Raw genomic sequence first — 72,089 nt, forward strand, 5'->3', positions numbered from 1 at the left:
TATCCCAATTATTTCAGGGGGGAGTGGACATTTCCAGGAAGTGTGTCATGGCTCACATTTTGACTTTTATGATTGGCTTCAGAATTGCCAAGGTGCTGGTGGGTTATCATTTAGCTAATACATTACAATGAGGGTAAAATGAGACTCAACATCCACTGAAAGTCAAATTTTCTGCCATCTTGGACTTAGCTGGTTCTGACCAATTTTTGTCATGCCCCATGGCTGTTTATATCACGCTTACCCGGTGGCTTAGATGGTAAAACATCTTCCTGCAATGCAGGAGATCGGGATTCGATCCCTAGGTTGGGAAGATTGCCTGGTGAAGGGCACGGCAACCCACTCCAGTATTCTTGCGTGGGGAATCGCCATGAACAGAGGAGGCTGGTGGGCTGCAGCCCCTAGAGTCCCACAGAGTCAGACACAACTGAGCGACTAAGCAGAGCACATGGCTATATCATTCTTTTAAAGGTTGCGCCCTGCCCCTTTCCCTCCCATTTCAGTTCTAGGCACTACTTCTAATCCAACAAGAGGCTGAGTGGTAGTAAATGAGGCTGGGACCAAGCAGTATAGCTTCAGTGGCCTCAGGTTACAAAAGAGAATGCTGGGCATGCAAGTGGGTCTCCCACTTCTCCAAAAACATTGTGTTGCTTAAACATTCCAAAGTGGTTCAAGGGGCTTTCTTCATATCTTGAAGAATGTGCAGGGTTGTAACGTTTTCAGTAAAAGATAAGATTTTTCTCTGTGCTTGCAGAATCCAACCAAGTGGATTCAACAATATAGATATCAGAAACGATGTCATAGGGAAAGCAATTGAGAAGAGTGGTTATTAACATAGAGAGGCAATCTGGGCATTTCTAGAAAGAAATATAGGTACTTTGATGCACTCTGTTTTGACTTTACAGGATAAAACACACTTAGTCAAGTTTGGATTACTGTTTATTTGAAGTCTAAATTTTTCATAAACTTAGAACAATATTTTAATATGTCAATGTATTGCTTCCTATAATTCTTTATATTTTTGTGATATGTATTGATTTACATGATTTAAGCTATATTGTTTGAATTTCAAAATTCATATCTATTTAACTTCATTGTATGCTCAGCGTGAAAGGAAGTAAATATTTAAAACTCTGGAGTCAAACTCCTCCACCCCCAAGGGCCAGAGGAAACTTTCCTAATCTTAGTGTATCTCAGGTCACATGTGTGTACAATGGGCAAAAAGCAAATGTCTTAATAAATGAAGAAGGAAGCAAACGCTTAGCACAATTCTTGTATTGTTTAAACATAATATAGAAGTTAGCAATTATTAATATTGCAGTTGTTGTTAATATTATTATGATGACACACATTAGGTCAGGGTAAGCCTTGACATTCTCGTTTCAGAGAACATTTTCTCTTGAGAAAAGTAAAAACTATGTTGAAACAAATGAAGTCAGAATACTGGTAAGAGACCTATTTGGCTCCCGCTGACTGCCTTAAGTGATAAACCTGATTAACTGAAGTGTGTGCAGACAACACTCAAGTCGCTTATATGAAAAGACTCAGTGAGTCGTATGTAGTTCACAGGCTACCTGAAGTCCCAATTTTATGACTATGAACTACTTGACACCACTCTTTCAATTATGCAGACATTTGCATTCCCCAGAAGAGTAATATTCTTGACATTCTCTACCCTTTACTTGTGTTCTGGAGGGTGACCAACTATTGATCCAGGAGCCCTCAAATAAAAGATTTCAAATCCAACCTTTCATATAAGGAGTGTTAAAGTGGCTAAAATTGCTTTTTTATTCAGAGCCTTAAAAACTGTGACATGAGAATTTGTGTGATGAACATAATTCAACACTGTATATTTCATATAAATAAGACAGTAAGCTCTAGGTCAACATTGAAGAAGAGCTTCATCTTATACTGTACTTCTCATATGATACTTTGATGGGAGATGGAGAAAGAGTCCATGATGGTATAAAATGGGAAAGAGAGAGAGTGAGAGAGGAATGGGGTAAGGGAAGAAAGAAAAAAGAAAAAAAAAAAAAAACCTGTGTGGGCTGATATGATGAAACATTCATTACTTTGTGGGAAAGAAGCCAAAGTGATTTATACTTCAACACTCCATGCTGAAATCAAAGAGAATGGAACAGAAATGCCAGTGAAACTGCATGGAGAGTCTGTGAAAAATAGTACTGTAAAGGAGTATTTTGATTAAGACACTTAATGGCAATTATGTACCTAATTATGAACTAAGGTACTAGAAATTCATGTGATTTCACTTCTGAGGCAACAACTGAATTTTTATTTTTAGATGCAATATTTGGCTACTCATCATACTATGATCGGGACAAGATAACTTTATTGTGTAAGTGATTTTGTGCCAACAATGTGAAAACTGAATTTCAATGAAAACTGAATTTCAGAACCTGCTTACATGCAAAATGGAACATTCATGATATTGGTTAGACTCTCTTGTCCCTTTAGCGTTTACGAACAAATCACATGAAAACTAATGGACTTTTATGTTTTTCTAAAAATATTGTTATTAGCACTATTCTCACAAAAGTAAACATATCAATCTTGATGACATACATTTAATGATTTTGTTCAATTTTAGTTTTCTTTTTCAGGAAGGCTCAAGGAAAAGTTGTGAAAACAAACCAAATCTAGAACAATAACAAAAATTGAAGTTCTTAAAATTTATATTTTAAAATTCCTTGATAACACTTACTTATGTGTAATTCGTCTTTAAGATAAGATATGTGTAAATTAACATTATATATATATAAAATAATAATAAATATAAATAAATATATACATATATATATAATAAATATATATGAGTTCAGATCAGTTCAGTCCCTCAGTCATGTCTGACTCTTAGTGACCCCATGAACCGCAGCACACCAGGCCTCCCTGTCCATCACCAACACCTGGAGTTTACTCAAACTCATGTCCACCGAGTCGCTGATGTCATCCAACCATCTCATCCTCTGTTGTCCCCTTCTCTTCCTGCCCTCAATCTTTGACAGCATCAGGGTCTTTTCCAATGAGTCAGCTCTTCCCATCATGTGGCCAAAGTATTGAAGTTTCAGCTTCAACATCAGTCCTTTGAATGAAAACCCAGGACTGATCTCCTTTAGGATGGACTGGTTGGGTATATATATATATATATATATATATATATATTCATAAACTTTAGGGGGCTTTCCTGGTGGCTCAGTGTTAAAGAATCTGACTGCCAGTGCAGGAAAAGTGGATTCAGTCTCTGTGTAGAGGAAAGCCCGTGGAGAAGGAAATGGCAATCCATTTCAGTATTTTTACTTGGGGAAATCCCATGTAATGAGGAGCCTGGTGGGCTACAGCCCATGGGATAACAAAAAAGTTTGACAATATTTAGTGACTAAACCATAACAAGTCATAATATTTAAATCAATGAGGTAGAAAATTTGCCTGTTTGTGACATGGACTAATTTTCAAAACAGTGTGAATGATGACAACTAATTCATTCTAAAAACACCTCTTGGGCTTCATTTATAAATAAGTATTGATCTTACTCTGGTTTTGTCTCTTTATTTGTTATTTTGTCTTCATATACACTTTGTAGATATACATTTCTCCTGAATTACAGAAAGGTCCAAATCAGAGTGAGGCCATATCAAATTTCATATAATTATCTCATTACACTATTGAGACAAGCGAATCATAGATTGTGGAATCCTTCACCAAAATAAATACAACAAAAGCACTGTAAGTTGATTTAGAATACTAACTTGAAAATACTTTAGCCACTGATTTGAAAACAGCTAATTTTAATTTGTGTAATGAGGTCATATAAAAATAAAATTCACAAAATCCTATTTTAATAAAAGGAAAATAAAATTGGTGCTCTAATAAGGGTAACATTTAACAAAAATGATACCATTAATGGACCCTTCTTCATGATGTATTGAAAATTTTATATAACCTAATTATTTAGGCATTTGTAAATATATTATTCTTTTAAATAAAAAATGAAAATAAATTTTTATAGAGAGTTTAAAATTATCTTTTCATGCTAAATTAAATTTTATTGAGTATATAACATTGCATCAGTTCACTTCAGTTCAGTCACTCAGTTGTATCCGACCTTTGCAACCCCATGGACTGCAGCATGACAGTTCTCCCTGGCTGTCAACAACTCCCGGAGTTTACTCAAACTCATGTCCATTTAGTCAGTGATGCCATCCAACCATCTCATCCTCTGTCATCCCCTTCTCCTCCCACCTTCAATCTTTCCCAGGATCAGGGTCTTTTCAAATGAGTCAGTTCTTCGCATCAGGTGGCCAAAGTATTGGAGTTTCAACTTCAGCATCAGTCCTTCCAATGAACACCCAGGACTGATCTCCTTTGAGGATGGACTGGTTGGATCTCCTTGCAGTCCAAGGGACCTTCAAGAGTCTTCTCCAACACCACAGTTTGAAACCATCAATTCTTCTGCACTCAACCTTCTTTATAGTCTAACTCTCACATCCATACATGACTACTGGAAAAACCATGGCTTTGACTAGACAGACCTTTGTCAGCAAAGTAATGTGTCTGCTTTTTAATATGCTGTCTAAGTTGGTCATAACTTTTCTTCCAAGGAGCAAGTGTCTTTTAATTTCATGGCTGTAGTCATCATCTGCAGTGATTTTGGAGTCCCAAAAAATAAAGTCAGCCACTGTTTCAATTGCTTCCCCATCTACTTGCCATGAAGTGATGGAACCGGATGCCATGATCTTAATTTTCTAAATGTTGAGCTTTAAGCCAACTTCTTCACTCTTCTCCTTCACTTTCATCAAGAGGCTCTTTAGTTCTTCTTCACTTTCTGCCATAAGGGTGGTGTCATCTGCATATCGAAGTTTACTGATATTTCTCCCTGCAATCTTGATTCCAGCTTGTGCTTCTTCCAGCCCAGCATTTATCATGATGTGCTCTGCATATAAGTTAAATAAGCACGGTGACATTATACAGCCTTGGAGTACTCCTTTCCTGATTTGGAACCAGTCTGTTGTTCCATGTCCAGTTCTAACTGTTGCTTCCTGACCTGCATACAGATTTCTCAAGAGGTAGGTCAGGTGGTCTGGTATTTCCATTTTTTAAAGGATTTTCCACAGTTTGTTATGAGCCACACAGTCAAATGCTTTGGTGTAATCAATAAAACAGAAGTAGATTTTTTTTTCTGGAACTCTCTTGCTTCAATGATCCAAAGGATGTTGGGAATTTGATTTCTGGTTCCTCTGCCTTTTCTGAATCTAGCTTGAACACCTGGAAGTTCACACTTCATGTACTGTTGAAGCCTGGCTTGGAAAATTTTGAGCCTTACTTTGCTAGTGTGTGAGATGAGTGCAATTGTGCAGTAATTGTGATCATTCTTTGGCATTGCCTTTCTTTGGGATTCGATAACACTGCATAGTTAACACCAAAAATATATTCAGGTGGCATAATTTCATAGGAATAAACCTAGTTACAATGAAATATTTTCTATGAAAATAATAAAATGCATTTAAATATTCACAGCTTTTGGGAAATTTCTGATTTGACCAATTTTTAAAGAAATTGGTAAAAACTAAGCAAACAAAAAGTCAAGAGTGCTTTATACACAAATTAACAAGCAGTATTATAGTTAGTGTTATTTGCTTAGTCATGTCTGACTCTTTGTGACCAGATTGACTGTAGCCCTCAGGCTTCTCTCTCAATGAGATTTTTCCAGGCAAGAATATTGGAGTGAATTAGCCATTCCCTTCTCCAGGGCATCCTCCCAACTAAGATAGTGAACCAGGGTCTACTGCCTTACAGGCAGATTGTTTACTGTCTAAGCCACCAGGGAAGCCCCCCACTGAGATTATTTATTTGGCTGTGCTGGTTCTTAGTTGCACATGCGGGATCTAGTTGCCTGACCATGGATCAAACTCAAGTCCCCTGCATTGAAAGTGCAGAATCTTAGCCACTGGATCACCAGGGAAGTCCCAATATAATAATAATAAGTACATTTAAAAGAATTGTTCTTACTGCTGTCTGTATAGATGATCATGAAGACTAAATATGTATCTTGACTCTAAATAGCATGAAATACTTAGATGTAAATAAAATAAAAATTATTCCAATCAATTGGGGAATACATTTAAATCCATGGCTGATTCATGTCAGTGTATGACAAAAACCACTACAATATTGTAAAGTAATTAGCTTCCAACTAATAAAAATAAATGAAAAAAAATTATTCCAATCAAAGAAGAGTTAATAATACCTTGGAGTATCTTTTCATTAGAAAATGACCTAAAAAAAAATTAAGAAAACAAGGTTTGATGGGAGAATTTTTCATCCATTAAAAGGATGGTTAGAGAAAGAGTCCAAATGTATGAGCAGTCAGTTCTGATTAGTGAATATGTCACGGTGCTTTTAAAGTTTTGCTCTATTACTTTCTAAATGTACACTCTGAAGCATGTCCCTTGTTAATTTCTTTTTTTTTTTTAATTTTTAACATTCTGAACTCTATTTTGAATTCTACCCTTGAAATTCCCCCTAAGATACTGAATAATAAAATATAGTCATAAAATTGGAGATCTTTGGAAGACTGCTTTAGAAGCTAAAACTCATTCTTTAACATGACCACACAGGATTAAAAAAAAAGCTTTCCATCCTTCATATCTGATGGAATTCTGTTGCTCTTATTGTTCTAATACTTTGCTTGAATAGCACTTAATTTAATACCCTTTCCCTGACTACCTTTTTTTTCTGCTGATACATCAAAAATATTGTATCATCCTCTCTGCTGAGCTACAATGAACCTTATTCATGACACCAGTGGTGCATTTTATGCCATTATAGTCATTTGTATCCATAACTTCACATTTGATTAACATATGGTTTATAAAGAGTAAGAATTATATTTCTTTTAACATCATATCATGTCTCTTTGGTGTAATACATGGTACAAACTAATGCTTCAGTAGATATCTGTTAGTTAATTTGAAAGCTAGAAAAATGCCATGAATTTTTGCCCATGACCTCACTTCATAATAAAGCAAACCAAAATAAAAGAAGCAAGCAAAAATTGACTTTTTTTTTTTTTTTCTAGTGTGAACTGGGTCCTCTGTAGTTCTTAAGTGCTAATTACCAATATCTCAAAATGTGACTCTATTTTGGTGATAGTTTCTTATAGAGATAATTAAGGTAAAACAAGGTCATTTTAACCCAAAATGTAACTGGTATCTAAATGAGAAGATGAAATGAGGACAAAAAACCACATGTGGGAAGACCCTATAAAGACACATAGAGAAGACAGCTATCTGCCAACCAAGAAATGAGGCCTCAGAAGGAATTGACCCTGCTGAAAACTTGACCTTAAACTTCTAACTCCCAGACCTGTGAGAAAATAAATTTCTATTGTATAAGCCACTGTGGTATTTTATTATTGCAGCCTTAGCAAACTAACACAGATTTTGTTATAGATAATTGGGATGCTGCTGCAACAAATTGTTGTTATTCAGTTGCTAAGTCATGTCGGACTCTTTGCAACCCCACGAACTGCAGCACACCAGCCTTCCCTGTCCTTCACTCTCTCCCTGAATTTTCTCAGACTCATGTCCATTGAGTCAGTGATGCCATCCAACCATCTCATCCTAGTGGATGTGATTTCAGAATTGGTTAATGGGCAAAGTTGGAATGAATTGTAAGGTTCAAGTTAGAAAATGCCTAGACAGCCTCAAAAAGAGAATTGGTAGACATAGGATGGCAAAGGAGATTCTGGTGAGAGCCCAGAAAGAAAAGAGGAGGACTAGAGTAATTTTCCATTGCTTTAGTGATACACGTATATCATCATGGACAGAGCATTGGTAGAAGTATAACCATTAAAGTTCCCTCTTGTGGCATCATAGATCAAAGGAAGACTCTGTTATTACAACCTGAAGAAAAGGTGATTCTTGTTATAAGTGGTAAAGAACCTGGTCAAATTGTTTTCTACTACTTTATGGAAAGTCAGTCCTGTAGACAATGAAGTTGGTAGGAGATTTCTAGGCAAAATATTGAGAAGGTGCAGCCTGGTTTTTCCGTAGTTGCTTACATTAAAATATAAGAGGAGTGAGATGAGTTGAAGAAGAAATCATTAGGTAAAAATAAACCATAACCTAAGATTTGTGAAATTCTCAAACTCTTTGTACTGTAAAAAAGTTAGAAAGGTTGTTCCGGAGAAAACATCAACATTTAACTGGATCCCCATTTCCTAAAGAGATTGTATTATGTAACTTATAGATAAAATAATTCATCTCAGAAGCCAGACATAGAGATCAAAGATATCCAGGAAAGACAAAAGGAGGAACCTAATGTCTGATGGCTTGACCTCCTATGACATATATGGAAGAGCAACAAGATTTTTGAGAAAATTTTTGCAAAAGAAGTGCTATCGCTTGAACTAAAGGAGATAGAAACAGGACAAAATTTAGGCAAGTCATCAGACTTCTGGAGATATAGAGAATGATCCAAGAGAGCTACAAACATGCATTATATCTCAAGGAAAGGGAAATGTGTCCCTGAAGGTGGTCCAGAGGTTGGCAAACCTGCCACTCCCACTACAGTTAAGGAAGTAAAGGCTCATATTCTCAGGCCTTGAAATCAAATGGAATTTGTCATCCAAGGTTTCACACTTGCTTGGAACCCTTTCTTCTCTCCAGTTTTCCCTTTTGGAATGAGAATGTCTATACTGTGATGTGTAAACCCAGATAGCTGGTTTGATTGCACAGGTTCACAGCTAGAGAGGAATGTTCCCTCAGGATGAGCCACAGCTTGAATCTAACCTGCACTTGATTTAGATGATACTTAGATGAGATTTTGAAATCAGAGTTGGTTCTGTAATGGAGTAAGACTTTGGTAGCTGTTGTGATAGGGTGAAAGCATTTTGCACGTAAGAAAGACATGAATTTGGAGGGCAAAGGGTAGGAGTCTTATGGACAAAATTGTGCCCCCTCCACTCATATGTTAATATTTTAATCTCCAGAATATTACTGAATTTGGAGATAGAAACTTTATAGAGGGAATTAAGGTAAAATGATGCTTTTGAACTGTGGTGTTGGAGAAGACTCTTGAGAGTCCCTTGGACTGCAAGGAGATCCAACCAGTCAATCCTAAAGGAAATCAACCCTGAATATTCATCAGAAGGACTGATGCTAAAGTTCCAATACTTTGACCACCTGATGCGAAGGCCCGCCTCATTGGAAAAGACCCAGATGCTGGGAAAGATTGAGGACAGGAGGAGAAGTGGTCAACAGAAGATCAGATAGTTGGAGGCATCACCGACTCAATGGACATGAGTTTGAGCAAACTCCAAGAGATAGTGAAGGACAGAGAAGTCTTGAGTGTGCAGTTCATGGGGTTACAAAGAATCAGACACGACTTAGTGACTGAAGAGCAACAAGAGTAAAATGATGCCCCTGGCATAGGCTCTAATATTACTGGTATATATATATTTTTTTTTTCAGTGGGTTTTGTCATACATTGATATGAATCAGCCATAGATTTACACGTATTCCCCATCCCGATCCCCCCTCCCACCTCCCTCTCCACCCGATTCCTCTGGGTCTTCCCAGTGCACCAGGCCCGAGCACTTGTCTCATGCATCCCACCTGGGCTGGTGATCTGTTTCACCATAGATAGTATACATGCTGTTCTTTTGAAACATCCCACCCTCACCTTCTCCCACAGAGTTCAAAAGTCTGTTCTGTACTTCTGTGTCTCTTTTTCTGTTTTGCATATAGGGTTATCGTTATCATCTTTCTAAATTCCATATATATGTGTTAGTATGCTGTAATGTTCTTTATCTTTCTGGCTTACTTCACTCTGTATAATGAGCTCCAGTTTCATCCATCTCATTAGGACTGATTCAAATGAATTCTTTTTAATGGCTGAGTAATATTCCATGGTGTATATGTACCACAGCTTCCTTATCCATTCATATTACTGGTATACTTTCATTATGTTAAAGAGAAATTCAGTGTATTAAGGCATTAGTGTTTGAAGGTTTTTCAGTGACAGGTAGCTAAATAACATCTTATATACTCCTGTAAGTTGAAGACTGAGATAAATCATAGAAATATCATTAGACTTCTCAACAGAAACTTAAAGCCAAAATAATAATTTATTCAAAATTAGGAAAAAATACTTTCAAACTAGAAATCTGTAGCAGTCAAATTAGGAATTAAGCAAAATAGAAGGAAAAAAAAAAAAAGATGGATGTTTTCAGGTATGCTATTGCATCCTTCCTCAAAGATTATCAGAAAAAAATGGCCCACCAAAACTAGGGAGTAAAACAGGGAACAAGCTGTGGGATCAAGTGGCAAGAATTTCTATCATGATGCTGAAGAGAAGCTCCAGGGCAAAAATCTGGCAGCTGGTTTTTAGAGCCGCAGCCAGATTGTAGCTGGGGAATGAAAAGACATTTAGGGTGGTATTCAGACTATTTAACAAGTCATAAGCCAACAGCACTGAGCAATTAGAAGCAAAGCCAGCCCAGTCACTATGGATGCAAGCTGTAAACATAAGCAATAGTTAGACTATGTTTTACTGACTAGATAGACTTTGGCCCAACTCAGGACTGGCTTCATGCGCACAGTTTGAGCAGTATGTACTTCCCTCTTTTGGAAGCTCTCAGCTCCCTCATCACTTTTTAATGTTCTGGTTTTCAGTCACTGCATCTTTAATAGCTTATCTCTGAACTTGTGTTGCGGTGAGAAGTCTGATAGACCTATGGGGCGTGTGTGGAGCAGGAGTGAGCTGCCAGGCAGCATCACGGGACATGCAGGCTGAGGCCCGGGGCAGGCAATGTGCGCTCCCAGCGTCCGGACTGGAGGTGCGGTGTGGGCACTTGGAGCAGTCTGGGCGCCAGACCCGAGCTCAGATGGGTCCCGGTAGCAGCCAAGAAAACAGCCTTAACGTAAGGAGAGAAGGCACTCTACATGGGGCAGTTTCTGAGAGAGTAGCATTGAAACACATACATTATCATGCATAAAATTAGATTGCCGGTGGAAATTTGCTGCATGACACACGGAGCTCAAATCTGGTGTTCTGTGACAACCCTGAGGGGTGGGACGGGGTGGGAGGTGGGAGAGAGGTTCAAGAGGAAGGGGACGCATGTATACCTACGGCTGACTCATGTTGATGTTTGGCATAAGCCAACACAAAACTGTGAAGCAGTTATCCTCCAATTAAAATAAATTTAAATAAAAAACAAAATTAGCAAAAGCATAGTTGTACTAGAAAGAAAAAAAAGTGCATCACAAAATAAATACTCAATCTTAGAAAGTAAGTTTATTACATTTGATGGAAAACAATAATATTTTCATATCAGAGACTTTTTACAGTACAAGTCATAGCAATAAAGGCATACAGATAAATGTTGAATTATATCAATATCATGAAGTTATTTTTATTTCTAGTTCAACTACCACAAGTTGCAGAAGAGAACAGACTATACAATTGCATATAATGCCATATACAATTGCATTTAAAATTAAACTCAGACTTATATACAATTGCATTTAAAAATTAAATGCCATATACAATTGCATTTAAAATTAAACTCAGACTTATATAAAACTGATTTGTATGAAGAATTAATTTTTTTTAGAAAAATTATCCCATAAGAACTATCAGTCTTCCTTGTATTAAAATTTATCTTCTGAAATGATTTATCAGAATGTATTCCAATATTGTCATGGCTTATAAAAGACTCTTAGCAGTTGTATTAATAGAAAGATCTTTATTAAAATTAAAAATTATCAAAAATACCAAGATCCTGTATTTGCCAAGAAAGACCAAAGTAATTTTCAGTTATATTGATCAAAAAAGACATTGCAAAAACAATACATGATTTGAAGTAACAAATGAAATTTTAGGAAATAGATCCAGTAAAATCTTATAGTCAAGTTGTTACATTAATAAAGAAATATTATTTACTTATACTATTTAAAATAGTGGTACCAGAAATATTATTTTGTATTTTATATGTTTAGGTAATAATTCACAACTCATATAATACTGTTACTGTGTTTTATAAGTAATGGCATGTCTTTTAATGAATGGGCTTTATATATATTTTAGTTCCTTTAGTGAAACTTTTCATACTTTTGAGCAAAGCAACAAACTCATTTTGCTTTGTGCCCTAGAAGTTAGATAGCTGCCTTGTGTAGTTGCCACCCACACAAACACAAAGTCACAGTAACAGAGTTCCAGATATATTTCTACATACTAAAAAAAAGACAACATTTTGCTAAAATATTTGTAAATAAATTACTCATAGATACATAGAAAATGCAGCAATAATAAAAAATAAGATATTATTTATTCCAGAGAAAATCAAAGTGCATTAGAAAAAAATATAAGCCTCACTTCATGTCTTACCATGAACTTGTTTATGTTGCCATAATAAAAGCAATGGCTATGATAACCAAAAATTGTTTTATAACTACTAGGAAGCATTATAAACTTAATTGTGGAAGGCTCAGTGGTAAAGTGGCAAATAATCTGCCTGACAATGCAGGAGACACAGGAGAAACAGGTTCCATCCCTATATCAAGAAGATCCCCTGGAGAAGGTTATGGCAACCCACTTCAGTATTCTGGCCTGGAAAATCCCATGGACAGACAAGCCTGGCAGGCTACACTCCATAGGGTTGCAAGGTGTCAGACACAACTGAGTGGCTGAACATACATACATAAGTGGGAGGTATGTGTGTGAATGAAGATATAGCTAAACCAGATGCTCACTTTCCAAAATAACAATATGTTGTTATATTTTTAATAAATGAATATAATAATATAATATTTATCATAATTTATAACCAATAAAAATCTTCAGTAGAGGCATTCTATTTAAATTATAGATGTAATATTAGAAGACATTTCTATCAGTGTTGAAAATATTTTATCTGTGGAGTGCAAGTGTGTGAGGGCTGGGAAAAGGATTGATACAGATTTTTTGTGAGAAACCTGACAGAGTTTTTGCTTGTTTGAATTTAATTATGATACATAACACTTTGATAAAAATTTAACTAAAAAATAAACCCCACAGTAAAGCATTAAAAAATTAAGTAAACTATTAATCAAAATAGAAAAATCAATTATTACCAAGAAAATATATATGTAGGTGAAAATATAGAAAAGCAAATCAATGAAGGTTTAAGATGCTTGAAAGTAAAATTCACTTAGTTGTGTCCAACTCTCTGCAACCCTGTGGACTACAGAGTCCATGGAATTCTCCAGGCCAGAATACTGGAGTGGGTAGCCTTTCTCTTCCTCAGCAAATCTTCCCAACCCAGGAAATTTAAAAAAAAAAAAAAAAATCTAATATGTTAAAAAAAAACAAACATCAAAACAAAAGTGATATATATATATATATACTTTACTTTAGTCTTCCTTGCAATGTATTTTTTTTCACCTATATCAGATTATCCACAACTCTAGTTTTGAGTCAGAAATCTTAACTTTTTCTTTCTTAATTTTTCAAGGATCCTCCAAATGTCTACAGAGTCTTGTTCTAGGGTATGGAGAGCTCCTAAGAAAAGCAGTTTCTTGAAGTCCTATTGCTGTGTTTTGCAGCAAGAATAAGTTTGCCTTGAGAATTCTTTAAAATATCTGGAATAGGTGGATTCAAGACATCTATTACTTTCAGTAGTTAAGTATACAGGTGTCCATAACAAATTTTACATATTGTATAAAGCTAAAATATTATTTTGATTTGACCATTAATTATCAATAAACAACTTGTTCTTGTAATCTTTTTGAATGCATTTTGCTTAATTTTTCTCTATTAAGTGAATATTCAGAATTTACAGAAATCAATACATATCTGTTGACTCAACAGCGCACCATAATTGCCAAACTAAGTTCACGGGGTTGCAAAAGAGTCAGACATAGCTTAGTAATTAAACAACAACAACAATAACAACATATAATCCCCAGTGTTTGATTACACAACATTGTTTGATATTTTTAAATAGACAGGCCTGGTCAGAGAACGAGGTCCTGCAGGAAAACATTTAAATAGTATGCAGGTTCATTTTCCTACCTGATTCTAGAGTAAAACAAACTAATGAAAAAGCTAAACTGTGGTTAAAAACTACTTTAAAATGACACAATGGACCAGCTAGACCTAATTGATATCTATAGGACATTTCTCCCCAAAACAATGAATTTCACCTTTTTCTCAAGTGCACACAGAACCTTCTCCAGAATAGATCACATCCTGGGCCATAAATCTAGCCTTGGGAAATTCAAAAACATTGAAATCATCTCAGTCATCTTTTCTGACCACAGTACAGTAGGATTAGGTCTCAATTACAGGAAAAAAAAATATTAAAAATTCAAACATATGGAGGCTAAATAATACGCTTCTGAATAACCAACAAATCATAGATGAAATCAATAAAGAAATCAAGATATGTATAGAAGTGAATGAAAATGAAAACATAACAACCCAAAACCTATGGGACACTGCAAAAGCAGTGCTAAGGGGAAGGTTCATAGCATAACAGGCTTACCTCAAGAAACAAGAAAAAAGTCAAATAAATAACCTAACTCTACACCTAAAGCAACTAGAGAAGGAAGAAATGAAGAACCCCAGGGTTAGTAGAAGGAAAGAAATCTTAAAAATTAGGGCAGAAATAAATGCAAAAGAAACTAAAGAGACCATAGCAAAAATCAACAAAGCTAAAAGCTGGTTTTTTGAAAAAATAAAATTGACAAACCGTTAGCAAGACTCATTAAGAAACAAAGGGAGAAGAACCAAATTAACAAAATTAGAAATGAAAATGGAGAGATCACAACAGACAACACTGAAATACAAAGGATCATAAGAGACTACTACCAGCAGCTCTATGCCAATAAAATAGACAACTTGGAAGAAATGGACAAATTCTTAGAAAAGTATAACTTTCCAAAACTGAACCAGGAAGAAATAGAATATCTTAACAGGCCCATCACAAGCAAGGAAATCAAAACTGTAATCAGAAATCTTCCTGCAAACAAAAGCCCAGGACCAGATGACTTCACAGCTGAATTCTACCAAAAATTTAGAGAAGAGCTAACACCTATCTTACTCAAACTCTTCCAGAAAATTGCAGAAGAAGGTAAACTTCCAAACTCATTCTATGAGGCCACCATCACCCTAATTCCAAAACCAGACAAAGATACCACAAAAAAAGAAAACTACAGACCAATATCACTGATGAACATAAATGCAAAAATCCTTAACAAATTCTAGCAAACAGAATCCAACAACATATTTAAAAAATCATATATCATGACCAAGTGGGCTTTATCCCAGGAATGCAAGGATTCTTTAATATCTGCAAATCAATCAATGTAATACACCACATTAACAAATTGAAAGATAGAAACCATATGATTATCTCGATAGATGCAGAAAAAGCCTTTGACAAAATTAAACATCCATTTATGATTAAAACTCTCCAGAAAGCAGGAATAGAAGGAACATACCTCAACATAATAAAAGCTATATATGACAAACCCACAGCAAGCATTACCCTCAATGGTGAAAAATTGAAAGCATTTCCCCTGAAATCAGGAACAAGACAAGGGTGTCCACTCTCACCACTACTATTCAACATAGTTTTGGAAGTGTTGGCCACAGCAATCAGAGCAGAAAAAGAAGTAAAAGGAATCCAGATAGGAAAAGAAGAAGTGAAACTCTCACTGCTTGCAGATGACATGATTCTCTACACAGAAAACCCTAAAGACTCTACCAGAAAATTATTAGAGCTAATCAACAAATATAGTAAAGTTGCAGGATATAAAATTAACACACAGAAATCCCTTGTATTCTTATACACTAACAATGAGAAAACAGAAAGAGAAATTAAGAAAACAATACCATTCACCATTGCAACAAAAAGAATAAAATACTTAGGAGTATATCTACCTAAATAAATAAAAGACCTATACATAGAAAACTATAAAACACTAATGAAAGAAATCAAAGAGGAAACAAACAGATGGAGAAACATACCGTGTTCATGGATTGGAAGAAAATAATATTGTCAAAATGACTATACTACCCAAAGCAATCTATAGATTCAATGCAATCCTTATCAAGCTACCAACGGTATTTTTCACAGAACTAGGACAAATAATTTCACAATTTGTATGGAAATACAAAAGAACTTGAATAGTCAAAGTAATCTTGAGAAAGAAGAATGGAAATGGAGGAATCAAGCTGCCTGACTTCAGACTCTACTACAAAGCCACAGTCATCAAGGCAGTATGGTACTGGCACAAAGACAGAAATATAGATCAATGGAACAGAACAGAAAGCCCAGAGATAAATCCACGAACCTATGGACACCTTATCTTTGACAAAGGAGGCAAGGATATACAATGGAAAAAAAGACAACCTCTTTAACAAGTGGTGCTGGGAAAACTAATCAACCACTTGTAAAACAATGAAACTAGAACACTTTCTAACACCATACACAAAAATAAACTCAAAATGGATTAAAGATCTAAATGTAAGACCAGAAACTAAAAAACTCCTAGAGGAGAACATAGGCAAAACACTCTCTGACATAAATCACAGCAGGATCCTCTATGACCCACCTCCCAGAATATTGGAAATAAAAGCAAACATAAACAAATGGGACCTAATGAAACTTAAAAGCTTTTGCACAACAAAGGAAACTATAAGCAAGGTGAAAAGACAACCCTCAGAATGGGAGAAAATAATAGCAAACGAAGCAACAGACAAAGGATTAATCTCCAAAATATACAAGCAACTCCTGCAGCTCAATTCCAGAAAAATAAATGACCCAAGAAAAAAAAAAATGGGCCAAAGAACTAAACAGACATTTCTCCAAAGAAGACATACAGATGGTTAACAAACACATGAAAAGATGTTCAACATCACTCATTATCAGAGAAATGCAAATCAAAACCACAATGAGGTACCATTACATGCCAGTCAGAATGGCTGCTATCTAAAAGTCTACAAGCAATAAATGCTTGAGAGGGTGTGGAGAAAAGGGAACCCTCTTACACTGTTGGTGGGAATGCAAACTAGTACAGCCACTATGGAGAACAGTGTGGAGATTTCTTAAAAAACTGGAAATAGAACTGCCATATGACCCAGCAATCCCACTCCTGGGCATACACACCGAGCAAACCAGATCTGAAAGAGACACGTGCACCCCAATGTTCATTGCAGCACTGTTTATAATAGCTAGGACATGGAAGCAACCTAGATGCCCATCAGCAGATGAATGGATAAGGAAGCTGTGGTACATATACACCATGGAATATTATTCAGCCATTAAATGAATTCATTTGAATCAGTTCTAATGAGATGGATGAAACTGGGGCCCATTATGCAGAGTGAAGTAAGCCAGAAAGATAAAGAACATTACAGCATACTAACACATATACATGGACTTTAGAAAGATGGTAACAATAACCCTATATGCAAAACAGAAAAAGAGACACAGGTGTACAGAACAGACTTTTGGACTCTGTGGGAGAATGTGAGGGTGGGATGTTTAGAGAGAACAGCATCAAAACATGTATATTATCAAGGGTGAAACAGATCACCAGCCCAGGTGGGATGCATGAGACAAGTGCTCAGGGCTGGTGCACTGGGAAGACCCAGAGGGATGGGATGGGGAGGGAGGTGGGAGGAGGGATCGGGATGGGGAACACATGTAAATCCATGGCTGATTCATGTCAATGTATGGCAAAAACCACTACAATATTGTAAAGTAATTAGCCTTCAACTAATAAAAATAAATGAAAAAAAAAGAAAGAAAGAAAAAAACAAAAACAAAACAAAAGAAAAAAACTACTTTAACAGTCCAGTTGATAGCCAGCCTCGTCAGGTTGAAATGTAATAGTTTCCTTTCAATGATAATAAACCTGACGTGTCTCCCTGACTCATTTTCTCAAATTTGAGGAAGGAAATAGACACCCATATTCAAGAAACTCAAATAATTCCAATTAGCATAACCTCAAGAAGACCTACACCAAGACATATCAAGATTATAAAAGTCACTCAGAATCTTAAAAGCATCAAGGAGAAAGTGACTTGTCACACAATGGAGCCGCCATAAGATTAGAAGTGAAGGTCTCACCAGACACTTTGCAGAAGAGAAGTGAGTAATTAGTATATACAAACTGCTGAAAGAAAGAAAAAATGCTAACAAATGGTATTATACATGACAAAACTATCTTTTAAAAGCAAAAGAGAAATGAAGATTTTCCCAAATAAACAAAAGCTGAGAGAGTTTTTTACCACTAGATCTTTCGTACTGGAAATGCTAACAGAAGTTCTTCAGTCTATAGGATGACAGAGAGCAAGACAAAAGCATATATATATATAATATATATATATATGTTTCTGATGAGAGTAAAAACTAGACAAATATAAAAACCTGTGTGATTAAATTGGTGTGTAAATCACTTTTAATTTCTGAATAGAGTTTAAAAGAAAAAAATATGAAGAAAAGATATAAACCAATGTTAAAGGACACACAAAATTTAAAAATGTGAGGCAAGACAGATGTAAAATAATATAATTCTTATATACAATAAAAATTAAGTTTTGAGCAGCCTACAATAAATAGTATGATGTTAAGATGTTTTAAATAATTGTTATGGTAACCACAGAGAAAATAGAAATAGAAGGTACAAAAAAGAAAACAAGAATGAACTCACAGCATGTCACTAAACAAATCAACAAAACACAAAGGATGGAAACACGAGAGAAAAATATGGACAAAACAAGTTTAACACATACAGAAAATAATTCATAAGTGGCAGTAGTATATTCTATCAGTAATTAAATGCAAATGGTTTAAAGTCACCAGTCAAAGTATATAGTTTGGTTGAATGGATTAAAAGAAGAAAAAACTCTAAATATATTACTAATATATTTAAATCTAAATTTAAATATTTATTTAAAGACTAAATAGTTAATATTTATTTATAATAATATAATTGTACAATGTTATAAATATTGGATAATAAAACAAAAAATAATTTAAATAAACATTTAAATATTTATATAAAAATTTTAAAAGATTAAACTGTAGCAGTATAATTGCTGACCACAATGGAATTAAATTAGGAATCAGCAGGATAAGAAAAATGGGGAAAATCACAATTAGATAGAAATTAAAATATAAATCCTTAATAGATCAAAAAAGAAACTACAAGAAAAATTGGAAAATACCTTGAAAAAGGAAAAATGCATACATAACATATCAAAATGTTTGAGATATAGTAAAAAGCAGTTGTTAATATGGAAGTCTAGAGCAATAACCATTTATTAAAAAAAAAAGGGGGGGGGCGGATCTTAATTCCACAACCTAAACTGACACCTGAAGAAACGAGAAAGGGAAGAAAAAAATTATGTGCAAAAGAAATAAATAATAAGATAAATAAAATAGAAACAATAGAACAGAATCAACAAAACAAGTTTAGGTTTCATGAAAATTCCAATACAATTCACAAATCCTTAGATAAACTAAGAAAAAAATAGCGATGACTTAAATGAGAAACAAAAGGGAGACATTCAAATTGATGACATGAAAATTTTTTTAAAAATGGTTTAGCACACACAGATTAAGCAATACAATATATCACATTAACCATGTGAAAGAAAGCAACGTGATCATCTTAACTTATGCAAAAAATTTACAAAATTCTGCATGGTTTTATGATAAAAACACCCAACAAACCAGGAATAGAGGAAAACTGTCTCAAAATTATAATGTTGCTTTGGAATCTTTGGGACCCTATCGACAGCAGCACTACAGGCTTCTCTGTCCATCACCAACTCCCGGATCTTGCTCAAACTCATGCCCATTGAGTCAGTGATGCCATCCAACCACTCGTCCTCTGTCGTCCCCTTCTCCTCTTGCCTTCAGTCTTTCCCATTATCAGGCTCTTTTTCAATGAGTCAGTTCTTCTCATCAGATGGCCAAAATATTGGAGCTCCAGCTTCAGCATCAGTCCTTCAATGAATATTCAGGACTGCTTTCCTTGAGGATTGACTGGTTTAATCCCCATGCTGTCCGAGGGACTTTTAAGAATCTTCTCCAACACTGCAGTTGAAAAGCATCAATTCTTCAGTGCTCAGCTTTCTTTATATGGTCCAACTCTCACATCCATAGATGACTACTGGAAAAACCATAGCTTTGACTAGATGGAATTTTGTCGGCCAAGTAATGTCTCTTTTTAATATGCTGTTTAGGTTGGTCATAGCTTGTCTTCCAAGGAGCAAGTGTCTTCTAATTTCATGGCTGCAGTTACCATCTGCAGTAATTTTGGAGCCCAAGAAAATAAAGTCTGTCACTGTTTCCATTGTTTCCCCATCTATTTGCCATGAAGTAATGGGACCAGAAACCATGATCTTAAGTTTGAATGTTGAGTTTTAAGCCAATTTTTTCACCCTCCTCTTTCCATTTCATCAAGAGGCTCTTTAGTTCCTCTTTAATTTCTGCCATAAAGATGGTGTCATCATATCTGAGGTTATTGCTATTTCTCCCTACAATCTTGACTTCAGCTTGTGCTTCATCCAGTCTGGCATTTTACATTCTGTACTCTGCATATAAGTTAAATAAGCAGGGTGACAATATACAGCCTTGACATACTCCTTTCCTAATTTGGAACCTGTCTGTTGAGCCATGTCTGGTTCTAAATGTTGCTTCTTGACCTGCATACAGATTTCTCAGGAGGCAGGAAAGTTGGAGACTTCACAATTCCTAATATCAAAACATTTTATAAAGCTATAGTAATCAAAAAGTGTGCTATTGTCACATAGACAGACTCATAAACCAAAGGGAAAAAAATGATCCAGAAATAAAACCTCACATATCTCATCAAATGAGATTCTGAAGGATGCTAAGACCAGGAAATGAGAACAGTCTCTTCAACAGATGATGTTGGAAAACTGCATATCCTCAAGCTGAAGAATGAAACTGAGCTCTTAGTCTATGGCTCATATTAAACTAACTTGAAAGGACCTAGGAATAAGACCAACAACTAAAAATCTCTGGTAAAAAAAACATTGGGAAAAATTTAATAACATTGTATTTGGCAATGAATTCTTGGCTATAACACAGGCGACAAAAGCAAATATAAATGTATAGAGAAACATTAAAAAAAAAAAAACACTTCTGCATAGTAAAAGAAAACAATCAACAGAATGAACAGGCAACTTACAGAATGGGAAAAAATAATTTCAAATCATATATCTGATATGAGGTTAACATCCACAGTGTGCAAAAGTCCTACAACTCAAGAACAATAACTAAAAAAAAAAAAAAAAAAAAAAGAAAGAAAAAATCAATACAAATGGGCAAAGTATCTGGCTAAACAGTTCATCAATGAAGACATGCAAGTGACCAATAAGAATATAAAAAAGATGCTTTCTATCAGTAACTACTGAAAATTGAAATGGTAAATCAAATCTAGAATGAGTTACTACCTTGCACTCATTATAATGGCCACTATCAAAACTAAACAAAAATTCCCCAGAAAATATCAAGTGCTGATGACAATGTGGAGAAATTGAGTCCCTTTGCACTGCTGGTTGGAATATAAAATGGGTGCACTCACTTTGAAAAAGTATAGTGATCCCTCAAAAAGTTATAAATAGAGTTATCACATGATTGAGTTCTCCTACATCTGGGTTTATATTGAAAAAAATTGAAAGCAGGATCTTGAAAAGATAATTGCCCAGCAGTCTTCTCTGAAGCATTTTTCACAATAGGCAAGAACTGGAAGCAGCCCAAATACATGAATTCGTGTTTAAAGAAATCAATACATGAACACATAAATACATGAATAAAGAAAACAATGTATGGTATATACATTCAATGGCATGTTATTCAGCTTTCAAAATAAAGGAAAATCTGATACCTGCTATAACAGGGATGGACTTTGAGGACATTATGCTGAATGAAATAAGTCAGTCAGAAGATGCAAATGCTACATAATCCACTTTTGTAAGATACCTGGAATAGGCAAAATCAAGGACATGGAAAGTCAAATGAAGATTGCCAGATGCTGAAGTAAGAAGGAAATGGGGAGCTATTTTTTGAGGAGTATAGTTTCAGTTTTGATTGATGAAGAATTTCCAGATTTTGTTAAACAGTAATATGACTACAATTACTACTACTGAACTGTATATATTAAAATGTTGTTGCTGTTTAGTTGCTAAGCTGTGTCTGACTCTTTGAGACCTTGTGGACTGTAGTTCACCAGGGCCCTCTGTCCATGGGATTTCTCAGCAAGAATACTTGAGTGGATTGACATTTTCTCCCTTCCCAGGGATCTTGCCAACCCAGGAATCAAACCCGAGTCTCCTACATTATTAGCAGGCAGATTCTTACTGGTGAGACACGAGGGAAGCCCACAATTAAAAGTGGTTCAGGATAAAGTTTATGTTGTTGTTTTTTTACAATATTTTTTAAAAGCTGAGAAAAATGGTTTAGAGTTTTGGCATTTTCTTTTTAGTAGAAGTCATATAAAGTAGAAGCTGCATAAATAGGAAAGCATAAAGAAAAAATGAGCACCATGAAAAAGTTGTAAATCAAGGAGTCAATAGGCTGCAATTTCAGATAATATAGAACAACAAAATGTTTGTTCAAAAAATGAGAAACTGAACTAGTGATATTAAAGATGGAACTGAAAACCAATACAGTAATCAATCCAGCAATTCAGAATGACAATATAACAATCCAAATTACAAGAGAGATTGTGAAATAAAGAAGATGAACTGTGTGTAAGATAGAGCAGAGTGAATGGTCACAATGGGTGAGGAAGAAACACAAGTAATTTTCATCAACTGTGTTCATCCAATATTTCCATTTGAAGCATTTTCTCCTTTGAAAATTCTCCAAGAGATTGGAATATCAGACCACCTTATCTGCCTCCTGCAAAACCTGTATTCAGGTCAAGAAACAACAGTTAGAACCAGACATGGAACAATGGACTGGTTCCAAATTGGACAAGGTGTACACAAAGCTGTGTTTTGTCATTCTGCCTATTTAACTTATATGCAGAGAGCATCATGTGAAATGCTGGTCTGGATGAAGCACAAGCTGGAATCAAGTTTGCTGGGAGAAATACCAATAAGCTCAGATACGCAGATGACACCACCCTTGTGGTAGAAAGAGAAGAACTAAAGAGCCTCTTGATAAAAGTGAAAGTGGAGAGTGAAAAAGCTGGCTTAAAGCTCAACATCTGAAAAATGAAGATCATGCCATCAGGTCCCATCACTTGATGGCAACTAGATGTGGGGAAACAATGGAAACAATAACAGACTTTATTTCCATGGGCTCTAAAATCACTGCAGATGGTGACTTTAGGCATTAAATTAAAAGATGCTTGATCCTTGGAAGAAAGCATGATAAACCTGGACAGCATATTATAAAGCAGAGATATCACTTTGCCAACAAAGGTCAGTCTAGTCAAAGCTATGGTTTTTCCAGTAGTTATGTATGGATGAGAGATTTGAACCATATGGTAGGTTAAGCACTGAAGAATTGACACTTTTGAACTGTGGTGTTGGAGAAGATTCTCAGAGTCCCTTAGATTTCAAGAAGATCAAACAAGTAAATATTAAAGGAAATCAACCCTGAATATTCATTAGAAAGACTGATGCTGAAGCTGAAGCTCCAATACTTTGGCCACCCAATGGGAAGAGTCAACTCATTAGAAAAGAATCTGATTATGGGAAAGATTGAAGGCAGGAGGAGAAGGGAAGAACCCAGGATGAGATGTTTGGATGGCATCACCGACTCAATGGGCATGAGTTTGAGCACAATCCAGGAGATGGTGAAGGACAGGGAAGACTGGCATGCCTCAGTCATGGGGTCCCAGGGTCGGACATGACTGAGTGACTGAATAACAATCCTTTGAAAGAGACTTTTAACTTTCCAATTCATTTCCTGTCAGTTCAGTTCATTTTAGTCGCTCAGTCATGTCCATCTCTTTGCGACCCTATGGACTGCAGCATGTCAGGCCTCCCTGTCCATCACCAGCTCCCAGAGTTTACTGAAACTCACATCCATTGAGCGGAGAAGGCAATGGCAACCCACTCCAGTACTCTTGCCTGGAAAATCCCATGAACGGAGGAGCCTGGTAGGCTGCAGTCTATGGGGTCGCGAAGAGTCGGACATGACTGAGTGATTTCACTTTCACTTTTCACTTTCAGTCATTGGAGAAGGAAATGGCAACCCACCCCAGTTTTCTTGCCTGGGGAATCCCAGGGATGGCAGAGCCTGATGGGCTGCCGTCTATGGGGTCGCACAGAGTCGAACACGACTGAAGTGACTTAGCAGCAGCAACAGCATGGCCATTGATGCCATCGAACCATCTCATCCTCTGTCGTCCCCTTCTCCTCCCACCTTCAATCTTTCCCAGCATCAGGGTCTTTTCAAATGAGTCAGCTCTTCGCATCAGGTGGCCAAAGTATTGGAGTTTCAGCTTCAACATCAGTCCTTCCAATGAATATTCAGGACTGATTTCCTTTAGGATGGACTGGTTGGATCTCCTTGCAATCCAAGGGGCTCTCAAGTCTTCTCCAACACCACAGCTCAAAAGCATCAATTCTTCGGTGTTCAGCTTTCTTTACAGTCCAACTCACATCCATACATGACTACTGGAAAAATCATAGCCTTGACTAGACAGACCTTTGTTGGCAAAATAATGTCTCTGCCTTTTAATATGTTGTTTAGGTTGGTCATAGCTTTTCTTCCAAGGAGCAAGAATCTTTTAATTTCATGGCTGCAGTCACCATCTGCAGTGATTTTGCAGCCACCCAAAATAAACTCTGCCACTGTTTCCATTGTTTTGCCATCTATTTGTCATGAAGTGATGGGACCGGATGCCATGATCTTAGCTTTCTGAATGTTCAGCTTTAAGCCAACTTTTTCACTCTCCTCTTTCACTTTCATCAAGAGGCTATTTAGTCCTTCTTCACTTTCTGCCATAAGGGTGGTGTCATCTGCATATCTGAGGTTATTGATATTTCTCCTGGTAATCTTGATTCCAGCTTGTCCTTCATCCAGCCCAGCATTTATCATGATGTACTCTGCATATAAGTTAAATAAGCAGAGAAACAATATACAGCCTTGACATACCCTTTTTCTATTTGGAACCAGTGCATTATTCCATGTCCAGTTCTAACTGTTGTTTCCTGACCTGCATAGATTTCTTAAGAGGCAGATCAGGTAGTCTGGTATTGCCATCTCTTTCATAATATTTCAGTTTGTGGTGATCCACACCATCAAAGGCTTTGGTATAGTCAATAAAGCAGAAATATATGCTTCTTCTGGAACTCGCTTGCTTTTTTGATGATCCAACAGATCATTTCCTATAGTCCCTCAAAAAAATTAATTAGACCTGGAGTCTTCCACTCCAATTATTTTAATATATTTTCAGTGACTCCAACTTCCTTGTGTCCTCCTTTTCTTCATTAAACAGCTTGGATCAGATTCCAGGCACTTCTGAGCTGCTAGTAGATGGATAATGCTGAAAATAGAGACATTAAGCCACAATCTAAATGGTGAATGGTGGAACACTAAGCCCCTTCTCCTACTTGGCTGCAGAAGCAGTGATAGTGAGGCATCTGTGCCCTGATATCTCCGACCTGTCCTTTGCCTTCTTACCTAAGAGAATGGAAGCTTTGTCTTTTGAAAAGTAAATATGAGCAAAAATGGAAAATAAAAATAAAGACTAAAAATATTCTTTCCTGGAACTCTCCCTCCATCTTTTCTTTTTTTTTTTTTAATTGAGTATAGTTGCTTTACAGTACTGTACAATAAAGTGAATTAGGTGTATGTGTACATATATCCCCTCTCTCAGATTCCTTCCTCCCACCATCCCATCCCACCCATCTGGGTCACACAGAACACCAAGATGAGCTCCCTGTGTGATTCAGCACTTCCATTACTGAGCATATCCCTCAGAGAAACATAATTCAGAAAGACACATGCCACCTCATGTTCATTGCAGCACTATTTAAAATAGCCAGGACAAGGAAGCAATCTAGATATCCATTGATAGATGAATGAGTAAAGAAGATACAGTATATAAACACAGTGGAATACTCAGCCATAAAAACAAATGAAGTTGGGTCATTTGTAGAGACATGGATGGATCTAGAGTCCTCCACATGTTTTAGCATTCACTAAATGGGTTGTAGGTTACATATATATCGTCATTAGTGACAAAGTCTATAATATATTTTACATATAGTTTATTTGGGTATACATTTCTTGGGATAATTATCTTTCAGAATGTTGAAAGCATTGGCCCATTTCTTCCAGTTTTCAATGACATTTGGTAGATTACTGATTCCATTATAACATAATCTTTCATATTCTTTCATCTTTATTCCTATATACTCAGAGTTCATTTTCTTATGGTTTGTAAGCTCCTTTAAAAATAGCACTTGAAAAGGTCTGTCCCAACCTCCCATTTTCTTCCTTTTGTACTTTATTTTATTTCTGTTTATTCTATTTCTTTCTCCAGAGAAGACTCTTTAAATCCTCTGCAACCCAACCTAAAAAGGACAGAAGACCTAAAAAGATGCTTCTCCAAAGAAGATAAACAGAAAACCAATAGGCACATGATAAACTGCTCAAGATTACCAATTATTCAGTTCAGTTCAGATCAGTCACTCAGTCGTGTCTGACTCTTCGAGACCCCATGAATCACAGCACGCCAGGCCTCCCTGTCCATCACAAACTCCCGGAGTTTACTCAAACTCATGCCCATCGAGTCGGTGATGCCATCCAGCCATCTCATCCTCTGTCGTCCCCATCTCCTCCTGCTCCCAATCCCTCCCAGCAACAGGGTCTTTTCCAATGAGTCAACACTTCCCATGAGGTGGCATAAGTATTGGAGTTTCAGCTTCAGCATCAGTCCTTCCAATGAACACACAGGACAGATCTCCTTCAGGATGGACTGGTTGGATCTCCTTGCAGTCCAAAGGACTCTCAAGAGTCTTCTCCAACACCACAGTTCAAAAGCATCTATTTTTCAGCGCTCAGCTTTCTTCACAGTCCACATCCATACATGACCACTGGAAAAACCATAGCCTTGACCAGGTGGACCTTTGTTGGCAAAGTAATGTCTCTGCTTTTTAATATGCTGTCTAGATTGGTCATAATTTTCCTTCCAAGGAGTAAGCGTCTTTTAATTTCATGGCTGCAGTCACCATCTGCAGTGATTTTGGAGCCCAAAAAAATAAAGTCTGACACTGTTTCCACTGTCTCCCCATCTATTTCCCATGAGGTGATGGGACCAGATGCCATGATCTTAGTTTTCTGAATGTTCAGCTATAAGCCAACTTTTTCACTCTCTCACTTTCATCAAGAGGCTTTTTAGTTTCTCTTCACTTTCTACCAATTATTAGTGAAATGCAAATCAAAACTGCAATGTAGTTCTGCAAAACTACAAACTACAATGACCTCACACCAGTCAGAATGGTCACTATTAAAATGTCTACAAATAGCAAATGCTGGAGAGACAGTGTGGGGAAAGGAAAACGCTCTTACACTGTTGGTGGGGATGTAAATTGTGAGAGTCACTATGGAAAGCAATATAGAGTTTCCTCATAAAAAATGGAACCACCATGTGATCCAGCAATCCCAATCCTGGGCTTATACACAGACAAAGCTATAATTAAACAATATATATGCACTCCTATGTTCATATTAGCACTATTTACAATAGTCAAGACATTGTTATTTGTCACTCAGTCATGTCCTACTCTTTGCAACCCCATAGACTGCAGCATGCCAGGCTTCTCTGTCCACAATCTCCCAGAGTTTTCTCAAACTAATGTCCGTTGAATCAGTGATGCCATTCAACCATCTCATCCTCTGTTAACCCCATCTCCTCTTGCCTTTAGTCTTTCCCAGCATTAGGGTATTTTTCAATGAGTCGGCTCTTCACATCAGATAGCCAAATTATTAGAGATTCAGCATCATTACTTCCAATGAATATTCAGGATTGATTTCCTTTAGGATTGACTGGTTTGATCTCCTTGCAGTCCAAGGAACTCTCAAGAGTCTTCTCCAGCACCACAGTTTGAAAGCATCAATTCTTTAGCACTCAGCCTTCTTTATGGTCCAACTCTCACATCCATACATGACTAATGGAAAAACCATAGCTTTGACTAAATGGACCTTTGTTGGCAAAGTGATGTCAAGACATGAAAATAACCTAAATGTCTATCAACAGGTGAATGGGTAAAGAATTGAAGTATACAATGGAGTATTCCTCAGCCATACAATAGGATGAAATAATGCCACTTTGCAGCAACATGGATGGACTTAGAGATAATCCTGCTAAGCAAAGTAAGTTAGAGAAAGACAAATACTGTATGACGTCACTTGTATGTGGAATCTAAAATATGACACACCTGAGCATAATTAAGAAACAAAGACTCACTGATATAGAGAAAGACTTGTGATTGCCAAGAGGGAGGGGGGATGTGTGGGAAGGATTGGGAGTTTGGGGTTAGCTATGTTTTATATAGGATGGATAAACAGAAAGGTCCTACTATATAATACAGTGAATTCTATTCAACACTCTGAGACAAATCATAATGAAAAAGAATGTGTGTGTGTATATGCATGGATCATCCATGGGGTCACAAAGAGTCAGACACAATTGAGTGACTGACACTTTCACCCATATATATATCTATATGAGTCGCTTTTCTGTATAGCAGAAATTAATACATTATACTTCAATAAATTTTTAAACTTTTAAAAAAGAACATGAAAGATAAATGATATGATAGAGGGCATAACTCAAAAGTGTTCCTTCAAATGTATAACTTCAGAGCTCAGAAGGAATTAGCTGGCCAAAATTTATGTTTTCTTTAAAAAACCATTTTTGCTTAAGAAAAGTAAAATTTACATTCTCTTCAAAATCATATCTGTTTAGCACTAAAATGTTTTAAGGACTTTACATTAATGGATATTCCAGGAAGTGCCCCACTTTGATTGCATGGCAGTGGACAGTTCCAGGAGCTTTGCTGCCCATCCATCTTTAGAGATGTGTTAATTTACATTTGAGAATTTGGGTTAAACTCAAATCTATGCCATGCATAAACCTAGTAGTCTTCTTTCAACTGCAGGTACCAATCACTGAAAAATGACTAAGCAGTTAAAACTGTCAGTAACTGTTATTGTCAATTTTCACATCACTGATAAATTCCTTCTAAAACATTGACTTACTCCTTGAAACAAGTGGCTTTCAAAAAAAAATCTAAATGATATTTGTTTTGGCACAATATATTTAAAGTGCATCTTTATAAAGCCACATGTTTACATCTTTTATTAATTAAATATATGAAATATTATGTAGAAGTGGAATTCACATAAGTTAATTAATTTCTATGCTCTCAGTTACTGTATATATTAAGTATCTCTAACTCATAATAAAATGCAAGAAAATAACTCAGAGCAGGAGTGTTACTGGGATTTGAATGATCCTTTCTATGTCAGCTAAGAATATTTTCTAAATCATTGGGAAAACATATCTAACATAAAAATATATGTATATGGAAAAATATGGGCTAGAGGTGGGGAGTGGGAAAAATCACCATTATGTATATATAGGAGTCACTTCCTCCTGAGTTTCAAGGTGAGTGAACTCACACATGGATAAGATAGTGACTTGCTCATCAAACTCTGAAATTAGTACCTTGTTAAGCTCCGAGGTGCTCTGTCTCACAGCAGCTCTGCACCTCCCACGTGGTTGGGTGGGACTGTCTCCTCTTGCAGACTTAGAACATCTCCTGAGTGCTTCGCAGACAGCTGTGCTCTGTGACACAGCCATCTCTCCCTTCTCTAAATAGCATGTAATTTTAAATGCCAAACTCATTGCTTTTTTCTTAATCCCCCAGCTTATTTTCTATTCCTCACTTTTAATTTTTTTCTTTTAATTCACATATTTCATTGACAAATACTAAAGGTATTTATTTGCCCTCACAGGATCAACATCCCACACTTCCTACTGTCAGATAATCCAGGCCTCTTTACTCCTGATTCCAGATCTGTGTATCTTTATTTTAATGAACACAATGCTTGATTACCAGGGAACAAGACATGAGTCCTCAGGGCATGTCACCTTCAAATAGATAGTCTTTAATATTTGTTCAACACATGGAGGAGAGGCAGACCACAGGATGGGCAGTAGAAGAGAACCCAGCAATCCCAGAAGCAGTTACCATCCATCCATGGTGTCTGACATTCCAACTCTGGTTGCAAATTGGGGTTCTCCTAAATTCTTTCAATGAGGGCCATTGTAATTTGAATGTTATATAAAACATGCCTAAGAGTTTGCTCAGCCTGTCAATGACTTTTAGTTTAGGGAAATAGAGTGTCTTTTGCCGAGTGTTTCTTATTTCATTGAGTGGTTCTGGTGAAACCTGGTGCTGACTTTGTTTTCACCATAGTGATGAGAAGCAGCTGCAGAGAGATGCTAGGAGAGGGATCTGCAAAGCAGTAATAGCCATGCTGTTAATGGTTATTCTGTGCTTACTATGCAGACACTCTTTTACGCACTTTTTGTCCATAGAAACTTGCTTAATCCTTCTAACAAATCTGTGTGTTTCTGTTATTCTTCCTATTTCACAGGAAAGGAGAAATTAGGTGCAGAACATTTCATCAACTTGCCCATCATTATTCAGACCCACTGCATGCCCATCAGTCCACAGTATCAACAAATCAGTATAATTTAATTTTTACAATTTTTTTTTTTTTTTACTGTTTGTGATTAGATGATCCTCCCCAAAGAAACACAGGATCACATGTTAATAGTTTAAACACCACTATTTGATTGTTTTTAAAATAGTTGCCCACTTATATATACATAGGTAGATAGATAGATAGATAGAAAGGTAGATAGATATGCATGTATATTTATTTATTTACTTATTTCGCTGTGCCGTGTCTTAGTTGTGCCATGCAGGATCTTTGTTGTCTCATGTAGGGTTGCTCTGGGTCATGTAGGATCTTATTTCATCACCCAGGGATTGAACCCGGGCCCCCAGCATTGCAAGGCAGATTCTTAACCACTGGGAGCAAGCAACTGTGCATACTTGGTCATGTCAATCTTTGTGACCACATGGTTTGTAGCCTACCAGGCTCCTCTGTTCATGGAATTTTCCAGGCAAGAATACTGAAGTGGGTAGTCATTCCCTTCTCCAGAACCATCAGGGAAGTCTCTCTTTGATTCCTTTATATCCCTATATATTTCTCAGTGTCCTGCATTAATCATTGTTTTTAGCAAATATGTCATTGAATACAGGTTTTGTGCTACCTGAAAATTTATTTCCTTTGGTCAGATATAGTTGCTGTTTACCTCAGTGATTTATCAAAATCTCTCATCAATTCATTTTTTAAAGGCATCACTCCCTTCAAAGCCACTCTCTTTAAAACTGGGGGAGATTCACTTTGTCAAAATAATTACAGAAGCTGAAGTTAGAAAGGGTGACTTTCTTTATGCATCTTTCTTCATGCTCTGGGATCATTTTCAAAGTGCCAATTTCATTTGTACCTATAAACTTTAAGAGATACTTAGTTCACCCAAACTTTCTAGCTGACACAAAATGGAATTCACAGGCCCTGAATTGCAATCATAGACAATAACAGGCTCACTTCTGTGTGCCTTGTCCCATGACTAATTTTCAGATGCTCTTCAGCAAACAACTTGTCACCTAATTGAAAAAAAATAAAATAAAATTCTCCATTTCTTCAGACTGGGTAAGGTGCAAGCTTAGCACGAAGTAGATTTTCTCCTGATTAGAAAGAATCCAAATATATTAGAGAACAGGTATGAACAGGAGACAATGGCTGAATACAAAACATTTAGCCCCGCTAGGATAGCCAACATCACATTTTTGTACAGCCTAATGGTTTCAAGTTAGGGATTTATATCCAGTAAAGCTTCAATAAAACATTTGAGAACTAACATAGAGTTGTCAGCATTTTATTTCCTAGCAAGACTATTTAAACACATACCTATACACATGTCCACAAGAACCACAACCACCAAAGAACGTAAACAAAAATGTTACCAGTTACAATGCAGCCTGATATATGTTTCACTACAATGTTCTAATTTTTCTCATTTCCCATGAATATAAGAAAATATGGCGTGGTCAAAAAATCATTAGTTTGTACATCATAAAGTTACAAATGAAGTTCTAAATTCTTCTGAGAAGAGCAAATTGATACTTGCATAATATATTTTGAACACATACACCCAATACCTGGACATCTACTCGTTCAGTAAATATTTGTTTAATTTCAATTCTTAAATCTCAGTCTAGAAATGACCACTGTATAAGTAAGCAAGAAGAAGCAAGATGTACACACATATGCATACATGAGGGTGATATATATTCTTTGCTTGCAAAACATCAATCCAATGTAAGATAAAAAACCCTGGCAGTGGATTTGACAGAGCTCACACTTCATTTTTAATTAGAATACTGTGGTTGGAATGTGATATGAGAGAAGATAGCAAAAAAAAAAAAAAAAAAAAAAAGGTGAGACTTAGGATATTTTATACCTTAGTAATACAGAAATGTACTAGAGTCCTGATACTAGGGAATCCTAGTACAAAGAATCTCCTAGTGTTTACTAGGAACCAAAGAGACTCAGTGTCTCAATTATGTCATCTAACAGACAAGAAGTTACAAGAAGCCCCTTTCTAAAGCAGTGCCTCAGAACATTAGGTGGCTTAAGAAGTATAATATAAGGTCAAAGAGAGAGAGATTGATTGATTGAGATATTGATTAAGACTTGCCTTTAGTATATGTGCTTGTGTCTGTGGAAAAAATATTGGATGGCATATCCACAGATAAGAATTCCTATTCCAAATATTTTGTGTGTACTTCAACCCGCCTTAGTTTTCCTTTCTGTAAAGCAAAACTTAATCTGTCTCTTAAGGACACTTAAAAAAAAAAAAAAGAAGAGTATGGCCAGACACATTCTTATGCATCAATTTGTCCTCAGAACAGGTGTGGCAAATGTATTTCACATTTGTGAACATCCATATTCTTTTTTTTTTTCACACCCCAACATCCATATTCTGAATAGGTTTTGTTCTTAGAAGCAGTGAAATGAGGCAGCAGTTAAGGAGCTAAACATGCTATCAAATAGTTCAAAATCTATTCCCAGTATTACTAAAAAAAATACATCTTTATAGAATGCACTGGCAGAGGTCAATGATACCTCTTTCATATGCAAAAGTCATACACAATTCTTTCTAAATAATCTCTGCCTCACCCTTCCATTTGTTGCAATAGCTGTAGTCCCTAGGTAACTATTTTTTTGTTGTTGCTTTTTAATGAGGTGATGAAACCTGATTATTTTCTTTTCAGATATATTTTTCAGTTTCCTTTGAACCACCATACATAATATCTAATAGTGGGAGAATTAACTTTGTTGCCAGGGGAAACCTAAAGAAACAACTTCTATTCTGTGTGAAACAGGCTTTCTCCTCAAAAGGGTGGCCAATAATGATGTCCAGAATAGATGTCTCTAAAAGACATATAGTGACTCATCAACGGATTTATCACTCCTGATTCTCAACATTAGAACATCTTCAACCCGCAGAATAACTAATTGTGCCCCAGAAATACCCTGTATCTCTGCACTCCCAACCTCTTATTGATAATTAGATTAATGATTAGCACAATGTATTTTGTGCCAGGTATCTGTCAAGCACTTTACAATATTAACTCTCTTAGTCCACTTGGTAACTTTGGTAAGTAGAGACTATAATTATCCATATTATAGAAGACAAAAGTAAAATGTGCTTAGTCGCTCAGTAGTATCTGATCCTCTGTGGCCCATGGACTGTAACCTGTCTGACTCCTCTTGCCATGATATTTTCTAGACAAGAATACTGGAGTGGGTTGCCATTTTCTACTCCAGGTGATTTTTCAGACCCAGGGATCAAACCCGCATGTCTTGTGTCTCCTGCATTGGTTGTTCAGTCGCTCAGCCATGTCTGACTCCTTGTAACCCCATAGACTGCAGCATGCAAGGCTTCCCTGTTCTTCCTCAATCTCCTGGAGCTTGCTCAAGCTCATGTCCATTGAGTTGGTGATGCCTTCCAACCATCTCATCCTCTGTCATCCTCTTCTTCATCTACCTTCAATCTTTCCCATCATCAGGGTCTTTTCTAATGAGTTGACTCTTTGCATCAGGTGGCCAAATTATTGGAGCTTCAGCTTCAGCATCAGCCTTCCAGGCAAACTACTTCAGCATCCTTGCCTTGAGAACCTGCACTAGTAGGCAAATTCTTTACCACTAGCACCACCTTGCCTAAATTTGTACAACTCAAGCTGGGATCTCAATTCAGGTGATCTACATGAAACCCTAAGGCAACCCCTCTGACAGACTGATGCCTTGAGACTTGAGGTGGGGGTCTGTGTAGGATGAGTAATATATTGATGTGATTATATTTTAAAATTATTTATTAAAGTTGTCTGATGAGGTATGTTTGTATTGTTTTGCAGCTTTCCTTAAAACTAACTATTTTGTTTAAGCTTATTTTTGTTGATACAACTACATGATGTTAAATACAGTAGGGACTGAATTTATGGCAGAAGGTCAAAAGATACAGACCTTATTTCAGGCTCTTCTGTCCATTGAATTCTCCAGGCAAGAATACTGTAGTGGATAACCATTCCCTTCTCCAAGGGATCTTCCTGACCAGAGACTGCACCCGGCTCTCCCACATTGCAGGCTGATTCTTTACCATCTGAGCCACCAGGGAAGCCCTTACCTGATCACACACCTCACTGTTTCTCAGGCAACCTTTAGATTACACAGTACCAACTCCTAGTGTTAGATCTGTGCACTGGTGAAGGTCATTAAATAACTCCTTGAGGCTCAAGGCAAATGTCAGGGAACTTGCCTTGGTCTTCTGACCTAGAGGAGACCCATGTGTGCAATCCTTTAACTGCAGCTGAGTCAATGCAATTCTAACATAGTTGTAGTTGAGTCGACTATTATGATGTATCTCTGAAGGCCTACATGTGTGCCGGCCCGTTAAGATCCCCCACTGCCATGTCCTCTGCTCCCTGAGCTGGGCTCATCTGCTGGTATTAGGGACACCGAGTAAGCTTGCCATGTGTTAATTGCAAGCCAACTGTGATCAGAAGCCCCTGCTGTGGCTGCTGCTGCTAAGTCGCTTCAGTCATGTCCGACTCTGTGCGACCCTATAGATGGCAGCCCACCAGGCTCCCCCGTCCCTGGGATTCTCCAGGCAAGAACATTGGAGTGGGTTGCCATTTCCTTCTCCAATGCATGCAAGTGGAAAGTGAAAGTGAAGTCATTCAGTCGTGTCCGACTCCTAGCGACCCCATGAACTGTAGCCCACCAGGCTCCTCCATCCATGGGATTTTCCAAGCAATAGTACTGGAGCGGGTTACCATTGACTTTTCTGCAGAAGCCCCTAACATAAGCTAAAAAGATAGCTTAGTGGAACCAACATCTTGTAGATAATTCTTAAATTCCCTGAATTCTGCTTTTACATCCTTTTAGGGAAAAATCAATCATCTGGTTACTGGGAAAAATACAATAAACTGTGACTTTCACAGTGTGAGTTCGTTGGTTTCAAACTTTCAAAACTAAATCATATTTGTTTTTCACAAAAACAACTGATAACTTTTGAAGTGATTTGTCACATCTTCAGACAAACTAGGTACATGATGAAAATCTGTCAATATCTTTTTAGGACTGCAGGATCAAACACAAATTTTTAAGTTGAGAAACAGCATCTGTTTTTAGAATTGTATGCAAAATTTTATTTTACTTTTTACAATCGGTTTTAAATAAATATATACCTAAATATAAGGAAGACCTTAAAAAAGACATGCATTGTGGCCATTGAAAAATTTATTTTATTGTTTTAACTTTTTTACATGTATTTTTATGTATTTCTATAAATGTTTTAATTTTTAAAAGAAATCACATTTTTGAAAAGTATGTGTTTCCAAGGACATATAGATCAATAAGCTCAAGTCAAATGTTTGGAAACCTAGATTATTATTCTGATGCTGCTCTTCTGTCCCTCATGTGCCTTCAACTTCACTTTTCTTAAATTCCCACAGAATGTAAGAGATCAGGAATTGGGTAAAATATTACAGTGGGACATAGAGTTCCATTGGAATCCCAAAACAAATGACTCTTAAACCAGGGACGGCATATCTAAGATATTTAAGAGAAATGGAGCTCAAATAAAATAATGAAGAAATATTAAAACTTTTAAGGAATTGGGTGGGGACGGTTCATACACTAATATTTCTGAGGCTGTGGGGCTGTAGCATGTCATGTGGAAAATAGATGGGGGCAGAAGAACGTGGACAGTAAGCCACACTGCCTTCCTTGCCTCTCTCTCATCTGTGCTGTCAACATCTCTGCCAGTAGGTCTCAAAAGTTCATCACCTTCCCTGCATAACAGCAACTCTTAGAGAGGAGAATACTCAGCTCTGGCATGTTACTGTCTGTCCATTCTAGTGGAGAAACAGTATCTTAATAAACTTTTCAAAGTTGCTTATTTTTATTATGAAATGATGAAAATAACACAATAATGAAAAGTAAAGCAGGATTTATCCCTAATGTAGGTATAAAGAAAGTTGTTTCTAAATGTGAGGTTGATAATAAAATAAGAAAAGAAAACTATATTTATATGTAATTATTTGTAATTAAGTGACTTTGAAGAATCTTCTTTCCAACTACACGGACCTTAAACATTCTGAAATAAATATGGGCAACTGAAAATTATTACTGTACTGAATTACTATTACTTATGGAATTATGCTAATTCAGATATCTTGAAACAAGAAAATATGTGAGACTACTGACTTGGATAATAAAAGTATGTGTCTTTTATCTGGGCTATTGATGGAACACTCTCCAGAATGGATAAAGATACTAAGAACTGAAAAATATCACATTGGAAAGAAAATAGAGTCTTATCTAAACAACAGTGTTATCTTGATTTTCCATAAATGTAATCTTGTACTCAGAATTTAAATAAAGCGTATTCGATTATAGGAATATATAATTTTGAGGACAAGTACCAAGAAGAGAAAAACATCTACTTCTGCTTCACTGACTACACTAAAGCCTTTGACTGTGTGGATCACAACAAACTGTGGAAAATTCTTAAAGAGATGGAAATACCAGGCCACCTGACCTGCCTTCTGAGAAATCTGTATGCAGGTCAACAAGCAACAGTTAGAACTGGACATGGAACAACTGACTGGGTCCAAACTGGGAACAGAGTATGTCAAGGCTGTATATTGTCACCCTGCTTATTTAACTTATTTGCAGAGTACACCATGCAAAAGGCTGGGCTGTATGAAGCACAAGCTGGAATCAAGATTGTTGGGAGAAATATTAATAATCTCAGATATGCAGATGATACCAACCTTATGGCAACCTTAAGTGAAGAAGAAATAAAGAGCTTCTTGATGAAAGTGAAAAGGGAGAGTGAAAAAGTTGGCTTAAAACTCAACATTCAAAAAACTAAGATAATGGCATCTAGTCCCATCACTTCATGGCAAATAGATGGGGAAACAATGGAAATGCAGCCATGAAGTTAAAAGATGCTTGCTCCCTGGAAGAAAAACTATGATGAATCTAGACAACATATAAAAAACAGAGCCATTACTTTACCGATAAAGGTTCTTACAGTCAAAGCTATGGTTTTTCCAGTAGTCATGTATGAATGTGAGAGTTGGATTATTAAGAAAACTGAGTACTAGAAAATTGATGCTTTTGAACCGTGGTATTTGAGAAGACTCTTGAAGATCCTATGGACAGCAAGGAGATTAAACTCAAGAAAATCAGTCCCAAATATTCATTGGAAAGACTGAATATTCATTCAGTCAATGAATATTCATTCATTCAATGAATTCAGTTCCAATATTCATTGGAAAGATGCTGAAGCTGAAACTCTAAAACTTTGGCCACCTGATGTGAAGGACTGACACATTGGAAAAGACCCTGATGCTGGGAAAGATTGAAGGCAGGAGGAGAAGGGAATAACAGAGAATGAGATGATTGGATGGCAACACAGACTTGATAAACATGAGTTTGAGTAGGCTCCGGGAGTTGGTGATGGATTGGGAAGACTGGAGTGCTGCAGTACAATAGGTCGCAAAGAGTCCAATACGACTGGAAGACTGAACTGAACCAAAAGACACCAAAATAAACACCTTTAAGATGTAAGTATTGAAATTAACATAGCATAAAAGGCAAATGGAAGGTACAAATATTTAAAACAAATTTTATGTCTCCTTTTATAATCTCAGTAATAAAATGAAGTTAGCTGAACACCAATGAAGTATAATTTCCTTTCTAGATCTACAACACTTTATAAAGTTTCCAGTATCCAAATAAAGAAAACTATTTCATTCTTTTCTCACAAACCTTCTTTTAGGCTGTTAATTGATTAGGCAATTCTGTCATAGTAGTTATTAACATTTGGAATATCCTGGGTAATCTTGATTCTTATAGGAAAGAAGGAATAGAAATACTGCAGAAATTTTTTCAGCCCTTTTCCATATCAATGTCAGGAGAAACACTTGACATTACAGAAGTTCTGTGTAAATTTCTTCAAATTCAATACCAAGTGACTTTTAGGAGGAACCTCATTTGCATGCATTTGGCTTTTTTGCAATAGAGTTTAGGAACATATCAAACTCACTTTTACACACACAAGCTCACATCCACACATACACATATATATATACACACACATGATTTTCAGTCTACAATAGTGTGGATTATATTTGTTAGGTGTGAGAACATGGCTGGTGAACCATGGCAACTCAAGGACATGGGCTTATAGTCAAATATTTGAGTTTCTCTTACTTGAAAAACTATCCAATGGTTATTGATTTATTAAGGAATGAGGGATTTGAGACAGGTGAGCCTCAAGAGGACCCTCCCTGAGATGCCTCATGACCTCAGGACCTTATTGTTCTACTAATTCAGAAGGGATGTGCTTGTTTTAGGTATGTCTGTATTTATGGGTGTGCATGTGTGTGTGTGTGATATCACTCCTTTTTTATCCATTCATCATTCAATAGGTACTTAAGTTGTTACTGTATGTTTACTATCTTGAAAGATGCTGCAGTGAACATGGGGATGCAGATATAACTCTTAGGGATACTGAATTCCATTCCATTTGAACATATGGTTGCCCTTTGGATCATGCAGGTTTGAACTGTATGGGTTCACTGATAGGCAGATTAAAAAAAAAATAATAGAGACACAGTTGGCCCCTGTATCTACAATTTGTGCACACAAGGATTTAACCAGCTGACTTGGATAAAGCATGTGCCTTTTCTCTGGACTGTTGGATCTGCAGCTAATTAAGTCTGCACATGTGGATTGCTTGGATAAAGAGGACAAATGTAGGGACTCGAGCATCAGCAGATTTTGGTGTCTGTGTTTTGTCATGAAGCCAATTCCCCCACTGATAACGAAAGATGATTCTGTACCCAGAAGTGAGGTTAATGGATTCCATGGTAGTTCTTTTTTTAAGAGTTTTGACGAACATCCATGCTATTTTCCATGGTGGCTACACCATTTTACACACACACCAATAGAACCAAAGGGTTTTATTGTCTTCATACCTTTGCCAGCAAACTTTATGCCTCTTTGATAATGACCAAGCTGATAGGTTGAAATAATACCTATTGTGGTTTTGATCTAAGGTTCCCTGATGAATAGTAATATTTAGCATATTTTTATGTTCCTGTTGGCCATCTGTGTGTTTTCTTTGGGGGGAAAATTCCTTCACAGTTCTTTTGTCCATCTTTAAAATGGATTATTTATTTGGGGTTTTCCTTATCGAGATATCTGAGTTTTCTATACATTTTGGATATTAAGCCTGTACTTGAAAATATTTTCTCCAGTTCCATACATCATATTTTCATTTTGTTGATTATTTTGATATGATTTTTTTTTACTTTGTTGTGGCCCTGTTTCTTATTATTTCTTCTTTTGCTTGTGTTTTAGGTGTAATATTTAAAAAATTATCTCCAAGATTAATGTTAAGGATCATTTTCCTCATATTTTCTTCTAGGAGTTTTATGATTTCAAGTCTCATATTTAAGTCTTAAATCTATTTTAAGTTAACTTTGGGAATGATGTAACAAAAAAGTTCAATTTCATTCTTTGACATTTAATTACCCAGGTTTCCAGCACTATTATTAAAGAGAATATCCATTTCTCATAGAATACTTGTCAAATATTAGTTGATTTTTATTAATATATGCATAAGTTTATTTCTAGGATCTCAATTCTGTTCCATTAGTCTATGTGTCTGTTTTTAAACCAGTAGCAAACTATTTTTAACAGTACATCTTTGTAATGTAGTTTGAAATCATGAAGAATGATACCTCTAATTTTGTTTTCTCTCAAGATTGGCTTGGATGTTTGAGATCTTTTGTGGTTCCATACAAATTTTAGGGCTGCTTTTCCAATCTCTGTGTAAAATGCCAGTGGAATTTTGATAAGAGATTGCTTTAAATCAATAGAGGTATGCTTAGCATGTATATTTTAATGATATTAATTCTTCTGAACTGTAAACACAGGATAACTTCCCAATTATTTGCATCTCTATTTAATTACTATCTTATCTGTCTTACCAATTTTCTAATTTTATTCAGTTTCCTGCCTGTGTTTGCTCTTTAGTTCATTGAACTTCTTTAAGACAGTTGTTCTCAATTCTTCATCAGGCACTTCATAGATTTCCATGTTTTAAGGTCAGTTATTGAAGATTTGGGATTTCCCTGATGGCTCAGTAATGAATCCACCTGCAATGCAGGAGACACAGCAGATGTGGCTTCAACCCCTGGGTTGAGAAGATGCCCTGGAAGAGGAAAATGGGAACAACTCACTCCAGCATTCTTGCCTGAAAAAATCCCATGGGCAGAGGAGTCTGGAGGGCTAGAGTCGATAAGGTCACAAAGAGTCAGATACAACTGAGTGACTAAGCACACACACCCAAATTGGAGCTTTATTAGTGTTTTGGGGGGAGGCTGTGTCATGTTTAATTGATCATCCTTGGTTCTTACGTCTTTGAGATGATATCTGTACATTTGAGTAGGTGACCTTCTCTTGTAGCCTTTCCACATTTGCTTCAGAAAAGAAAGAATTTCTCCAGTCAGCAGAGCTGTCGGATTGTAGATGAGACAGCTCATAGCATCCATGGGCCAATGGGACTTATTGTCCAGCTTTGACTTCTTTGGGTCCACTACGTGCACGCTTAGGTCAGACAGGGAGCTGACTAAACTCCCTGGTTGAACTTAACTGATGGCTGGGTTTTACAGTCAAGTAGAACCTCAATCATCATTGGTTCTTTAATTATTTCTGTTTTTGTGGGGTCATAGGCTGTTTCCTGACACACCAGAGATTCTGATTCAAATTTGTGATTAGGCCAGGTTTTAACTGGACTCTGGCAATGCTCCTTGGATGAATGGCTCTCCGGTCTGTTCTCTGGCTGGAGTCCACATTCAGGCTGGCCTCCAGCTTGACCTTTATAATTCTATGAGTATTTGCTCTATAATGAAGTGAATGCAGGTTGTGCCCCAAATTTGGACAAGGCTGTTAACTGTGCTCTGATGGTGGGTGGGATTGCTGGCTCTGATTTCTGGTCAAAGAAGGCTCCTGTCTCAAACCCGGATTTGGTTTGGGCTTGAGGCTGGGCTCTGTGTTCATGCAGGTCACTGTCCAGTCTTCCTCGTCAAATGGGACTTCAGGCAAGGCTCCACCTGTGGGTGGGTTCACTGGCGGATCTGCCAGTCTGGGCAAGGACACAGCTGCGCTTGACAACTGGTTAAAACCATGAGATGGACTCTACTGTTGGATGAGGCAGTAGACTGAATTCTACAGCTGGAAAGTGTTGTCACCTGGACTCCAGGCTTCCAGGTTTCCCTGGAAAGGCAGGACTGGAGGAATGCTTAAAAGTTGGGAGGGGACTTTGACTTGGTTCCCTGTGAAAGAGGGTCTGTAAAATGTGGGCTGTAACTGTTCAAGATGCCTTTAATGTCATTACTGACAGACTTTATAAACCTCTGTTCCTCACTAAGTAATGAATTGAGTAAAATATTAGACAAATATTCAATCTGATTTGTATGAAGGTCATGTTTTTTTTAACTGAGAATTATACATAAACAAGATAGAATAATTCTAACTGCTTTTAAAATAAGGGAAGAGAAAGGGCATTAAACATTTGTATATCTGTTTGTATTAGTTCTCTAGAGAATCAGAACCAATATTATATTTAAATGTAAAAAGAGAGAGATAAAATTATAGGAACATCTCATTTGATTATGGAGGCCTAAAAGTTTCAAGATCTGTCATCTACAAGCTAGAGAACCGTAGGCCATGATGGGGTAAGATCTAGTCTGTGTACAGAGGCTCAGATCCAGGAGCACTGTTGTTTCAGCTCAAAGCAGAGAAACTTGAGAAACTCGAACTCCCTCCAATGCCTTCTATTCAAAGTCTCAGCAAATTAGATGATGCCCACCACATTGGTGAAGGTGATCTTCCTTACTTAGTCTACCAATTCAAATGTTAATCTCTTCCAGAGATGCTCTTTCAGACACACCCAGAAATAGTCTTTAACCAACTATCTGGGCATTCCTTAGCCCAGGGAAGTCAATATGCAAAATTAACTATCAACTTTATATAATTATCTATCTAGAAAAGTTAAGACAAGCAACTAAAATTTTATTAGCACTATTAGAAAGTTTATAAAGCAGACACAAGATTACACAAAAATCAATAGTTTTCTATCAATAGCCATAATCAATTTTCTCTGATTCCAATGCTTTATACCCAAGTCTAAGCCCCATTACATTTTACCAGAATGATTTAAGCAAACTTCCAGAAGGACTCCTTGTTTTCACATGTGTGTGAGTGTGTGTGTATGTGTGTGTGTTCTGGGTTGCTGCAGCAGTGTCCAACTCTTTGTGACCCTATGGATAGTAGCCTGCCAGGCTTCTCTGTCCATGCGAGTCTCCAAGACAGAGGGAGTAGGTTTCCATGCCTTCCTCCAGGGGATCATCTTGACCCAGGGATTGAATCCTCATCTCTTACATCTCTTGCAGTGGGAGGCAAGTTTTGTCACTAGTATCGCCTGGAAAGCCCCTTGTTTTCACACCTTGGCCTAGAAGTTGATTGTCTACCCAGCAGGCGAAGGCATATTTCAAGTGTAATTAAAACCATTCGATAGTCTTTCACTGGGCTTATATATCTCCTTTAGTCTCTTCATAATAGGCTGCTACTTTTAATACTAGTGTCTATTGTTACTTTCCTGGTGGCTCAGATGGTAAAGCATCTGTCTACACTGTGGGAGACCCGACTCTGATCCCTGGGTCAGGAAGATCCTCTGGAGAAGGAATGGCAACCCACTCCAGTACCCTTGCCTGGAAAATCTCATGGACGGAGGAGCTTGGTAGGCTACTGCCCATGGGGTCAAAAAGAGTCAGACACGACTGAGTGGCTTCACTTTCACTTTTCATTTTAACTTTAAAATATACAACTTTTGCATCATTTTTAATGTCTGACTCTACAATGTATGTTGTATGGTGTTAGGAAAAATCTTTTTGTTGCTAATATATCCACTAATTAAGTAGTAGGACTGAGGAAATATTTTCTGGATGCATTGATAGAATCTACCTTTTAAAAGTAAACATGTTGATGTTTGACAGAAAACAACAAAATTCTGAAAAGCAATTAAGTAATTATCCTTAAAAAAAAAAGTAAATAAATTTTTAAAAATAAAGTAAAAAAAAAAGTAAACTTGATTATTTTGAATAATTTTACATTTACTGGAAAATTGAGAGATTAGTACAGGTAGTTCCAGGTGTCCCACATCCAGACTCCTCTATTATTAACATTTTACATTAGTGTATCTGTTATAACTAATGAACCAAAATGAGCACAGTATCATTATCTGAAGCCCATACTTTATTTAAATTTCCTTAGTTTTATCTGTTTTTTTTTTTTTTTTTTTTATGTTCTAAAATTCTATCCAGGACACCACATATTTAATTGTCAAATCTTCTTAGGCTCCTCTTGAGAGTAACTTTTTCTTAGACTTTCCTTAATTTTGATGACTTTGAGGAGTACTAGTCAGACAGTTTGTAGAATGCACTTCTAATGGAATTTGTTTAGTGCTTTTATCATGGTTAGGCTAAGCCATAGGTTTTTAGGAGGACGATCACAGAGGAAAAGTACCATTTTCACCACATCATGTAAAGTTTACATACCATTAGCATCATATTATTGTTGGTGTTGATCTTGAGCACCTGATTGAAGTGATATTTACCAGGTTTCTTCATTGCAAAATAACTTTTTCCCCCTTTCCATAATGTACTTTTTTAGAAAAAAGTCACTATGCACTTTCAATATTTAAGAAGTATACTCCTTACACTCCACATAAATTATTATTTTTTTATAAGATATTTGTCTCTTTCAATAGGGTCATAATTTTAAATTTTAGAATTATACACTAAAGAAGCAGAATAAGTATGGACTTCTCTCTTAAATATTAATAGTAGAAAAAAGGAATACTTTTACTAGCTGATAATTGTCAGTCTATAAAATATAAGACAATTAATTTTTCATATAAATATATTAGTATGGGTTGGCAGATATTCTCTCATTCCTTTAAGTTTGTTAGGATGTGTTGTAGAGTCCAGAATGTGATCTGTCTTGTGGTATAATCCATGTGAGTTTCAGCAGAATGTATACTCTCTTGTTGGCTAAAGCAGTCTATATATGACAATTAAATTCAACTGACTGATGGTTCTGTCAGGCTCAATGGTATGCTTACTGGTTTTCTGTCTGCTGCTGAAGTCCATTTCTGATAGAGGGATGCTGAAGTTTCCTATCTATTTCTCCTTGTAGTTTTATCAATTTGTCTCACATACTTTGCATATTTTATTCTTAGGTGTTTATACATTAAGGATTGTTATATCTTCTTGGAGAGCTGACCCTTTTATTATTATGCAATATGTCTATTTATCCTAGGTATTTTCCTTGCCTCAAAGTTTGTTCTATCTTGAGATTAATATAGCTATCCCAGCTTTCTTTGGATTAGTATGAGCACATAAAATTTCTAACACTTGATTCCAATATGGGGAAAGGGGTTTCCTACACATCCAAACAATTGTTGGACACCAGCAAAGTGCCCTACAATTCAGCTCAATTAAGATGCTATCTATCCAGAGATGGCACCAGATTCCAGAGGTCAAAGATTCAGTCCCCAACCTCAGATGCCAGTTACAAACTCAGGTTATAACCTGAGCTTCTGTTGGACCAGCTATAGATCAGAGCTTCAAACAGCCCCCTCCTTGGGATTGATTAATTTGCTAAGACTCCTCACTGAACTCAAGAAACATTTGCTTACTAGATCACTGGGTTATAGTAAATGAATATAGCCTAGGAACATCGAGATGGAATAGATGCACAGGGCAAGGTATTGGAAAGCGAGCACAAAGCTTTCATGTTCTCTTGGAATGTGTGATCCTCCCCAAATATCTGTGGGTTCACCAACCTAGAATCTCTCAGAAGAGTCTTTTTTGTGTTTTTATGGAGGCTTCATTACACGGGTGAGCATGCATGCTTAGTTGCTCAGTTCTGTCTAACATTTTGCAGCCCCATGGACTGTAGCCTGCCAGGCTCCACTGTCCATGGATTCTCCAGGCAACAATACTGGAGTGGGTAGCCATTCCCTTCTCCAGGGGAATCTTCCCAACACAGGGATCAAACCCAGGTCTCCTGTATTGCAGGTGGATACTTTACTGTCACCAGGGAAGCCCATTACTTAGGCATGATTGATCAAATCATTGCCTGTAGGTGATTGGTTCAGCCTCCTCTCCCCAGAAGTCAAGAGGGTGGAACTGGAAGTTTCAACCCTCTGTTCATGGTTGGTTCCCTGGCAGCCAGCAACCATCCTTAGGCATTTTATAAAAATCACCCCATTAACATAAACTCAGTTGTATTAGAAAGGGACTTGTTATAAATAAGGAGATATACTCATTTGGCTTTTATGAGCCTGAAGTTGTTTCAGGAAGTAAGGATGACAGACCAAATATTCAGACAAAAGATGCTCCCATTGTTCTAATCACTCAGAAAATTTCAGAAGTGTGTGGAGCTATGAACCCTGAACCATCAACAAAGATCAAATATATATAAGAACCATACATCATTCATCTGAATGACCAAATATATATACATATTTTTAAAATAACAATATTGTAGCATAATATACCTTCACTTCTTTGCTTTTAATATACAACATGTCTTAATATTTAAAGTATGTTTCTTGTAGACCATATATAGTTGGATCTCTTTGAAGGGCCTACTCTGAATTTCTGGTCAATACTGAAATCAGATTGATTATACTCTTTGTAGCCAAAGACAGAGAAGCTGTATACAGTCAGCAAAAACAAGACCAGGGAGCTGACTAAGGCTCAGATCATGAACTCCTTATTGCCAAATTTAGACTTAAATTGAAGAAATAAGGGAAAGCCACTAGACCATTCAGGCATGACCTAAATCAAATCCCTTATGATTGATTATACAGTGGAAGTGACAAAGAGATTCAAAGGATTATATCTGATAGACTGCCTGAAGAACTATGGACAGAGGTTTGTGACATTGTACAGGAGGGAGTGATCAAGACCATCCCCAAGAAAAAGAAATGAAAAAGGAAAAATGGTTGTCTGAGGAGGCCTTACAATAAGTGAGGAATAACTGAGAAGCTAAAGGCAAAGGAGGAAAGGAAAGATATATCCATTTGAATGGAGAGTTCCAAAGAATAGCAGGAGAGATGATAAAGCTTTCTTCAGTGATCAGTGCAAAGAAATAGAGGAAAACAATAGAATGGGAAAGATTAGGGATCTCTTCAATAAAATTAGAGATACCATGGGAACATTTCATGCAAAGCTAGGCACAATAAAGGACAGAAATGGTATGGACCTACAAAACAAAACAAGAAGATATTAAGAAGAGGTGACAAAAATACACAGAAGAACTACAAAGAAAAGATCTTCATGACCAAGATAATCACAATGGTATGATCACTCATCCAGAGACAGGCATCCTTTAATGCAAAGTCAAGTAGGCCTTAGGAAGCATCACTATGAACAAAACTAGTGGAGGTGATGGAATTTCAGTTGAACTATTTCAAATCCTAAAGATAATGCTGTGAAATTGCTGCACTCAATATGCCAACAAATTTGGAAAACTCAACAGTGGCCACAGGACTGGAAAATGTCAGTTTTCAATCCAACCCCAAAGAAGGACAATGCCAAATAATGTTCAAACTACTGCACAATTGCAATTATCTCACATGCTAGCAAAGTAATGATCAAAATTCTCCAAGCCAGGCTTCAACAGTACATGAACCATGAACTTCCATTGTTCAAGCTGGATTTAGAAAAGGCAGAGGAACCAGAGATCAAATGGCCAACATCCCTGGATCATCAAAAAAGCAAGAGAATTCCAGAGAAATATCCACTTCTGCTTTATTGATTACATCAAAGCCTTTGATGGTGTAGATCACAACATATTGTGGAAAATTCAAGAGATAGGAATACCAGACCACTTTACTTACCTCCTGAGAAACCTGTATGCAGGTCAAGAAGCAACAGTTAGAACTGTATATGGAAAAACAGCCTGGTTCCAAACCAGGAAAGGAGTATGTCAATGCTATTTATTGCCACTCTGCTTATTTAACTTCTATGCAGAGTACATCATGTGAAATGCTGAACTGGATGAAGCACAAGCTGGAATCAAGATTGCCAGGAGAAATATCAATAACCTCAGATATGCAGATGACACCACCCTTATGGCAGAAAGTGAAGAGGAACTAAAGAGCCTCTTGATGAAAGTGAAAGGATAGTGAAAAAGCTGGCCTAAAACTCAACATTCAAAACACTAAGATCATGGAGTCTCATTCCATCACTTCATTGCAAATAGATGGAGAAACAATGGAAACAGTGACAGACTTTGCTGTCTTGGGCTCCAAAATCACTGCAGATAGTGACTGCAGCCATGACATTAAAAGATGCTTGCTCCTTGGAAGAAAAGCTATGACCAACCTAGACAGCATATTAGAAGCAGATACATTACTTTACCGACAAAGGTCCGTCTTGTCAAAGCTGTGGTTTTTCCTGTAGTCATGTATGGATGTGAGAGTCGGACTATAAAGAGAGCTAAGTTCTAAAAAAAAAAAAAAAAGAGAGAGAGCTAAGTTCTGAAGAATTCATGCTTTTGAACTGTGATGTTGCAGAAGACTCTTGAGAGTCCCTTGGACAGTAAGGAGATCAAACCAGTCAATGCTAAAGGAAATCAGTCCTGAATATTCATTGGAAGGACTGATGCTAAAGTTGAAACTCCAATACTTTGGCCACCTGATGCAAAGAACTGACTCATTGGAAAAGACCTTGATGGTGGGAAAGATTGAAGGCAGGAGGAGAAGTGGATGACAGAGGAAGAGATTGTTGGATGGCATCACCAACTCGATGGAGTTTGAACATGCCCCAGGAATTGGTGATGGACAGGGAATTCTGGAATGCTGCCGTCCTTGGGGCACAAAGAGTTAGACGTGACTGAGAGACTGAACTGAACTCTAAAATTCTTATCTTTTTCTTTAAGTTTTTGATATTTAAGCTGGTTATCTTATAGTTAGATTATTATATATAAATTAATTTGTATTCATTGCCCTTATTTTTTACTCCTATTCTGTTTCCCATTCTTTTTCTGCTATTTTTTGGTTTCAGTTGAACGTTTTATATGATTACATTTTCACTTCATTTTTAGCATATCAGTTATACTTTTGTTCACTTTTTTTAGTTGTTCCCCTATAGCTACAATATACACTTGCAACTAATCCAACTCCACTTTCAAATAGCACTAAAGCATTTCACAAGATTTGCAAGTACCTTATAATATTAAAATATCCCAATGTTTTCCTTATATCCATTTAAAAATTTATTTCACAATGTATATATAGTATCAGAAACATTGTTGCTTTTATTATTTGCAACAATCTGTTATCTATCTGTAAGGTCAATTAAGAATAAGAAAGCTACATTTTTTTTTTTGTATTCATTAATTCCTTCTCTAATACTCTTTCTCTGCTTATGTAGACCTGAGTTTCTCAAGTATATCATTTTGCTTCTCTCTGAAGGACTTCTTTTAACATTTCTTGTGGGTCAGGTCTATTGGCCATGATTCCCACAATTTTTGTTAGTCTGAAAAAGTCTTCTTTCACTTTTGAAGAACTTTGCAGGATACAGAATTTTAGTTTCGTGTTTTTGTTGTTTTGTTTTTTACATATTGTTTTAGTTCTATGCTCCATTCCTTCCCTCATTCATGGTTTCTGAGGAGAAGTTGGATGTAATTCTGATCTTCCTTTCTGTTGGAGGTAAAGTGCTTTTCCTTTGACTTCTTTCATGATGTTTGCCTTTATCTTTGATCTTCAGCCCTTATTTTCTCAGACACTATATCTATTCCTTTCTTTCATCCCTCCCACCTTTTCTCACTCTCTCTCTCCCTTTTTCCTTCTCTCCCCTCCTTGCAGTAGTCCCAATATACATATTACACCTTTTATAATTGTCTATAATAACTGTATATTCTGACCCCACATTTTTTTTTTCCATTAGTTTTGGAAATTTCTACTGAGAGATCCTCAAGCTCAGAAATTATTTCTGGAGTCATGTCCAGATTGCTATGGAGCCTGTCAAAAGCATTCTGAGTTTCTATTACAATGGATCTTATCTTTTGATAAATCCATTTGATTTTTCTTTTGTTGTTCTTATTTTTTGATTGATGTTTTGTTCTTATTCTTAGAAAGTCCAAATATCCGCTTATTATGCATAAGATCTTGCATGTTGTCTGAATTTTCCGTTGTAGTCCTTAGTATATTACTGGTATTTCCAACATTGCTGTCGCATCCGAGTCTGATTCTGATCTTTGCTCTGTGTCTTCAAGCTGTAATTTTTGCTGTTTAGTGTGCCTTAAAAACTTTTGCTGAAATCTGCACGTGATATACCTGTACATGAAATTTGTGCATGATAGTTGGAAGGAACCCTACTACGTAAGCCTTTGGTGAGAATGGTGGTAGGATATGTGGAGAGGGGAAATGTTACCTAGTCCCCTGATTATGTCTCAGTCACTTAGCGAGCCTGTGGCCCTACACTGAGGCCTTCACAAGTGCCTCTCAGTCTCTCCTCCCACCTCAAGTGAGATAGGATAGTTTGAGGCAGCTACAGTGACAGGAGTTGGGCTTTTATTTTCTCCCAAGTAGGTAGGCTCTGATAAAACACCAAAAGTTAGGCTCTAACAAAAAACTTATCTTGAGACCTTTTTTGGAAGCTGTTGTTCAGTTGCTGAGTCATGTCTGACTCTGCGTGACCCTGTGAACTGCAGCACTCCATGTTTCCCATCCTTTCACTACCTCCCTGGGCTTACTCAAACTCATGTCCACTGAGTCAGTGATACTACCCAACCATCGTGTCCTCTGTTGCCCCCTTGTCCTGTTGCCCTCAATCTTTCCCAGCATCAGAGTCAATTCCAGTAAGTCAGCTCTTCGCATCAGGTGGCCAAAGTATTGGAGCTTCAGCTTCAGCACCAGTGCTTCCAATGAATTTTCAGGGTTGATTTCCTTTAGGATTGCCTGGTTTGATCTCCTTGCTATCCAAGGGACTCTGAAAGAGTCTTCTTCAGCACCACAGTGCAAAAGCATCAATTTTTTGTTATTCAGCCTTCTTCGCGCTCCAATTCTCACATCCACATATGACCACTGGAAACACTATAGTTTTGACTATATGGCCTTTTGTTGGCAAAGTGATATCTCTGCATTTTAATACCCTGTGTAGGTTTGTCATAGCTATTCTTCCATGAAGCAAGTGTCTTTTAATTTCATGGCTGCAGTCACCATCTTCATTGATTTTGGAGCTCAAGAGAATGAAATCTGATGCTGCTTCCACATTTTCCCCATCTATTTGCATGAAATGATGGGACCAGAGGCCATGACCTTAGTTTTTTGAATGTTGAATTTTAAGCCAACTTTTTCACTCTCTTCTTTCACTTTCCACAAAAGGCTCTTTAATTCCTCTTCACTGTATATCTGAAGTTGTTGGTATTTCTCCCGGCAATCTTTATTCCAGCCTGTGATTCATGCAGCTTGCATTTCACATGAGATACTTTGCATGTAAGTTAAATAAGTGCCTTTGCATATTTCAAGATACTTTTTTCTACTTCCCTTACCTACAGCCCCAGGATATTTTATTTTTCAAGTAAAAAGCTCCAAGAAATAAGAATCACAAAATTGTGTGACCCCCTTAGAGTTTTAAAGTCTCAGATTTGTCCACACTGTGTCTCCAGCACTTTGTCATATATAGTTCAGATATTTTCACCCTGGCACTGGTTCCTGTTCCTGAGTTGGGTTTCTGCTGTGCCATGCTGCAATTCTTGATGTCAGCCTGTATGTCCCTCTAATTTTAGGGACAGCATTTTGTCCTGTGTTGTCATACCTCTGATGGATCCAGAATTGATGTTTCAGTATGTTGAGCTTTATAATTGTTGTTAGAATAAAGAGAATTCCAAACTCCTTACATGCCAGTTAGAAACTAGAAGCACTAGATATCTATTTATTTTAGAAATAAAACAGATTATATAATATAAAATTTTATGAAAATTTATACTTTGGCATATTACAGTTTTACAAAAAATGCTAATATTCTAAGCAAGGCAAGGAAAAGATAATTTTATAAAATTAACAAAATTATTTTTATTCTGTTTAGAATTTACTAATAACAAATAGTAACAATATGAATAATAAACTTGTACAGTATTTAGTTTAAAGAGAGAAATATAAGAAACTAGACTTCTAGAATGATAGACTGAGGATATTTTGAATCCTCTGTTGACAAAAACAATAACACTGGAAAACCTATAAAAACCAAATGTTTCTGAACTCTGGAATTTAACCTAAAGCACAGACCAAACTAGAAAACATTCATTAGAAAGGATTGTGGCAAAAATAGCAGAGCCTTACTATTTTAACTATGACTGCACCATTTCCATTTTCAGCACTATGGTGTGATCACTGTGAAAATGGAGATTTGTCTTGAAGACCTCTATAAACCTTCAAATCCAAAGTCCAGTCAATACATTGACAATGTCTCTAGGATATCCCTGAAGAAAATATATACCCAGTACTTTGCCACCATTTGACATGACTCAAATCTCATCTCCAAGGAAAAAATTCCTTCATTGCAGTGTTAATAAATTATCATGATCAGTTGGGATTGTTAACATCATAGTTGTCTAAGGCATTGAATTATTGTTGGGGCAAATAAGACACCAGCAAAAATTTAAATTGACAGCCTTGAGTAAAAACTGTATCACCACATGTGACTTTAAAATGTTTCAATATATTTTTGAAGATCTAAAAATCTGATGTCAATGATTGAATTGTGTTCCTTCCAAGTTCATCATTTGAAACTAATACAATCCCCAAAGTAAGTATGTTTGGTGGTAGGGCTTTTAGATAGATAAGTAATATGAAAAGAGTAATGAATGTGGGGACATAATCCTATAGGGTTAGTGTCCTTATATACTAAAGAAGAGTGCCCAGAGATCTCTCTCTCTCTCTCTACACACACAGTCACACACACAAACACACACAGGAAAGACTTCATGAAGACACAGGAAGAAGGTGGCTGTCTAAAATCCAGCAAGAAAGCTCTCAATATAAATTGAACTTACCAGAACCTTGATGTTATAAATTGCATTACTATATACAAGCAATGACCACATTAAATTAAATTAAAAATATTATTTCTTTCAGTATAGCATCAAAGGAATAAAATGCTCATGAATAAATTTAGCTTAATAAACATCAATGGATCTTTTGCATTTATAATTTTTTTCTTGTAGAAACTCACACATATCCTAAAATTTATATAGAAATGCAAAAGATCCATAGATGCTAAAAACTTTTGCTTGAATTGTAATAGACTGCTTTAAGAACAGTTTTATAATCATAGTAAAATTAAAGAGAAAGTACAGAGGGTACCCATATATATATTCCTTGCCCCTTGCCCCTCTCCTACACACACAACAGTCTTTCCCATTACAAATCCTGCATCAGAGTGGTTGGTTTTTACAATAGATCTACATTGACCATTGATACATTTTGTCTTTATTACTTGAAGTTCACAGTGTACATTAGGGTTCACACTTGGAGTACATTCTATATATTATGACAAATATATGATACTTTTACTGCCCTAAAAATCTTCCTTCTTCCCCAACCTTTGCAAGCTACTGATTTTCTTCTTCTTCCGATAGTTTTGCTTTTTGTTTTTCTCAGAACACCATAGTTGGAATCATTTAGTATGCAGCTTTTTTTAGAGTGACTTCTTCTATATAGTAAAACACATTTAGGGTTTTTCCATAATTTCTTTTTAGAAAAAATGCTACTTTATTTTCTGGTTGTACCACAGTTTATTTATCCATTCAACTTCGAAAGATCATCTTGGTTGATGCCCAGATTTGCAATTTTTAATACAGCTGCTATAAATGTGCATGTGCAGATTTTTGTGTGGAGTAAGTTTTCAACTCTTTTGCATACATTCAAAATAGCATAATTGGCAACTCCCAACAATGTTTTTCATCATAGGGGACTGGAATGCAGAAATGTGAAGTCAGAGATACTTGGAATGACAGGTAATTTGGCTGTGGAGTACAAAAGGAAGCAAGGCAAAGACTAACAGAGTTTTGTCAAGAGAACACACCGAACACCTTTTACCACCAGCACAAAAGACAGCTTTACACATATACATCGCCGGATGGTCAATACTGAAAGCAGATTGATCACGTTCTTTGTGGCCAAAGATGGAGATGCTCTATCCAGTGAGCAAAAGCAAGACCTGGAGCTTTCTGTGACTCAGATCATGAGCTCCTCGTTGCAAAATTCAGACTAAAATTGAAAAAGTAGGGAAAATCACTAGGACATTCAGATATGACCAAAATTAAATCCCTGGTGATTATACAGTGCAGGTGATGCATAGTTTCAAGGGATTAAATCTGATAGACAGACTGACTGAAGAACTATGAACAGAGGTTTTATAACACTGTATAGGAGGCAGTGACCAAATCTATCACAAAGAAAACAAAATACAAGAAGGCAAAATGGTTGTCTGAAGAAGCTTTACAAATAGCTGAGGCAAGAAGAGAAGTGAAAATCAAGGGAGAAAGGGAAACATATACCCAACTGAATGCAGAGTTCCAGAGAATAGCAAGGAGATAGGAGAAGACCATCTTAATTGAGAAGTGCAAAGAAATAGAGGAAGACAATAGCATGCTAAAGGCTAGTACTCTCTTCAAAATAATTAGAGATATCAAGGAACCATTTCATGCATGGATGGACAGGATAAAGGAAAGAAATGGTAAAGGGCTAACAGAAGAAGAAAAGATTATGAAGTGGCAAGAATACACAGAAGAACAGTACAATTAAGAAAGTTCTTAATGACCTTGATAACCACAATGATGTGGTCACTCACCAAGAACTGGACATCCTGGAGTGTGAAGTCAAGTGGGTCTTAGGAAGCATTACTACAAACTACTAGTGGAAGTGACAGAACACCAGCTGAGCTTATTTAAAATCTTAAAAGATGATACTGTTCAAGTGCTACATTCAGTATGTCAGCAAATTTGGAAAACTCAGCAGTGGCTCCTTTCTGCTCTTCACAGAATGAAGAGCAATGCCAAAGGATGTTCAAACTACCATACAACTGCACTCATTTCACATGTTAGCAAGGTGATGCTCAAGATCCTTCAAGCTAGGCTTCAGCAGTACATGGACTGAGAAATTATAGATGTACAAGCTGGATTTATAAGAGGCATAGAAAGCAGAGGTGAAATTGACAACATTTGTTGGATCATGGAGAAAGCAAGGGAGTTCCAGAAAAAATATCTATGTCTGCTTCATTGACCATGCTAAAGCCTTTGACTGTATGGATGACAACAAACTGGAAAATTCTTTACAAGGTGAGAGTATCAGATTGCCTTACCTGTCTCCTGAGAAACTTGTATGTGGGTCAAGAAGCAACAGTTAAAACTGTATGTGGAACAATGGCTGGTTTAAAATTGGGAAAGGAGTACCTCAAGGCTGTATATTGTCACACTGCTTATTTAAATTACATACAGAGTATACCATTCAAAATTCAGAGCTGGGTGAATCACAAGCTGGAATCAAGATTTCCAGGAGAAATATCAACAACCTCAGATATGCAGATGATACCACTCTAATGACAGAAAATGAAGAGGAACTAAAGAGCCTTTTGATGAGAGTGAAAGAGGAGACTGAAAAAAAAAAAACTGGCTTAAATCTGGACATTCAAAATATGAATATTATGACATCCAGGCCCATCACTCATGACAAAAAGAAGGAGAAAAAGTGGAAACAGTGACAGACTTTATTTTCTTGATCTCTGAAATCACTGTTGATGGTGACAGCAGCCATGAAATTAGGACACTTGCTCCTTGGAAGAAAAGCTATGACAAACCTAGACAGTGAATTAAAAAGCAAAGAATTCAATTTGCCAACAAAACTGCCTATAGTCAAAGCTATAGTCTTTCCAGTAGTCATATATAAATGTGAGAGTTAGATCATAAAGAAGGCTGAGCACATAAGATTTGGTGCTTTCCAACTGTGGGGCTGGCAAAGGCTCTTAGTACTTTGGACTGCAAGGAGATCAAACAAGTCAATGCTAAAATAAATCAACCCTGAATAATCACTGGACTGGCTAATGCTGAAGCTGAAGATCCAATACTCTACCAGCTGACTCATTGGAAAAGATCCTGATTCTGGGAAAGATTGAAGCTAAGAGGACAATGTGGTGGCAGAGGATGAGACGGTTAGATAGCAGTACTGACTCAAAGGACATGAATTTGAGCAAACTCCTGGAGATAACGGAGGACAGAAGAGCCTGAAGTGCTGCAGCCTATGAGATTTCAAAGAGTCAGACACAATTTAATAACTGAACGGCAACAATGGTAAGGAATATATTTAATTTTGTAAGTAATTACCACATTTTCTTTCAGAGAGTCTGTAACATTTTGCTTCCCACCAGGTCTGAGTGAGAGTTTCTGTGCCGTACATCTTTACTAGCATTTAGTTTTGTCAGTGTTTGGGACTTTCACTGATTCAATACATGTGTAGTGATATCTCATTGTTTTTCACAGTTGCAGTTCCCTAACGACATATGGCATGTGATGTGAACATCTTTTCAATCAAAACACATCAAATAAAATAAAACAAAATAAAATAATGAAGTTTGAGATTTTACTTCTCAGTTATCAAACTTACTATGCAGCCACACAAAACTTGCACAAAAGAATTACTTATAATACTCAATGCTTAAAATATCCTAAATATTAATCATCTAGTGAATATATACATACAATGTAGCATATCAATGCAAATGAGATTCTATATAGCAATAAAGATTTCCCATACATGTTACCATATAAATTGATCTCAAAAATATTATGTTAATTGAACAAAGCAAGATAGCAGAGACCCCTTTTTATATCCATACATAAGAAATGCCAAGAAAAGGAAAATCTATAGAAACAGAAAGTAAACAGTTTATTGTATAAGACAGAACATGAAAATTGGGATTAACTAAAGTGACTTAGCAGCAGCAACATAAGTACAATTAAGGCATCTATCTTGTTTGTTAAAGAAAATGTTTTAAAACTCACTAATTGTGATGCTTCACAACATGTTAAATCTTTTAAAAATCATAGAGCTAAACACTTGAAATTTGTAAATTTTATGCTATGCAAAATATGCCTTATTTTAGCATTTTTCACACTATCCAAGATATGGAAACAATCCAAATGTCAGTTGATAATAACTGGATAAAGAAAATGGGAGGATATGGTTATATATATGTACAAATACATAGATAGCATATTTAAATATATCATATATAATGTATATTATGCATAAAACATATTATTACATGTTTATTATAGTAAAATATTCACTATTAAAATAGGAAATTGCAACATCTGTGACAATATAATGAGAATATTATGCTAAGTGAAACAAACTAAAAACAAAAAAACCCAAATAGGGTATGATTTCACTTTTATGTGAAATCAAAGACACTACCAGAAAGTTACTAGAGTTAATCAATGAATATAGTAATGTTGCAGGATATAAAATTAATACACAGAAATTCTTTGCATTCGTATACACTAACAATGAGAAAACAGAAAGATAAGGAAACAATTCCATTCACCATTGCAATGAAAGGAATAAAATACTTAGGAATATATCTACCTAAAGAAACAAAAGACCTATATATAGAAAACTACAAAACACTGGTGAAAGAAATCAAAGAAGACACACATAGATGGAGAAATATACCGTGTTCATGAATCAGAAGACTCAATATAATGAAAATGAGTATACTACCCAAAGCAATCTATAGATTCAGTGCAATCCCTATCAAGCTACCAACGATATTTTTCACAGAGCTAGAACAAATAATTTCATGATTTGTATGGAAATACAAAAAAACTCAAATAATCAAAGCAATCTTGAGAAAGAAGAATGGAACTGGAGGAATCAACCTGCCTGACTTCAGGCTCTACTACAAAGCCACAGTCATCAAGACAGTATGGTACTGGCACAAAGACAGAAATACAGATCAATGGAACAAAATAGAAAGCCCAGAGATAAATCCATGCACTATGGACAATTTATCTTTGACAAAGGAGGAAAGAATATACAATGGAGAAAAGACAATCTCTTTAATAAGTGGTGTTGGGAAAACTGTTCAACCACTTGTAAAACAATGAAACTAGAACACTTTCTAACTCCATACACAAAAATAAACTCAAAATGGATTAAAGATCTGAATGTAAGACCAGAAACTATAAAACTCCTAGCAGAAAACATAGGCACAACACTCTCCAACATAAATCACAGCAGGATCTTCTATGACCCACCTCCCAGAATACTGGAAATAAAAGCAAAAATAAACAAATGGGACCTAATTAAAATTAAAAGCTTCTGCACAACAAAGGAAACTATAATCAAGGTGAAAAGACAGCCTTCAGAATGGGAGAAAACAATAGCAAACAAAGCAACTGACAAAGAATTAATCTCAAAAATATACAAGCAACTCCTGCAGCTCAATTCCAGAAGAATAAGTGACCCAGTCAAAAAATGGGCCAAAGAACTAAACAGACATTTCTCCAAAGGAGACATATAGATGGCTAACATATGAAAAAATGCTCACCATCATGCATTATTAGAGAAATGCAAATCAAAACCACAATGAGGTACCATCTCATGCCAGTCAGAATGGCTGCCATCCAAAAGTCTACAAGCACTAAATGCTTGAGAGGGTGTGGAGAAAAGGGAACCCTCTTAGTCGGTGGGAATGCAAACTAGTACAGCCACTATGGAGAACAGTGTGGAGATTTCTTTAAAAAAAAACTGGAAATAGAACTGCCATATGACCCAACAATCCCACTGCTGGTCATACACACCAAGGAAACCAGAATTAAAAGAGACACGTGTACCCCAATGTTCATCACAGCACTGTTTACAATAGCCAGGACATGGAAGCAATCTAGATGCCCATTGGCAGATGAATGGATAAGAAAGTTGTGGTACATATACATAATGGAATATTACCCAGCTATTTAAAAGAACACATTTGAATCAGTTCTAAAAAGGTGGATGAAACTGGAGCCTATTATAGTGAAGTAAGTCAGAAAGAAAAACACCAATATGGTATATTAGCACATATATATGGAATTTAGAAAGATGGTAATGATGACCCAATATGTGAGACAGCAAAAGAGACACAGACATAAAGAACAAACACTGGACTTTGTGGGAGAAGGTGAGGGTGGGATGATTTGAGAGAATAGCATTGAAACATGTATATTACCATATGTGAAATAGATCACCAGTCCAAGTTCAAAGCATGAAACAGGGCATTCAAAGCTGGTGCCCTGGGATGACCCAGAGGGATGGGAAGGGGAGGGAGGTAGGAGAGGGGTATGAGATGGGGGACACATGTATATGTGGCTGATTCATGTCACTGTATGGCAAAAACCAGCACAATATTGTAAAGCAATTAGCCTCCAGTTAAAATAAATAAATTTAAAATTTAAAAAAAAAAAAAAAGACTGAGATAGAGATGGAGAACATAGGTTTTTTTTTTTTTTTTAAAGAATAAGGACAATTTGAATTTAAATTTCCTATTAAATATAATAATTTATTGAGAAATAAAATGGAATCCACTTGTTCTAAGTAAATCAAATGGAAAACATCTCTTAAAATGCATTGACTTTGTTAGTAATTAAAATTAAACTGATTTTTACCCTCCCCCCCAAAAAAATTGAGCTTATAAGATCAGAGAGTGTTATGGTGGTTACCAAGGCCTAAGGTATGTGGGAAATGAGAAGATACTGGTCAAGGATGCAAGATTTTAATTATGCAGAATGAATAATTTCTGGAGATTAATGTACAACATGGTGACTATAGATAAGAAATAGTTCTGTATTATATTTTTGAACATTGCTAAAAAACCAGTGACAAAACACACTCACACAAAAGATAACTATGTGAGGTGATAGATGTTTTAATTAGCTTGATTGCAGTAATCATTTCACAATGGATTAATATGTCTAAATATGAAGTGTACACCCTAAATATATACAATTTTTATTTGTCAATTATGCTTTAACAGTGTTGGAAAAAATTAGGAAGTAACCAAATACATTAGATATTTTCCACATATACAGCAGATATTTGAGGAATAACACATTATTTCTAGTTAACAGTCACAGGGATTGATGGTTCTGTGGAAGGTCGTGGGGATCAGAAAATAACTGTTCCATGGTTGCTAGTGCTCTCCCTGGTAAATCTCCAAAATCAGAATATTATCAAAGTTTGGGAGTTTAAGGAAACAGCTGCAAGAATCACATTCAAACATGATTTCACATACTGTCAAACTTGAAAAACAAGTTCTAAAATTTTCAGCAGTATTAGTCATTTACAATCATCCTTATCTCACAGAGCACCAGAAACTCGCTGCTGGGAGTTCAGATGCACACTCTCCTGTTTTCACATGATCAAAATTACCATACCTCCTGTATGATCCAATAACTCCTATGAAATTCAAAGGAATTTTAAGTGTATCTTGTCCAATCTTTGTCATTGCCACATACTCTAACAGCTTGATGAGACTCTGAGTAAGAAGAGGGTTAGAAATTTTCCATTTTCCTCTTAGAATCAGTAGATGAATTCTGTGCATTTGTTACTAACCTGGGTTTTTTTTTCAGAGCCTGGATCAAAACATACTGTGGAGATGCCTTTCTTAGAGGTATTTATTCTCACATAAGGCCATGGCCAGTCACAGCCATCTTTATCATTCCAATATGGAATATACAGTCTCCTGCCTGAGAAGGTGGAGAGGCAAAACATTATCAGTAATTAGCAGTGTATTCAAGAAGTGTGTGGTTCTATTATCTAACTCTTCAGAAAATAAAATAAAATGGCCACAGCAGGTATCTGATACACATTCTTTAATATTAAAATGGACAAATAAACTCTTAGCAGAGCTCAGTTTGTTCTTATACCAGGGGTGCTCAAATGCTGGTGGGTGCATCAGGAAAGAGTATCACTTAAAACTGACATCGTTTTGGCTCAAGGCAACCATTAGATAAATGATATTTCTTCTTTTTTTTCTGCGCAAAATGGTTTTTAAATTACTGTTAAGCATTATTAGAGTTTTAGATATGATGCATGTGTGAGTGCTAAGTCACTTCAGTCATGTCCATCTCTTTGCGACCCTATGGACTGTAGTCCACCAAACTCCTCTGTCCCTTGGAATTCTACAGGCAAGAAAACTGAGTGGGTTGCCATGCCTTCCTCCAGGGGATTTTCTGACCCAGGAATCAGATGGCATCTCTTATGTCTCCTGCATTGGCAGACGGGTTCTTTACTACTAGCGCCACCTGGGAAGCCCTTTAGATACCTAAAGTTGTCTTTAAGGAAAACCTTTGGTCTTCCATTAGGATAAATTAATTACTACCCAAGTTTCAAAAATACTATTTTACTGATTCTCCAAAAGCTTTTATTCAATAAGTGCAAATCTCAATTTGATTAGCAATATAAACTTTGAAATTCAAGCTCAAATAATATTGCTTTAAAAAGAAAAAAAAATTATCTATGTTTTATCAAAATTCTGATCAAGATAACATGTATTGAGAAATAAAATGCTTAAAAATGTTTCTGAAACCAGAAGTAGCTTGCTGCTTAGAACATGGCTTGCTGGCAAGTGCTGGCCCTCAAACTTTTCCTTTTCCATCTGTTACAGAATAAGTAGAGTAAAATTTAGAAACATTTGTAGCATCTTGAGGGAGTAATCTTTTTTTTTTTTCCCTATTGAATATAATCATTAAAAATAGGACTTCTCTTGCATATCTTTTTATCACACTACATTTTATTTCATTTTATAAAGTGCAGGTCTTGGAAGCATTGGGAAATGTGTCCTTTTACCATAAAAATGTGTTGAGAAGACTGTTCCAGAAAGTATCTGAGGTTTTGGTAGCAATACAGATTTCTTATTTGATGATGACCTCAATTCTATGCAAATAAAATGGTAACTTTTTCTTTTTGTTGATAATTCTTCAAAATAGAACATCTCTTTGTTTAATGGTAACAGTAGCTTCTACTGCAACTGTGAAAATGTAAACTTTTTGTCAAGAGATCCCCAGCATCAAAATTAGATGGGTTGAGTATGGGTCAGCATAGGTGACTGTAGTGGGGAGAGTGAGCTAGACAAAGGCTAAGCATTGCAAGGACCCAAGAAAAAGTCAAGGGGTATTAGATGTTCTAAAGACCCCTGAGATCATCTTGAGAATCTTTCTGTGGCACAGAGAGGGTAAGTAACTTGTCTCAGGTTAGACCGCAAGTCTGAGTGGCAGAAGCAGAGCTAGGTCTGGGCATTTAGCACACACCTGTGTATACCCCTCTTCTCATATTTTCTCAGTCCCTGGGAGTGTTAGAGATTTGAAGCATCTTATCTCTGACCCTCTCCCTGGTTCAAACTTAGAGGGAACCAGCAGATTCTGTGTGCATTGGGCTCATGTATGTACGTTTCCACACATGTGAACATGCACATATATACATGTCCCCACCTTCAGCTCTGCACCCCCTATGCCCCTTCCCTGCAAGCTGCTGGCATCTGTGTCTCCACACCTGGCACTCAGGACAGCAGTTATGAACTTTCTTCTATACTCTGGCCCAGCCCCAGCCTGAACCCTCTAAGCAGGTCAGGTGTCTTGGCCAGTAAAAGATCTAATCTCACCAGGTCATGCCTTCCCTGTTCCCAATTAAAGAAGGTTTGTTTCTAAACAGCAAAACCCAAAAAGAACCTAATAATCAATTCTCCATAATTATCTTTATGCTCCATTCAATTTGTACAAAGTTTTTTTTATTTTTATCCAAAATCAGATTTTCTAGATTTTTATCCAAAGTTATACAGAGTAGGACATGACTGAGTGATTGAACTGAACTTGGATATTTTGAATACTTTTAGCAATTGCACTTGTTAACATGTATTTCTATAAAACATTTAAAATGTTTTTTTTGTTGTTGTTCACTCACTCAGCCACTACCCCATGGACTGCTTCCCTGTCCATTACCAACTCCCGGAGCCTACTCATGTCCATCTCGTTGGTGATGCAATCCAACCATCTCATCCTCTGTCATCCCCTTCTCCTCCTGCCTTCAATCTTTCCCACCATCAGGGTCTTTTCCAATGAGTCAGTTCTTTTCATCAGGTGGCCAAAGTATTGGAGTTTCAGCTTCAGCATGTGTTTCCAATGAAAATTCAGGACTAATTTCCTTTAGGATGGACTGGTTAGATCTCCTTGCAGTCCAAGGGACTCTCAAGACAACAACACAGTTCACAAACATCAATTCTTCAGCACTGTTTTCTTTATAGTCTGACTCTCACATCCATACATGACTACAGGAAAAAACATAGCTTTGACTAGATGGACCTTTGTTGGTAAAGTAATGTATCTGCTTTATAATATGCTGTTTAGGTTGGTCATAGCTTTTCTTCCAAGGAGCAAGCATCTTTTAATTTCACGGCTGCAGACACCATCGGCAATGATTTTGGAGCTCAAGAAAATAAAGTCTCTCACAGTTTCCATTGTTTCTCCATCTATCTGCCATGAAGAGATGGGACCAGATACCATGATCTTAGTTTTCTGAATGTTGAGCTTTAAGCCAACTTTTTCACTCTCCTCTTTCACTTTCATCAAGAGGCTTTTTAGTTCCTCTTCACTTTCTGCCATAAGGGTGGTGTTATCTGCATATCTGAGGTTATTGATATCTCTCCCAGCAATCTTGATTCCAGCTTGTGCTTCATCCAGTCTGGCATTTTACATTCTGTACTCTGCATAGAAGTTAAATAAGCAGGGTGACAATATACAGCCTTGACATACTCCTTTCCTGATTTGGAACCAGTCTGTTGTTCCACGTCTAGTTCTAACTGTTGCTTCTCGACCTGCATACAGATTTCTCAGGAAGCAGGTCAGGTGGCATTCGCATCTCTTTAACAATTTCCACAGTTTGTTGTGATCCACACAGTCAAAGCCTTTGTCTGTTCTTTTTTTCCCCTCTTAAAAAACACTTTGCTTGTTTGCCTGCTTTCTGTCTTTGTGGGTATTCCCTTCTGCTAAACCTTGTCACTGACTACTGGTCTAGTGTTTAGTCTTCAGTGCTCTCATGTTTGCAGCCTGACCTCAGTCTCTGGCCAGGAACTGAAACTCCACTTTAAGCTGGAAGCTGAGGACACCCTAGATCAGAAAGATTCAAGAGTCTGGGTTCATTGAAATCATTATTTTGGTATGCACCTTAGTTATCTTGGGCCAGTATCCTGCTTTCTTGATCCTGGACCCCATCAAATGACAAGTGATCAGGGCTGCTGCTGCTGCTGCTGCTAAGTCGTTTCAGTCGTGTCCGACTCTGTGCGACCTCATAGATGGCAGCCCACCAGGCTCCCCTGTCCCTGGGACTCTCCAGGCAAGAACACTGGAGTGGGTTGCCATTTCCTTCTCCAATGCATGAAAGTGAAAAGTGAAAGTGAAGTCGTTCAGTCGTGTCCGACTCTTAGGGATCTCATGGACTGCAGCCTACCAGGCTCCTCCATCCATGGGATTTTCCAGGCGAGAGTATTGGAGTGGGGTTTTCCAGGCGAGAGTACTGGAGTGGGGTTTTCCAGGCAAGAGTACTGGAGTGCCATTGCCTTCTCCAGTGATCAGGGAGTGGAGTGCTACTGTGGTGGCTGATGGCTTGATAGCTATCCACACTCTTTTTAAGCAGTATCTTCTTAGAGCACTTAGGGGAATTTTAATGAATTTGCATAAGGATTCTATTAGATATTTGATTCTGTTTTTAGTTTTATTTATATTTAAGATCAGTATATATATTCAAATTTCATCAAAGGTAAGTTATTTGCACCAAAAATATTATTCAGTGATTCTTCATTGGTTATTGGCTGTAGGTGCAGGGGTCATTAATGGAGTTTTTAGTGGGAAATCAGCCCTGGTAGCTCAGATGGTAAAGAATCTGCATGTAATGCAGGAAACCAGGGTTCAGTCCCTGGGTCAGACAGATCCCCTGGTGAAGGGAATGGCTACCCACTCCAGTACACTTGCCTGGAAAATTCCATATAGCCTGGCAGGCTTCAGACCATGGAGTCACAAAGAGTTGGACACGACAGAGACAGTAACGCTAACCGAGCCCTGCTGAATAAGTTCAGTTTCCTCTTTAACTTTGTGTTATGTGTGTGTGCAATAACTCCTTGGCTTACTTGGGTAAACACATTAGAGATTGTAATTAGGAATTTTCAGAGTAATTGGCTACTTTGGTCTAATTTCCCAGCAAGACAGGAAACATTTCAGCAAGACAGTGGTAGTAGTCAAGGGGGCATTTTATGCTATCATCCCCTTTGCCAGTTATAAATACTAAATTACAAAGCAGTATACAGATTTACCTCCCCTCATTTCAACATGTACAAAGGAAAAGCAAACAGTATCAGTGATTGATGGCCTCTATCACTTAAACTTGGAAATCAATGGATAACTGCATTCTATCCACTCATTCTAACAAATTTCAAACTTGCCCTTGCCTGAGGTTAGGTGTCAAATCTCATTTGATTAGCTCCTTGCAAACATCACTCCAGTAAGTAATAGCAAGAGGGAGGCTCGGCATTCTTTGAAGACAGAAGTAAGTTACTACCATAAGAAAAATGTCTCCTTTGTAAAAACCAACTTTAAGTTTTTTCAATTAAATTTAAGTTTTTTCCATTTCTTGTTCCATGACCATATGGTAATTTTGTCTAGGTAGTTTCAGTGATCAGTTTCAGAAAAAAAAAAAATGCTATTTTCTTTTATTAGCATTGAAAACAGATATAGCTTTCTTTTCATTTTTTGACAGCTTGGAAGCATAAGAAAAATTTACTATAATATAATAACAAAAATAGTTTATACATACGATTTATTTATAATCTCCACCCTGAAGTCTAATATTTTTGTATTCCAGTCATCAGAGAGCAATGCTTCTCTTCTATGCACAGTCCTTCAATTTTGTCAGTCAATTATATAATATCAATGAATGCACTATGATTTGGTGTTGGAGAAGACTCTTGAGGTCCCCGTGGACAGCAAGGAGATCCAACCAGTCCATCCTACAGGAAATAAGTCCTGAATATTCTTTGGAAGGACGGATGCTGAAGCTGAAACTCCAATGCTTTGGCCACCTGATGCGAAGAACTGACTCATTTGAAAAGACCGTGATTTTGGGAAAGATTGAAGGTGGGAGGAGAAGGTGACAACAGAGGATGAGATGGTTAGATGGCATCACCGACTCAATGGACATGAGTTTTCGTAAGCTCCGAGAGTTGGTGATGGACAGAGAGGCCTGGAGTGCTGTAGTCCATGGGTTTGCAAAGAGTCAGACACGACTGAGTGACTGAACTGACTAACTAACTGCACTATGCAATTCCACACTGTAATTTTCCCTTAATTCTCTCTAAACAGAAAATATTAATTTCTTAAAACATTTAAGGAAAAACATCTGAAGTTTCTTGTGAAAAATTATGTTTTAGTTTGAATGTTTCATATCCACAAGTGTGTGTGTGTGTGTGTGTGTGTGTGTGTGTGCATGTGGTCTTTCACCTATATACCAAAAATCTTGTGAACAGAGGAGCCTGGTGGGCTATAGCCCATGGGGTCGCAAAGAGTTGGACATGACTTAGTGACCATACAATTATATCAGAGATTCTGCTATTGCCACAGGGCATCTCTTGAACACTCTACAAATGCTTGAAGAACGTCTTTAAATTTTAGTTATAAAAGTACAAACATGATATATAAAATCACTAAACCCATATTTTATGGCAAAATTTTACATAAAGTTAAACTAAGCATCCCGCACATGGTATTTCCACATGGAACTGGCTACATCCTAAAGAATGTGCACTAAATCTATTTCCTTCTTCCTCTTTCTGTGTCTCCAGGGTGAATCCTACTGTATCTTATAAAATTGTATTGGAACTTTCAAAAAATCATGGAAGAAGATTTTCATTTTTGGGTTTTATTTCTGTCTCTACCTATTTCTGATCTTAATGCATAGATATGAACCCATGTTGTTACTCATTTTGGCATATGGTGTTTCTTCTCCTACCAGGCACTGCAACTCTCTCTGATCTTGAAACTCCATGATTTCTACTCTCAATATCAATAGAAGTGTTTCTAATTCTGATCTTGACAGCACGAACTTTATATTGATAATTGTTTGAATGAATATTTCAGTGGACAGTGAAGGATTCTCTGTAAAACTTCTCTTTGTTATTTCTAAATATCTTCCATATTGAATTATATATATATATACATATACAGTTATGCTGGGTCTTCATTGCTTCAGTGGGCTTTCTCTAGTTGCAGAGAGCAAGGGCTACTACTGTTGCAGTGTGTAGGTTTCTCAGGGCGGTGGTATCTCTTTAGTGGAACACTGGCTCTAGAGCATGTGGGCTTTAGTAGTTGCAATGCATGGCTTCAGTAGTTGTGGTTCCCGAACTCTAGAGCACAAGATCAGTAGTTGTGGCCCATCAGCTTAGCTGCTCCGAGGCATGTGGTATCTTCCAAGACCAAGGATGGAACCCACTTCTCCTACATTGATTGGCAGGCAGATTCTTTACCACTGAGCCGTAAGAGCAGTCCTCTGCCATCTTTTAATTTAAATTTTTGACAGCCTCAAAACATGAGTTGATCAAAGAGAAATGTTTCACTTTTCTCAACCTTACTGTGCTTAACCTTTTCTTATAACATTGACTGCTACATTATTTTGGAGAAGGCAATGGCACCCCACTCCAGGACTCTTGCCTGGAAAATCCTATGGACGGAGGAGCCTGGTGGGCTGCAGTCCATGGGGTCGCTAAGAGTCGGACACAACTGAGTGACTTCACTTTCACTTTTCACTTTCATGCATTGGAGAAGGAAATGGCAACCCATTCCAGTGTTCTTGCCTGGAGAAACCCAGGGATGGGGGAGCCTGGTGGGTTGCTGTCTATAGATTCGCATAGAGTCAGACACGAACGACTGAAGCGACTTAGCAGCAGCAACAGCTACACTACTTAGCAGAGTAAGATCTCATCGCCAATGTCACTGAGCCAATAATTGTTCTAACATTAGTTCTAAACGTAAAAGAGCTCAGAGAGAGGGGGTCCTGTTTGTGAGCCACATAAAAATATTTCCAAGGTGAGGAAAAAAAACACAGTTGTCTCCTCAGCATGTGGGAACCCTATGACTGGAAAGGATGCAAGTTGGCATGGAAATGTCTGCAGCTGATCAGTCAATGTTCAAGTTAAATGGAAAAATGACAAGGACTTTATGGTTTGTTGTCTGCCGTTCAAATAAAGATGGAAACTTCAGTGGCTGAACAAAATTAAAAACAATTTCTTATTAGTATAAAATCACAAATGGTCATAGTGGGTAAGCAGCTTTTCTCATTGTCATTCCAGGATCAAGGTCTTCTCCGGTTTGTGTTCTGTTTTCTCTAGGACTTGAGATTCCTTGATATTCACTCAGAGGACGGGAGGAAAAAAAAAAAAAAAGTGGAGGAGGTATTTTGTTGATGTTGTTGTTCAGTCTATAAGTTTTGTCTCTTTGAGACTCCATGGATTATAGCATGCCCGTTTTCCCTGGCCTTCACTATCTCCTAGAGTTTGCTCAAATTCATGTGCATAAACTCAGTGATGCTATCTAATCATCTTATCCTCTGCCACCACCTTCTCATCTTGCCCTCAGTCTTTCCCAGCATCAGGGTCTTTTCTAATAAGTTGGCTCTTTGTATCAGCTAGCCAACGTATTACAGCTTCACCTTTATCATCAATCCTTCCAATGAATATTCAGGGAGAATTTCCTATAGGATTGACTTGTTTGACCTCCTTGCAGTCCAAGGGACTCTCAAGAGTCTTCTCCAGCAACACAATTTGAAAGCATCAATTCTTCAGCAATCAGCCTTCTTTATGTTCCAACTCTTACATCCTTACATGACTACTGGAGAAATTAAATCTTTGACGGCATGGACCTTTGTCAGCAAAATGATGTTTTTTGTTTTTAATACACTGTCTAGATTTTTCATGACTTTCCTTCCAAAGAGCAACCATCTTTTAATTTCATGACTGCTGCCGCTGTCTGTAGTGATTTTGGAGAACAAGAAAATAAAATCTTCCATTTTTTTCTCTTCTATTTGCCATGAAGTGATGGGACCAGATGTGATGATCTTAGCTTGTTTTTGTTTTTTTTTTTTTGAATGTTGAGTTTCAAACCAGCTTTTCACTCTCCGCTTTCACCCTCATCAAAAGGCTCTTTAGTTCCTCTTCATTTTTTGCCATTAGAGTGGCATCATCTGCATATCCATGGAGTAGGAAATGGAAACCCACTCTAGTATTTTTGCCTGGAAAATTCTACAGACAGAGGAGCCTGGTGGGCTACAGGCCATGGGGTTGCAAAGAGTCAGACACAACTGAGCAACTGAGCACATCTACATATCTGAGGTTGTTGACGTTTCTTCCATCAATCTTGATTCCAGCTTGTGATTCATCCAGCCTGGCATTTCACATTATGTAGACTGCACGTAAGTTAAACAAGTAGAATGACAATAGATAGTCTTATACTCCTTTCCCAATTTTGAACCAGTCAGTTGTTCCATATCCAGTTCTCACTGCTGTTTCTGGACCCACAAACAAGTTTCTCAGGAAGCAGGTAGGGTGAGGTATTCCCATCTCTTTAAGAGTTTTCCAGTTTACTGTGATCCACACAGTTAAAGCCTTTAGCGTAGTCAGTGAAGGGGAAATAGAATTTTTTTTCCCCCTCTGGAATTCCCTTGCTTTCTCTACGATTCAGTACATGTTGGTAATTTGATCTCTGGCTCCTCTGTCTTTTCTAAATTAGGCTTGTACATGTGGAAGTTCATGTGGAGGAGGTATACCTACTTTTATAATACTTTTTCCAAAAGTGAAATGCAGAGATTCACTCACACTTTATTTGGAAAATGAATCACATTGACTCTGATAGATGCAAAGATAGCTGGGAAATGTAGTCCAACCTGGAGAACCACATTTCCACAACCCTGCCTAATGAGAAGGGAACACAAAGTTTTGTAGTTAGATCCCTTCTCACGTATGCATAGGAAACTTTTTTTTTCCAATTTCTTAATTTTATAGGTAAGAAAACAGAGGCCCAAGAATGTAAGTTATAAGTCCAAAGTTAATTGGAGAAGGAAATGGCAACCCACTCCAGTACTCTTGCCTGGAGAATCCCATGGAAAGAGGAGCCTGGTAGGCTACAGTCCATGGGGTCGCAAAGAGTCGGACAGGACTGAGCGACTTCACTTCACTCATTTCATACTTTATCACTGGAGAAGGAAATGGCAACCCACTCCAGTATTCTTGCCTGGAGAACCCCATGGACAGAGGAGCCTGGCTGGCCATGGTAACAGGGTCGCAGAGAGCTGGACACGACTGAAGTGACTAAGCACGTATGCACCAAGATAAATGGCTTCCATACTACTGCAAGTCACTTATTCTGTTCCTCCAAGTTGCATTCTGAAAATTTTCAAGGTGCATTATTCTGGATTGGGCTGGGCTCAGTCCTTCAGTGATAACACAGTTGCCTGGTAACTGTGGTCTCATGAACAATGAGAACTGGGCTGAAAGAAATAATGCAGTCTGTAACTAGAGTGAACATGCAATTTCTATTTTAAACTGGGACGCTTTGGAGATTGTCATGGGAAAATGAGAAAAAGAAATATCTCTTTCCCTGGCAAAATTTTCCTGGTAAGTTTTTGTAGCAAATACTTCATGGAAAGAGTTGATAACATATAGGATTTTTTTTTTTTCACTTTCTAGTTCCAATTCAACTATTATGATATATTTTATGTCTTCTTGAGTAGAAATTCTTTCTTGATATATCAACTGATTAGAAAGGACTCAACAATATAATCCTAAAAAAATCTGAAAAGAGCTTGAAATGGCAATTTCTGTAGAACAAACTCATATGGTTCTGAACATAATTTTGAACAAGTTCTTTCCCCCACTGCATCTACAAATTTCAAAATGATGTGTGAAGACAAGCTGAGAGAGGGAGCCAGGAGGAGGAAATGGAGAATCCACACTTTATATTCAGTGTCTAAATCATCTCCAATATGTAAGGTCTTTTAAATATGGGACAATAGTATAGAAAATATAATTGATAAAAAACATACCTTTCTATCATCTTTCCATGTCAAGCTTCCCCACATGCTGGACCCTGCAGCACAAAGAACTTCTCCCTCAAAGCTTTGTAAACATTTGCAATCCCCGGTGGAATGCCAACTGCAGCTAACATATGGTGTGATCCATGAAGTAGTCCAAAATGACTGCCCACACAGATAAATTAACTTTTAGCTGTCTTGTTATTCCAGTTTAACGATGCAAAGTTGGCTAACTCCTATGATATCTTCCAGCAGAAGAGAGAGAGAAAAAAAAAAAAAAACAAATTTGGTTTCAAAATCCTGTTTCAAGCACATTCTTTGAGCACATTACACCATCATCTGTATCAATTTTGCTCTGCCATCCCCAGTTCTGGTCAGATCCCAAACATAATTCCTGTTTGAAGATGCTAACGCTACATGGTTGAACGTCCTGTGTAAACATCACATCCAGACAGTCTGGGAGTAACCATACACCAGAAAGAAATGCAGGGGTTTGAGCCTCCACTTGGCACTTCTTCAAGCAGCAATTTTCCTTAGGTATCAAACTGTTTTCTTCATTTCACACCATTTCTAACTGTGTTTATGGAGTTTTAAAATTAAATTTAGTTTTATCAGGACATAGTAATTCCTTTTCATAGTATAAAGGCAATGAATGTCTAGAAATGTTGGACTCCACATTTTATTAACTGGGACAAGTGTTACATGCACTACCTGGCACAGTGTGATAACTACAGTGTTAATTACAACAAGGACTGTGTATAATGGGTTTAGTCTGGACAACACCACTACTTAATGCTTCTTGTATCAGTTCACTTAATCTTCCCAACAAAAGTCCTGTGAGTTAGGTGCGATTACCAACTTCATTTTATTGTTGAGGAAACTGAAGTTAATTAAATTTCCTAAGATTAGTTCAGTTCAGTTCAGTCGCTCAATCGTGTCCGACTCTTTGCGACCCCACGAATCGCAGCACGCCAGGCCTCCCTGTTCCTAAGGTTACTCATCTAGAAATAGATGAAAATAGATACATATTTGTATATACACACATTATACATAAGTATCAGAATATAGAAATGCATATACACATACATATATCTAGTGTATGTGTATATGTAGGCACTT

Source organism: Cervus elaphus, chromosome 18 (genome assembly GCF_910594005.1).
Source record: "Cervus elaphus chromosome 18, mCerEla1.1, whole genome shotgun sequence".
Lineage (NCBI taxonomy): Eukaryota > Metazoa > Chordata > Mammalia > Artiodactyla > Cervidae > Cervus > Cervus elaphus.